We start from the raw sequence: 72,089 nt of genomic DNA, 5'->3' as shown, positions 1-72,089 counted from the left end.
TTTGCCTAAACCCTTCAATTGTGCCCTAGTTCCTTAAATTCATTAAAAATTAACATTGTACATTTGATTTCTATTTTAAATTAGTGGGTTTTGCTAGAACTTTGTTGGGTATTGATGAAAATACTTGAATATTCTTAGAAAGTGTGAGATTAAGGACCTAAATTATGAAATTTCTTGATTATCTTGATGGGTTGATAAAAACAACTCCAAACTGTTGAAAATGGTTACTTAGGATTAATAAAAAAAATAGTTAGGGAAGTCTGAGTACCTAACTAACTACACTAGTAGCATGCTAGCAAATTATTTAGGGGGTGGCCCAAAAGTTAAAACCTCACTTTGCTAGTTATCTAAAGTAGAATTTGACATGTTTTTCATTCTCAGGTACAATGAGTCACAACAAGGTAAGGATAAGGATGAAGTTGAGTCCTCCAGATCGAAGAAACCCCCAAGAAGACACAAAAAAGACCAACCCACATCTATATGGTTTAAGAGGACCATCACGACAATTTGGCATTTGTTACGTTGATAGGGAAGAAAGTATAGAATGGTTTAGTAGAAGCAAAAAAAAGGCAAGATACTACCCAGATGAAAGGGTGGACAGAGAGAGCCTTGTTGCCGAGATTCTCACTATCATTGCTAGTATACATGCATTGTGATTATACTTTATCTTCAATGATCCCGACAAATGTAACTTTAAAATAGTAAGTGAATTTTATTCTAATTGGAACCCCCCTTGAATAAGAAGCAATAAAGTGTTCATCCGAGGCCAAACTCTCACCTTCAAACTGGGAGCACTATGTGATCTTCTGCATGCACTAATAGCAGATCCGGTCCCATTTAAGAGAGGGAACGCAGGTCCTCCATACTAATTCATTTTACACATACTATGTGGCCCGAAGGTTAACCCTCCACCAAGTGAAGGGACCCATCACACTTTCCCCTTTGCTCACTTGAATGGAGAAGCTAGAGTCTAGCTACACATAATTTGCAATTTCCTCATTCCTAGGACACACATGACCCACTTCACCCGAGATAAGGTATGTATCTATGGTTTATGATTTAATTAATGGTTAGGATCCCATTAATGTAGAGGGAGTTCTTAAGGAGAGCAAAAAGACCCATTAGGTAGAGTTTTGGTAGCTTCATGACACAATTCTTGAGAGGATATCTCATATAGGAGGAATACATGGACTACTTACTACCTTAGAGTGCCACAGGAATGGACGTGATGGCATCAAAGGAACCAAACACCCGGCATGAGCCAACATTTACTATTTCCAAGTGCAATGCTCAGACATATAGCTACCATTGCCACATGCACGGCATAGTTATGTTGTAGCTGAGTTATAGAGGGTGAACTCCTATAGAGGCAGAGGTACAACATCTCTACCATGGTTATCCACTTAGCACTAGTGCCTAGAGACTTTATCACATTGTCCTAGATTTCGAGGAGTTGTTATGATCATGTTACCACTGAGGAGGAGTGTGTATAAGAGGACTCAAACTATAGGTCTGATGGAGAGAAAGAGGAAGACTCAAACAGGGAGTATGATTGGACCAGGTAGTTATTCTTTTCTCTTATCCAACTTGTTCCTTTTTTGTCTTGATCACCGAGGACAATGTGATGATTTAAGTGTGGGATGAAGGAAACATTGTAGATTTCCCTATGTATTGCCTTTTCTTATATTTCATAGGGTTTATTCCTTTTTCATTTTCCTCTGTAGTATTCATTATCAAGTTGTAATATTTGGTTTTGATTTTTTAGGGATATTGGTACTATTAACACTTATGGTCGTGGTTGTCAGATTTTTATGTTAGATATTTTGGGTTGAATTACTATATTTGTAGGTTTTATAAGATGTTAGTTTATGTTGTTGTATTGTCTTCCGTTTCAATTGATTTTCTTTTATTTTGGGTTCCTCGACTTTTATTTCTGATACTTCTTCTAAGAATAGTTCCTTTGAACTGACTAGGCTTTTTTTTTTTTAGATTTTTAAGTCTTAGAAACTTTAGAATAATGAAGTCCATTAATAGTATTATGGTACTCTAAAAGAGGATTTCACTAGACTTAATAGGAGTTTATTCTTCGGAATAGCATAAAAAGATAGGAGCACTTAAGTGTAGAATCATGAAATATCTAGAATAAGACTCTAAAACAAAAATAGGTCTTAATAATTCATAACATTCAATAGGTTAGTTGTAAAGGCTAGAGTATTAGGTAACTAAGTTTGAAACTGTTAATATGCCGTGTGTAGTGAGTATTTGTGCATTCATTTATGTTAAACCATCTATAACTTTTCTTGTGTGTGAAAGTCAAACTTTGTGTTTATTGTTTCATGTTATCAAGGAATTTCTTGTTTAAACCTATATTTTAACTATATTGTAATACCTACCTATACATATTTCCTAGTTAACCCTTTGGAGTCTATTAGCCTATTTCTTTGAACAACCATATTACGTGGCCTAGTTATATTTTGTTGATTAGCCTCAGAGTTTGGTCCAAACGTCTTTGATGAACTTTTAGTTGAATGATTTAGAGATGAAAAGGGAGATGAGAAAGAAAGAGGTGAATAAATTTAGAGGAGTAAGGTTAGGTGGTCAACAAGAGATGGAAAATAGTGACCAAGTTATGCAAATATCTTTTCTTGGTGGAAACAAAGAATGAGAGCATAAAAGAAGTATTTTCTATATGACTTGACTATAAAAAGTTGAGAAGTATGAGAAAAAGAAAAAAATACAGAGTGAAAAGCATCATCATAGCAACTAACTAGTGAAGAAAAGAGAAATATCCCAAATGAGAATGAAAGGAAAAGAAGAATGTGTCGTAGTAAGTTGAAAGTAAGGTGGAACAAGAAAGAAGAGCTTCTTCATCTTTCCAGTGTCTTAAAGTTCATAGGAAAGAGTAGTCACTATTTGTAACCAAATAATTTTGATCCGTCCCTTAGCTAACATTTCTACCCAGAAAAGTCCTTGTGATCTTATAGTTCTATGCTTTAATTAACTTAGTACACTATTGAAAATCCTATAGTATATTTTGATATGTCTTGAATTTCTTTGTGGGAGTTAGGAATTGATATGCTCATGTCATTTTTATACTATACATATGATGAGTGAAAAACGAGTAATTCTTTGATTATGAGAGCACCTATCTTTGCATGTTAGCCCTCTATATGGAATAAAGTATCAGTCTAGTAGTTGTGATGTTTGCATGATAAGTCTTGGATTTTGATGTCGTGCGTGAACGAGTAAACTCCAGATCTAAGTGTGAATTGGTGATTTGGGTGTATTTATGCTTTCACACACCAAGTTTTGAATATAGTCATGTGAATATCCTTGTGTTTATTGATGACATGTTGTGATGAACTAATAGTCATGATTAGGTTAATTTCATTCTAAAAAGAGCAAGAAAAGACCCATAGGATGGATCAAAATGGAAAGTGAAGTAATCCGGACTAAAATAGAATAAAAATAGCTACAGAAAGGACCATGAGATGAGCCTCCTGTCACACCTATATTAGATCTAAACTTCACAAACTCAATAAAAAGAGACAAGGACCGATATGGACCTTGCGTTGTGAGGCAGTGCCCTGCGTGATGGCCCCATACCGCAACCCCCTTGTCTGTCGTACTAGATTTGACCCAGTCAAAGTAGGTTACAAATCATTAGTTGAAGGATTACAACTTAGTCGTAGAGATTAAAATTTATTGTTCTTAGTTTCTAGGATTTACTTCATAGTTTTAGTAGATTATTACGGATTAAACAAGATTCTATGGCAAGAACTTCATTAATCAAACGTTATTATTACTTTCTTCTACATTCATATTTATTAGTAGAATGAAACACATTTTTTTTCTAAAGAGAAATAGAATGAAACACATTTCACCAATGTTTTTCTGCAAATAGATCTCCAAAGGAATAGTGATGCCAATGAGCAACATATTTCTTTAGGTGATAATATGGTTGATTTTTTCACCAAGTTTCTACCAATTGTAAATTTCGAGAAGATGGAGCACAAGATTGAGATTCAAAGATTAATGTCTTTGAATTAATGTTCTCATCAAAGGAGTTAATACATGATGTCTTTTCACTTGGAAATTTTTTGTCCCACTAAATATTCCTTGGGATTTTCAATGAGGCATCCAAAATACATATTATTCGATGTGTACTTCACCACTGTAAAACTCAATATTTACACCTACTTGTTCGACACTATACATCAATTCTAATTAACCTTCTAAAAAGAACATATTTTTCTTCGCCAAACTTTTTCCAATTAGATTTTTCTTGTAAGGTTTAAATGAGTCACATTATCTATCAAATATACATCTAACGCTGACTACTCTAAATATATTTTATGTATTAAAGTTAACTCCTTTTGTTATTTTTAAGGAGAAATGCTACTTGCTTTGTGACTACATCTGTTATTATAAAGAGAGGGGTTTTCATTCATTGTGTTTCATCCCTCAAGAGAAATAATAAGCTTTCTCACTTCTCTCTACCTTAAACAGATGACTTTTGAAAATATCTTGACATGATTTTTTATGAATCCATTTGGGCTAGACATGACGAGGAATTGACACAGACATACAACTATTATATACAATTAGCCCAATATTAATTAGCAATTAATAGTCTAAAAAAACTTAGCACGTATTGGCCTAAAAGAAATAAAACCAACTTTTTATAATTTTTTTCTTTTAATAATGTGCAACCAACTGGCATTAATTAAGGAGATGTGGGACTATTTTTTCTTTCTTGTTTTTAACTCATATAATTGAGAGAAGATAGCTTTTCAATTTCTTTAAATTTTCAAACTCAACTTTATTTATCCGTCTATTTAAAAAAATATTAACGCAATTTACAGAAATATAAAGATAAATTTGATTGTAATTTTATGAATTATTTTTTTACCAATCAACAATAATTAGTTTATTAAAAAAACCGATTGCCTACTTTTAAGAAGTGAAAAATATATATTTATTAAGTAACCCATTAAAAAAAGGTTACACCAACTTTTAAGGAACAAATTTTTTAAAATTCTTTAAATAACTTATTAAAAGATTGTGACTACTTTTAAGGTAAGAAAATGTATTTTGCTCAGTTAACGTGTATTAATTATCAAATAATTGACAATAATTAATCAAATAATATTAAGTGGCAATGATTTTTATTAGAAACTGTAATAATACGTATGCATAAATTATACAATAATTAAAGTTGCAATTACATAATGTATACATAAAAAAAATACTATATGTATACACAAAAAATTATTCATAAAAATAGGCGTGTAAAGTTTATTGATGTATACCGTAACTGTAGCATGTATACATATACTTTATAATGTCTACATAAGAATATTACCATCAATTATAGGTATTACTATAATGAATAGAAGAATGAGATTAATATGATACATATATAAATTCAATTTTATTCATAAATTGTACATGTTATTTTGTTTAAGTATACGGTAACTGCACTATGTATACATTGGTCGTATTCATCTGTGTATTCATTGATTTGTATTCACATAATAAATTTGTATACTTTTATTCAAATTGAGATTGGAATTCACTGCTATACATTGGGTTGTATTCATCAAAATCAACAGTCTGATTTTTTACGAGGATCTTACGAGAATCTTTCTTACCCATGAAATTGAGAACAAAACTTTCAAATACTATAACCTGGAGTTTTGCCAAAAAAAGTTTTAAAAACTTTAATTCCACAAATCACGAAATTTCAAAATTAATTGAGCAAGAAATGCTATATAATTATATATTAAAAGAATTTTTTGGGAGATCAATCAATAAACATACAGTTATATCTTATTTGCATAGAAGAGAAATTTAGAAGAGAAGCAAATATACATATGAAAAAGATTTTAGAAAGAAAACAAATAAAAGGTTGAATAACCTAAATTTTCGCAAAAACAAAATTGAAAAAACTTCAATTCCACAAATCATGTAATTCGGCAATTAATTGGACAAGACCAAGATTATATATAAAATATGATTTTTAGAAGTATCCATGAATAAACATATTGTTAAATCTGATTTTCATAAATACATTGAATTAAGGAGAAGAATTGAAAATTAGGGAGAGAACCAAAAAAGAATTCTAGAAAGAGAAAAAGGAGACAAAAAAAAAGAGAAGAACTCTATTTTAAAACGGGTGACAAATAAAAAGAGAGATAAAATAGGGATAATAAAACAATAATTTTTTTCTTTACAAGAATAAAACAGCAACAAACGTGTGTTTAGAGAAAAGTAAGGAGAACAAAAATACATTTTTAAAGAAAAAGAAAAATAACTATTGAATGCCAAATAAATAAAAATAAATCTTTTTCTTGCTAAAAATTTAAAAATAAGCTATTTATTGCTAATTTAGTCTATAGGTTGTTATGTTGTGCCATTTTGTCAGCCCAAATTTTGATGGACAAAATGGGTTGGGTTAAGCTAAATAAATAATTGAGTCAATACTCCATTCAAATTTGGACCAGTTTTGATTTTATGGAATAATTTTATCAGACAATTGGTCAAATCAAATTTTAACTTTTACTTTAATTAAAACTTGTCACTATTTCCAATAACATAAATGTGAAAAACTAATAATGCCTAAAGATCTTATCATCACTAAATTGGGCATAAATTGTGTAATCTAAAGTTGTTTGACTTTATAGGTACATTTTTTCCCAAAATATATATAAATATCCTCTCATCTTGAGAGTGTTGACATTACAAGAGGACATTTTTTTTTCCAACATGAATGTTTACATCACTAATTTAATCTTTCCATTTTTATTTGTCTTGTCCTTGAATGGAGTAGTTGTTGCAACTAATTCTTCTAAGGGTGCTCTAAGTCGCTATCAAGTATGGGTTGTTAGTGCCCTCCCTTCTGGTACGGATCCTTTATTCCTCCATTGTTGGTCCTCGGATGATGATTTGGGAACTCATTTTCTTCCTCCTGGTCCTCATGGCTTCCATTGGCATTTTCGCGAAAATATTTCGCAATCAACTAAGTTCAAGTGTGAATTTGTTTGGATTAACAAGAACATAGCCTTTTATGTTTTTGATAAACACTTATCAGGCAAGTGTAAAGGTCGTGGTGGTATATGTTATTGGTTGGTTATGGAAACTGGCTTCTATTTTGCAAACTATATCAACCCTTTTCCAAAAGACTTAGAACTCATGTATTCATGGTGATTTGTATGATCATTAGTATAAAATACCAAAAAATCAGTACTAATGTCTTGTTAAATGTTATTAATTGTTGTTTTCTTTTGATACATGTAATTAATTACATATGATGAGTATTTACTAACATTGATCATTTCAACTATATGTGTTTGGTTTTATTGTGATCACTTAAATTGTTGTGATTTCATATATCCTGATTCAACTTTTATTTTAAAGTAAGTATTAAAGTCATTAAATTACTTTTTGTTATAGAAAAATCACTTAGGTTTGTTCGCTCTTCTGTTTCAATTTGTTTTGTTTGATTTGGAGTATAGGGATAAAACTAACTATTGTCCGCATGTTTGTGTGAATTCGAACATAATTTTTTAATTAATTTGACATAAATTTATATATTAAGAAACTACCTCATAAGTGTTATAAGTTACAATAGCTAACAAATCAAAATATTTTGAAAGTACATGAGCAAATTGTGGTTAAAGAAAATATCATTTGATTATTCAAATTAAGGGTGTCAAAAATGAGCCCACATATAGGTAATCCGCCCAACCCGCCTAGAATTTAAGGGTTGGGTTCAAGATAATTTGAATTGGGTTTAATCTCAACTCATTCAAGTCTTAACCCATTTTAAGAGAATCCTCAATTGAACCCAATTTAATCTCCAATTTCAACTCATTTTAAGATTCTTTATTTACATTGATGTAATTTATATTCCTATATTGAAGGTATGAATTACTATCTATTTCATATCTTTTAGTATTTATCTATCAATTTATAGCATTTTGCTTACTAGCTACTTGAATCACAAAAAAGCTTTTCTCACTATCTATTCAATTTAGCTCACTTATGAAATCAAGCTAATAAGTCAAACAATCAACTTCACAAATTGAATATCTTATATAATATAAGGCTCGAGAAGGAAGGAAAGCAGCATGCCTGATTCACCAGGTTCTACCAGTGCAAGACCCAATCATAGTCATAAGCGGAAAAGAGAGGATTTGCAAGAAAAAGTTGAATAGACTGACCTACGAGAAAAAGTCTTGGAAGAGTGAGCATAGGTAAGGATAATAAAGAAGTCGATTAAATTTTCTTCAGTTAAAATTAAAATTTTGGTTATAAAAATTAAATAATAATATGTTAAAATTATTGAGATTAAGCGGGTCAAATTGAGTGGGTTATGACCCAACTCGACTTTTAGCCCATTTGAGCCCAAAGTAAACTCGGGCAGTCAAGATCCAACCCAATTTTTATTTCAACTCATTCTATCATCTTCAATTTTTACCGAGGCCACCCATTTGACACCCCTAAGTCAAATAGTAACTAAGACAAACAAATTGAAATAGGGAGAATAATAACCATGTATCATCCTGTTTATTGAGATAGTATTTTTTTTTTTTTTTTTTGTTGAGATTATGGTCAAAGTTACGTAGAAAAATCATATTATGGAAGTAGGAGATGCTAAAATATAGAAAGAAATGTTAGGAGGCAAGAAATAATGAGAAAAAAACATTATTACCCTATCAAACTTAGACCTTTTTTTGAAGTAGACACCTTAAGTTTCATGGGTTCTATTACCCCATGAAACCATCCAAAAGTACAATAAACACACCCTTTTGACACCATCTGTGATCTCAAACTAGGCGCGTGTGTGCCACCTCCAATTAAAATATCATTATTAATTATTTTTCCAATCCATTTAACAAAGGTCCGGTTTTACCCTAACCCACTCAAATTTTAACCCTTAACCCATAACCCTAAGGAATTTGATATATCCTCGTCTCTCTCTTCAACCAATCAAAACCCTGTGGAACTAGAGGTGAAAAAAATTGGTTACATCGTTGTTGTAATTTGTTGAATAGTGGTGTCGAAATGGAGAAGTGGAGGGCTCACAGGTGAGTAGTTAGAAAAAAAATGTTTTTTTATATAGTAGTGAATTTTTTAGTGATTAGTTGTTGGTTCCTTTATTATCTTATTATATTATTCATGCGTATTTTCTTTGTTATCTTGATGTTGTTGTGTATATTATTCATGTGCATTATTGGGAAGTTGGCTTGTATCAGATGATGCATATTTTCCTTGTTGTGTTTGTTGTTATTGTTGTTGAGATCTGTTTGCAACTGTGTTTTAGAAATTAGTTACTATGTCATTTGTTCTTATAACTTTGAGATGGTATCATGGGGGGCAAATTGTGTTTGGTACCCCACCTAATTATTTTGGTGGGTCTATGACTGAATTCTTGGAGGTAGACACTAATAGAATGTCTTATTTTGAATTGAGAAATTACATAAAGGACTTAGGATTAGATTTTTCATTTTATGTTACATCTCCAACTGATGAATTGTTAGTTAAAGTTAAAAGTGATAAGGTTATTTGTGACATTTCTTGTAACACATGGGAAGTTGGAAAGTTGAAAGGAAAAGAATAATGTAGAAAATTTGTTTGAAACTAGTTCTACGAGTTCAACCTACAGACTGCAGGAAAGGAATCGTAGACCTAGAGTAGATTTTTGGAAAAATCAAGTTTCACTACCTCATCCGACGGTTGACCAGAGCGGCCCGTCAACCTTTGTACGAGTCGTAGATTGATCGTGTAGGTAGGTCCTAGACTTGATGAAATTTTAAGGGTTAAGTTGGTTTCTATGGTTGGTGTTTACGGACTGTAAGAAGACCAACGAGCTGTAGACAGGTTCGTTCAAAAATTGGTCCAAGTTAAATGGTTTCTAAACTTTTCTGCGGTTGACCAGGACTACGGTCCTTCAATCCAAACCATAGAAAGGAGTTGGCAATTATTTTAAGAGGTTTTTGGGTATTTTACCTAGGTGTTTAATACCAAAACCATATCATTTTAGCCTCTATTTCAGGCCCTATACAAGTATTTTAAGTCCTAAAACTACCCATTCTAAATCATTCTCCTAAATTCCCTCCAAGATCACCACCAAAATCCTCTCAAGAGCTAAGGAAGGAAAAGGCTAGGTTTGGCTTCAAGAACTCCAATCACCTTGTGGGCATTGATCACTAAGGTATATTAGTATTCACCTATGGAGTCCTTTCCCTCCATAGGTAAAATCTTGAAGTTTTACAAGTTAGATTCTCAAATCAAATTTAAGGTTTTATTCAATCTTCATGGGTTCTTTTCAATTATGATTCAATTGATTGGTTTCTATCTTTTTGTGCATGAATTGAAGTAATTACATGAATTTAAGTTGAATTACTATGAACTCATGAATGATCCATAATTTTTAGACTACGAACTCATGATGAAACTTATTAACTATGAAAGATGAAATTATGAAGATGTGCATATTTTGATGAAGTTGATGTAAATGATTTGAGGATGATTTGAGAGTAAAGTATCAATGTTGTTCTAAAAGGATTTCTCACATAAAGGATTCATAAAGTTGAAAGGTTTTCTCACCTGAATTGAATCAAGATTAATGAGTTATTCTAAATGATATCTAGCTTGGATTGGTTGCTTAGTTGTACCTTTCCATGGATGATAATATGACTTTAGCTTAGATTGGTTGCTTAATTGTGTCTTTCCATGGATGATGAAAAGAATATGATTAAAGATTATTCCATGGGATGCTGTACTTAGTATCGAGTGGACTAGCAATGATTACCCATATCCTGTAAACTATGTGTCACCATAGGATGATTGTCCCATATAGACATTAGCTAGTGGATCTATTTTAGCTCACCTCATGGTTTTTACCTGGGCAAGTACGGACATATCTTTTTTAGTATTGAATAGACACAAGATTCCATGTTATAGCTCACATGATCTATGTCGGATATATAGCAAACTTCCCACAATAATGAATTAAGGTTACTTTATGAAAGTATCTCACAAGTGTTTCAAAGATGTTTAGCTTGAATTGACCATGATTGTGACTTATGTTATTTTTACCTTTATCTTATGATTTAGTTTGGTTATTGCATGTCATGTAAAGTCCTTTTTAGCATGATTTCATAAATCTTTTGCATTGCTATCATACTTAGTACATTTCATGTACTAATGCATACTTGTGCCTACATGGTCAGAGGCTCCTACCTCTAACACTCGTGACTAGTTAATATTTTGGCGCTCAAGGATTGGTAAGTCCTCATGTTTCGAGGATCGAAACACTTTTATAGCTTTATTTCATTTTAGTTTTCAGACTTTGTATGTGATGTTTGGGTTACGTCTCAATCACTTTCCATATGATGTAATAGATGGCTTATTGAGACTTATGTTGGCTTATTGAGACTTATATTAGACTTATGCTTTTGTCAGACTCTTTTATGATATATATGTTAAGTGACTTATGTAGGGCCTCTTGGGTCCTATACGTCATGTTACCCCTAGGATACACTTTGGGTCANNACGTCTCAATCACTTTCCATATGATGTAATAGATGGCTTATTGAGACTTATGTTGGCTTATTGAGACTTATATTAGACTTATGCTTTTGTCAGACTCTTTTATGATATATATGTTAAGTGACTTATGTAGGGCCTCTTGGGTCCTATACGTCATGTTACCCCTAGGATACACTTTGGGTCATGACATTTCCATTATGTTTAAAATGGGGATAGAATGGATGTTTATATTTGTCATAAGGTCAATGAGTTGCATTGGCTTTGGATTATGTCCCCATGTGATGAACAATGGTGTGCCTTTAAATGGTGTAGGTGGGGTAGGTAAGGAATATTTTACCTCTTTTAATGAAGTTGAGTCTTCTAACCCTAATTTTAAATCTTCAAATCCTCCTATTGAGCATTATAGTCCTCAAACTAAACCTTATACTCATATGTCTAAACCTTTCAACCCTTTATTTAATCCTTCTAATCCTCTTGTTGAACCTTCCAACACTTCATTTCGGCCTTCTAATCCTCTTGTTAAACCTTTCAACACTTCTTGTCAACCTTCTAATCCTCCTGCTGAAACTTCCAACCCCTATACCAGCCTTCAACTCATTTTCCTGGCCATCAATTAGGATCTAAGTATAGAAGAATCAGATGATGAACCAAATGATAAATTAGATAATGATTATGAAATGGATAGCAATGAAGAGAGTTTAGTTAGTGATCTTCATGAAGATTATAGGAATTTTAAGGATTCAAGAAGGCATTTCAATATGTCAAACAGGAGAACTAGAGGCACAACTACTAATCAGATTCATACTGGTGAAAACAGGCTAGATATAGGATATGATAAGACAAATGTTGGTAGTAAGGATAGCTTATTATGTAAGTTAGGGGGTGATGAACCTTACTATCNAACCCCTATACCAGCCTTCAACTCATGTTCCTGGCCATCAATTAGGATCTAAGTATAGAAGAATCAGATGATGAACCAAATGGTGAATTAGATAATGATTATGAAATGGATAGCAATGAAGAGAGTTTAGATAGTGATCTTCATGAAGATTATAGGAATTTTAAGGCTTCAAGAAGGCATTTCAATATGTCAAACAGGAGAACTAGAGGCACAACTACTAATCAGATTCATACTGGTGAAAACAGGCTAGATATAGGATATGATAAGACAAATGTTGGTAGTAAGGATAGCTTATTATGTAAGTTAGGGGGTGGTGAACCTTACTATCCAAGTGATGAAGTTCCTAGTTTTGAATTAGAGGAAGAAACAAGTTGGGATATGGTGAGGAGGTTCATCAAGTTGTGAATAAATCTGTTAGAAAGAAGAAAAAAATAGAGTTGTTTTTTATCCAACTTTTGAGAAGGTTGTTTAGGAATTAGTTTGGTGTTTGCATGTAAGAGAATTTAGGGAAGCAGTAACCAAAAATGCAGTTCAAGAAAAAAATTCAAATTGAAAATTATGTGAAAGAGTTAGAGTAAGATGTTTCAAAGAGAGTTATCTTTGGTTATCGGTTGTAAGTTTGAATAGCCAAACTACAAATTTTTTGGTTCAAAACTACAACCCTGTCCATATTTGTGTGACTTCAACTTTCAACTATTTGTGCAATTTGAAATTTCTAGCCAACGGATACAAGGATGGAATAACTAAGCACCTAAACATCAGAATTGTCAAGTTACAAAAGCTTATTAGAAGAAAATTGGATATCCATGTTGGAAAGACAATTGTGAGAAGAGACTAGAGTATTACAAGAGATTATGTGTGATCATATTGTTGAGTATGGTAGGATTTTTTTATTACAAAGTTGAGATTTTATGATCAAATTCAGGTAACACTTGAATTGTTAAAGTTGGAGAAACAGTTGAAATTAGTCATAAAATATTTGAAGAATTTTATGTGTGCTTTCATGATTTGAAGAAAGCATTTATTGGAGGTACTTAGAGATGCATTGGCCTGGATGGGTGTTTGCTCTAAGGAGTATGCAAAGATCTGTTATTGGTGGCAGTTTGTAAAGATGGAAATAGCTAGATATTGCCCATTGCTTAGGGAGTAGTTGAAGTTGAAAATAAATTTACTTGGAGATAGTTTTTGACTCTATTGAAGAATGAGCTTGATCTTGTAGAAGGACATTAATTTACCCTAATTACTTATATGCAAAAGGTATGTCCCTGATTATTGATTCACATTCATCTTCTCTGTATTTATTTGATTCACATTTACTCTTTTATATGTTTATTTTGTTTCTTTAATATGGACTGAAAATTGCAATGTCAGATTTATTACCACTTGTTGAACTCAAAATGTGTATCAGAGATGTCCTTGCAAACTGGTTCAAAACTTGGAGGGAATATAGAGAAGAAATCATTTCTAGAAGATTGCAAAATCTATATTTGAAGTTGAGTTGAGGGACTATATAAAGTTTATGAAGAAATTGGGAAGGGAGTATTTGGATGGTCTTTTGTACCACAATTTTAAAAGATGGAGCAAAAGGTACTTCAAAAGACATAGCAAATATGATTTTGTTGATAACAATATGGCAGGAAGCTTTAATTCATGGATATTGTCTGCAACATACAAGACAACCATTATAATGCTAGAAGATATTAAGACAAAAATGATGAAAAGAATTGGTCAATTAAAAGAGTTCTTGAAGACCCAAAGACATGGGTCACTGATATTTATCTCATGGCTTTGAAGATTTTATAAGAAAACATTAATAAGTCAATGCAGTGTATCTTATCCTAAAATGGTTAAAGGGGTTTTGAGGTTGTAGGCAAAGGATTTACACACTGTGTCGACATTATTAGGTGCACTTGTAGTTGTAGAGCTTGACATCATAAGGGTATATTGTAGTGAACCATTCAGTCATTTTTAGAAATTTTTATAAAATTACCATTTTACACCTCTCAATTTTGACCCCGAGTCATTTTTGATTGAGTTTTGAAAGTTGGTTTCAAACTTTGAGTAAAAAGTTCAAAAAAAATTGTAAGTTTTGATTTTGAAAGGCTAAAATTGCTTTAAAGTGATTTTCATTGTCTTTTGGAGTTTCTAGTGACAGAATGAAATTCTGTTGATCCCATCAATTCTGGAATGTGGAAATTAGTCAGTGAGAGTTGTCGGTATCAAATTCAAAGTCTGTTTGAAGATTAGGGGTCCTAAGTTAGAAATTTGTGAAATTTTACACTTTGGATCGACTTTGGTTAACACGTGGAGTTCAGATACTCAGATCGGAATTTCGAGAGTTCCATTGAATTTGAGGGATAATTTTAAGCCTAAGTGAGGTATTGGTTGAATTTTCAGAGGTTCCAAGATAGATTTATCCTTTTAAGGTGTTATGTAAGTTTCTTGTGAATTTCACAAATGTCAGGTCAAGGTGTAACACCCTGTAATTTAGTAAGTTGAACTAGTGAGTTCTATAGCCTTTGGTAAGAGTTTTCGAGTGTCGTATGAGGGTTAAAACTTGTAAAAATGATTTCCGTACTTAGAATAGAGGTTTTAGGGGTTAAACGTTCGGGTACGACTCCCCAAGGTCCACCCATGGGGTCCTTGAGGAGGACCCCAAAGCAGTCCCTAAAACTGTCAAAATATAGTGGACCTACGGATGGCCATCTACGGCCAGTAGATCAGACCACGCCTCGTAGGTCATGGGCGTAGGTCAAGGCCTGCACCAGGCCTGCAAACCTAAGCCTCAGGTGCAAACCATGGAGGTGATTGACGTCCAGTAGCTCCACCTACGGTCCGTAGGTGGAGGGGCGTAGGTGCTGCCAGTTTTAAGTAATTTAGTTTTAGTTAGGTGTTTGGGAATGAATTAGGTAATTAATTAGGGGTTAAGGGAGGTCGGTTAGTTAGTTAATTAATCATCTATATAAGCTAATAAGACCCTAAACTAAGTCATTAATTCATTATATCCCAAGACCCCAAATCAAAACCCAACTCCTCTTCCCTGCAAAATTCTTCTCTATATAAATCCATTGAAGACCAAGAAAGAGATCAAATAGGGCTTGAATATGGGAGCTTTTCAATATGAATTTGGTGGGATCCTACACCTAAGGTATGAGAGTTTTCATCCTTGTCTAAGTTCCATTCAAAGAGCCCTCTCAAAATATGTTTTCAAGTCTCCAATTTACCCCAAAAACCTAGGGTTCAATCTATGTCATGGGTCTTCTTCCAAAACGATTTCAATTGTTTGATTATGATTTTTTATGATGAATTATCATTGGATTGATGGAGTTTCGATGAGAATTCCCCTTGGACCCATAATTTCCCCGTCTTTACTAAATTGACTTCTTGATGAGGAAATTGTTGAATATTGACCCAATTATGTGATTAATGGTTGTTCTTGGTGTAATTACATGATTCTAGTACAATCAAACATGTATCCTTGATTAACCTAAGATCCTATGATGAAATTGATACAATCTAGGGTTATGTCATGAAAGAGGCTAATTGAGGGTTTAGATGTGACCTTCTAAGATTGATGAACTTCTTCATGTAATGCCTTAGATTAGATCACCTAGACTTGAATTGATTTAGGGTAAAGCTTCTATACATGAATTGACTTGGTGAATGATCATGTTTGTGTAGTGTTAGGATTGAGTTTATATGTTCCTATATGGCTATAATTGATCAAGAATGAGGCATGTGGTTAGATTACCTTGAGAATTAGGTATACTTGGTAATCATGTGAGGCATGGCTTGAGAGTAAGGCTTGTAATATGAAGATGACTCCTAGGGCTTGAGCGTAAAGAGCTAAAATGAATAAACTAAGGGTGTTAAGGCTCCAAGAAGGAAGCCATTATGTATGTTGAATTGTGTATGGCCCTATTATGAGAAGACTTTCTCTACATGACCTCTAATATGAGTATATGAGTCTATGCATGGGATGAATGTTGTACTTGAGTTATGACTATATATATGTCGCATATGATGAATGCTAGATATGTTGAGTTAACATGACCCTTGAATGCAAGATATGAGATGTATGTATGATTATGATATTATATGCATGTCTTATGAATACTTTGAGGATAAAGTGTCTATTATGATAATGTTGTTATTGTGCTATTGGAAGGACAATCACACACACACATGTATGAATATGACTATGATGTGACTAAGGTATTACTTATGATTAACTTAGAAGGTGAAGATCTTATGATTATTGTGTGATTGTGGTATTTTTGAAAGGTAGTTCTCTCCATACCCTTACACTTTATTATGTATGATATGTTATGAATATGATAGTATTGTTGTGTTGTATGAAAAGTCATTCTTATGAACACACTATGAATGCGATGTGAAATGTTTACTCACATGTTGTTGATTCTAAAGTAAAAAGACATTCTCACTTAATGAATCTACGAGCTATTATGATTTTTTGGTTTGAGTGCCTAGTGCATTCTCTTATGACCATGAACTTAAGTTAAGACTAAATATGACTTTTAAAGGAAATTATGCTTAGCACCGAGAGGGTATGAAAGTGAGATGGAAGCTTTTACGTTAGAAAGTCCGGCTTCCCATTGTATGTTATCTCATGAGATGAAAACCTTTAACGTTAGAAAGTTTGGCTTCCCATTGTATGTTATCTCATGAGATGGAAACCTTTTGCATTAGAAAGTCTGGGTTTCTAGTAGCAATCTCCTTACCCCATAACTATGTGCTTACATAGGTATATAGCTAGTGGATCCACCTATAAGATATTATGTACGTTTTACCTTAGGCAAGTAGGACACCATTTTTCAATGGAGGGTAGAACACCGGATTCCATGTAGCTAACATGGTCTATGTCGGATAAGGCTAAATCTCCCTAAATGATAAGAATATGAATTATGATAAGAACATGGGCATGTTCTATGGTTCCTCAAAAGGTTCTACTTAGCATGAATGGGGATATGGGACTTCATTCATGCATTACACAAGTGGGCTTTTAGAGTGGGCATGATATGTCTCTTTTATGATATGATGATTATGAGTTGAGTGTGTGCTTTGTATGAATTATGAATATGAACATGAACTACGCTTATGACTTCTTAATGAACTTTACTTAGTGTGAGTGGGGGTATGGGACTTCACTTATACATTGCACATGTAGACTTATAAAGGGGTTATGAGGTGGGTTCCTTATGCTATGAAGATATATGAATTATGTATGCATGATATGGATTATGTATGAAAGGTATGTATGAATGATTAAGGTTGACTTCACTTGTTACAAGTTATGAACATGAATGACTCCTTACTTATGAATGTTGGCTATGACTATGGTAAAGTAAGATATGTATGTTATTGGTGGCCTAAATGTGATACTTAGCATTTGGTAGGATTATGGGATCTTACCTTTGCATTGCACTAGTGGGCTTTGGGTTGCTTATGTGGTAGTTGTATTATGATGAGATGATCTTGGTATTTGACTAGGTATATGAACTATGTCTTGTGAAGATTGGGATATGTATTATGTTTATGTTGGAGACTATGATTGCTATTATGATGATATGCTTTATGCTATGATGAGTTGTATGTGAGTTGCTTTATGAGTTGCATTCTCCAACTATTTCAAGATGATGTTCAAAAATGGCATATTGCATGATTTCAAAGAAATTGTCCCTTTTATGCATGTTTTAATGATTTTTATGCATGGCTTCCATACTTAGTACTTTTTGTGCTAACCCTTCTTTCTAGATTTTCTATAAGTGTAGGCTTTGAAGATATTGGATTCCATCCTCATAGCTAGGACCATAGGAGATCAAGAAGAAGAAGATTGGTGAGTCCTCATTGTATTCGAGGGCTTGACCATATGTCCTTTATTTCTTTACTTTATATTTTAGACTTATGTAAGGGCTACGTCCCTAAGGTTGTATTCAAGAGTTTTGTTCCAAGTAATTAGATGGTTTGAGACATAGTGTATAGACTCTATCATTTTTATAAAAGACTTCGATTGTAAAGAAAAGTTTTAAATTCTGCATTATTTTCCTATGATCTTATGACTATGATTATGCTAAGGGCTTGTATGAGACCTCTTCGAGGTCGAGTACGATGTGTTACGTCTAGGGGGTACTCTCAAGTCGTGACACAAGGAGACCTTAATTTGTATTTTGATGAGACCATTTAGTTCGGAACGTTGAGTTTAGTCAATTTGTATATATGGTTTGTGTGTATAAATGGGATTCCGAATAAATCTCAAGGGTCCATTTGATGTTTTGAGAGTTTGTTGTTTTTGCTGGTGCCTGAATCTACGTTCTTCACGATTGTGTTCCTCCACTTCCACGACCTTCACGTTCGCAAAGGGGTATTCGTGAAAGTGAAGGATTGCTAGTTGGCAAGGTTTGCTTAAGCGAACCATGGTTGTGATTGCGAGGATCGCGAAAGCGAATCCCGGTGATTTGGGTTCACTGAAGTGAACTTGTGTTCACTTTTAGACCTGCAATTTTTGGGGTTTTAGCCATTTCTCCCCATTTTGAGCTTTGTAAACCCTTTGGAGGCGATTTTAAAGAGATTTCTCTTGCTAAATTATTTGGGTAAGATTTTGTGACCCTAAAACTTCAATTCTCTGTTATCATTTGTGGATTTTAACATCAAAACTTGAGATTTTGATCGGCAAAGGACAAAGGTTTTCAAGAACTTAAGTTCAAAACTATAATCTTTATAAAATCTTATTTAAAAAGTGGTATTTCCTTGATTCTTCTTATTACGACCGCCAAAATAGAGGTATTCTCTTGATTCCTTTGAAAAACTACTGATATGGAACCTTGCTTTGATCAAAATAGTGATGGTATGAAAACTTGTTGATCATCATTTGGAGACAAAGACTTTCATGTATGGAAAATACTTGTGGATCACCATTGAAGAGTGAAGCTTCTTTATGTATTTCTTATTTGATTCCATTTTGGCCTTATGAATATTTCTTACGAAGATGTGAGCTAGGGCTTGGGATATACTAATCTCCAAGTAATTCTACCATCCCTTGGGCTTCTAAAGCATGAGTTGCGCTCGTGAAATTAGGGTGTGCTTAGAATGAAGGAAAATATCTTTCACGGAAAATGATTTTCTAGAAAATACTTTTTCGAAATTAAGTGAGTCTCTTACTAATGTGTTTCATTCTATCTCTTTTTATTAATAGGACCTAGTTAATTTTATATGTATCGCTGAGATTTCAGATATATTTCGGTGGGGTATTTGTGTCTTATCCGGAAATAGCATATAAGAATAAAAATATTAGCAAAATATTTTTAGATTTATAATGATATAAAAAAATGAAATAATCAGACTACAATAATAAATAATTAAAAAAACAATTAAATTCACTACATTTATTTATTAAAACCTAATTTAATATAAATAAATTCTTATGATTTTTACTCTTTTCAAATGAAAATAAAATTATTTTTAAAATAAGACTCTTTAAATTTTTTGTTATAAAATTAACTTGATAAAAATTATAAAAGAATTAAAATAGAAAAAGTTGAACTTAAATCCTCTTTTGTTGTATTTTTTATATAAAAAAAAATTGTTTTTTATAGAATAAACCAATCATCTATAATACTCTATCAATGTATACGACATATACTCGGTTGGTATCATAGAGGATTAAGGAATGAATTAGTCTCTATGATATCATGTAAGTATATGATATATATCATGTTGGTATCATTATAATTGAGTTGTGTTTTCTTGAAGAAAAGTATCAATCATCTATAAAACACCGTTAGTATATGATATATACCGTCTGAGTATCATAAAGGACTGAAAAGTATTTCCGTTTTGAAGGATTGAACTAATCATCTATGATACCCTATTATTATTATATGACATATACTAGGTTGGTGTCATTGAGAATTGATCTCATTTTTGAAGAAATAAACCTATCTTCTTGTTTGAAGGAATGGATCATTTTCTACGATACCAAGTCAGTATATATATATATAAAAAAGGTCAAATCCATCGGTGGCCCCCTAAAGTTGACACCAAGTTTCACAGAGACACCTCAACTGTGTGATGTTCATTTTAGATACCTGATGTTGGGTCCCACTATATTCTTTTGACACTTTTTTTTACAATAAGAAAAAAGCTGAAGGAGAGTGAAATACACTCGTAGATGACGTGGCAAACAACGAATTAAATGATTACAGGTGTTATTTTAAGTTAAAAATTATTTTAAAATCTATTTAGTAAATAAAATAAAAATATTATTCTAAAAAAAAATCAATTTAACCCCTCCCCCCCCCTCCATGGTAGTTCTCTTCTCTATTATACCCAACAATTTTCTTAATTTGCTCTTTAAAATTGTTTTAGAATCTTTTTTTCTTTCTATTTTAGTGTTGTTTTGAGAGAAAAATAGAGGAGGAGGAGGGAGACAAGGAGAGAAAGAAAGAAAAAAATATAAAATATAAGTGTTGATATCCATTTTTTCCGGCGAAAAAGGTGGAATCAAAAATCATCTGTTTTTCATACACTCTATATCTCTATTGTGCTTTTTTCATTTCTTTTACTATTTTTCTTTCTTTTAGTGTTGTTTTGTGGGAAGAGAAGAGGAGAGGAAGAAAGAAGGAGAGATCAAATATGAAATATGGGTGTTGGTATCCATTTATCTGGCAAAAAAGGTAGAGGGAGGTGATGGTAAATTTAGAAAAGTAATACAATGAAGAAGAAAAAAATGACTTAGACAGATTTGAATAAAAAATTCGACCTCCATTGAAGGAGTTTAAGCTTGAAAAAACGGTGGGAGGTGGTGACTTGAAAATTGGAGAAGAAGAAGAGAAAATAAAATAAAAATTTGGTTAAATTAAGCATTTCACGCGCTATTGTTGAGTGTATCACACTCACTTTGACATGTCAGCAAAAATTGTCAAAATGACACAACGGGACCCTACATGAGGTGTCTAAAATGAGCATCACTTAGTTAAGGTGTCTAAGTGAAATTTGGTGCCAACTTTAGGAGGCCATCGATGGGTTTGGCCTATATATAATGTCCCAGTTCTTGTGAATTAGCTATTATTTGTGAATTGGCCATTTTCCCCTTCCCCTTAGCATTTTCATGCTTAGTTTGTGTTTTAGAATGGTTGGTGTGGTCCCCTGATGCAATCAGAGTGTGTTTTTGAGATTTGACCCTTTTGAGTTGAGAATTCTTGATATGGTTGCCTTTGGTCAATATTTTGAGTTTTGAGCGTTGGATACAAATTTCGTCAGTTCCATTGCGTTCAGAACACCAAGTTTGAGCTAGTAAGGTGGTTGGTAAGGTTTCGGAGGCCTTAGGTTGAATTTTGGACATTTGGGCGAGAAGTTGACTTTCAAGTCTTAAGAGGGGTTCGGGAGGGTAATTCCGTCATTTAACATCTTTTCGAAAATCTGATGATTCCATTTATTACTTTTCCTTATTTTTAATTTTCTTAAATACAATGCATATTTTTTTTTATAATTAATCTATATATTTGAATTGAGAGAAATGTTTGAAATCAATCCAAATAATTTTCATAGTTAACAATATCAAAATTAAAAGAGGACCAATTTATTATTCTTCCTTATCTTTGTTATTTTATTTTTTTCCTACATTTTCTTCCCCTTTTTCTCGTTATCTTCTTTCCATTCTTTATTTTATTTTATTTTTTTTTGCTATTTTATTATTATTACTAATATCTGGATGTGTATTCCATATTAATTTATTCAAACTTTTTCATTGAGATGGAGGGAATATATAATAGTTAAATATATTGGTTTTAAAAAATGCAAGCTTATTCTTACTAAAATAAAGAAATTAAAATACATATCAATTTTCTTTTTGCATATAAAGTAGAAACAACTGCTAAAAGTATTACAAGAATATTTGAATGCTAAAATTAAAATATTGCATGTCAGAATTATAATATATGTGTCTAAACTTTCATATACAATAATACATAAAACATTGTGCATTACAATAAATTTGTGTTGAACTTTGTTTAGTGAAGTTGATGTTGCTGACTAATTGAACTCTAGACGCCAATAGCTCTAGGTACTTCCCATCCTCTCAAATTATTGCTTTCTCTTTAAGAACAAAAGAGAAGATGAAATTGATTAATGAATTAAAATTATGCAAGAGCCTATAAAAATGGTGAGTAAGAATTCAAGAATCTGTTCTTGCCTTTTTATAGCTATTTTTCAATTTGCATTCCTTGAACCCTTTCTTTCATGTATTTATTTCTCCTAATTAATTAATCTGCATTTAATTATTCAATGCAACTTTTCCTATTCTTCAAACTATTTAGCAATGAATAGTGCACACTTAAATTTGATTAATGAATAATCATTAAGGGTTACATTTAAGTTGGACTTTTGAATATCTGCATATCCACAAATCTCATGTAAATTTAAATACAATCACTACTATTTAAATTAGATTAGGTATTTTATTTTAATTAAATATAAAAGAAAATGTGTGATCTAACTTTAAACACTCATTTTATTTTTCTGCATTTTTATTCATGTGGATACATTCACCTCACACTAATATTCTACTTTGAACAGAAACAACACAAAACAATATTTATTATGAATACATTCACCTCAATTCTCTCCCCATAAATTTTCGTAACATTTCATTAAGACATAATACATAAATATGCCCTTTAACTTTACCTCATTTTACGTTCATGCCCTCCAACTTTGAGTATGCGCAAGTAGACACTCAAACTTGTATAAAATTGAACAAATAGACACATGTGTCCTACGTGGCATCCTACATGGTAATTTGTGCCCTACATGCTGCCCTGTGTGTATTATGCCTCATAGGACTCATGTGTCTACTTGTTCAACTTTATACAAGTTTTAGTGTCTACTTGTGTACACTCAAAGTTGAATGGTATAAATGTGAAATGAGGCTAAGTTAAAGGGGATATTTATGCATTATACCTTTCATTAATTTGACTGAAAGCATAATATGTATCATTATCTTGTAGTTGGAATATGAATGCCAAAGAGTGCCCTCTCTTTTTGTGTGTGGATAATTTAGGCCTCATGTGTTTGCACTTAATTGAGGTCTAAATCTTAATCATTCAGATTCAGCCCATTAAGTGAGTTAGTTTTTAGGTATGAATCTGAATGATTCAGATTCAGCCCATTAAGTCCATTTGTTTCTTTTTTCAAAAAGTCTCTTAATGGACCTGAAAAGTTCTGAACAGATCAGATCTGCAGCAGAGTCTTAACACCATTCAGACTTATTTAATAAGTTATAAAATAATATTGTATCGCCTCTCTCGGTCTTTGCGTGACTTTTGCTCTCTCAACTACAAATTTTCTTCCTCTCTTTTCTCAATCAAACACCAATTTTTTCCTCTTTAACCGGTAAGTTTTCATAATCTTTACAAGTATTTTTTTTATATTAATATTTTTCTTAGGGTGTATTGATGTTTGTCAAGAACACTTGTTGCAATAATATTTTTAGTGTATTGATGTTCATCAAGGGTTTTGAGTGAAAAAATACTATTCATAATTAAAAATAATAACTATGTATACATATTTGAGGTCTCTTATCAGAATTTTGTCTTAGGCCAATAATTTTATTGAGACTCTTTGATATATTATTGTTGTTGAACCAGTTGGTGACAAAAATAATGGAGCTCCTAATAATTCTATATCCCAATCTTCAGTTTCAGTTGGAAAAAAAGTTTTGGGGAAGAAAAAAAACGTATTTGTCTGATGGAAATTGATGATAAGATGATTACTGCTCTAGAGTTATTGATTAAAAAAATAGTGCACCTACATTTGAAAAATATATGGAAAAATTAGATGGACTTGGATGGGAAGAGCCATTATACAGTACATGTGTTAGTGTATTTTGTGAAAGTGTCTACTACAAAAAAAACATGAATGACGTTAGAGGTTCACAAGTTAGAGAATTGGATTCAGGTTATTGGAAAAAAGATAAGAATTCTTTAGTTTTTCTAATTAGCCAAAATATATGTTAAGCGCTGATAATGTGATACCTTATTTATTATTTTTCGACTAGTCATACTTATTGAACTTTTTGATATTATATTGTGCCTATAAAATATATTTTATTCATGATTTTTTTTTATGTTATGCTTGATGATTATGATATTTTTTTAATCAAAAAGTAATATTTTTTATTGAAATGAATTTTTTATAACATATTATTAATATAATGTTTGATTTCATATGCACATTCAGATATTGAAAACAAACAATAACCATACAGTGTTCAGATTTGGAGACCACATCTTAATATTCAGATGTGTATTCAGATCTAGACACCTAGCTCTTAATGCAAATCTTAATATTCAGACGTGTATTCAGATTCAGAAGTCTTAATCTTAATGACAACAAATGAGACCTTAGTGATTTTACATTTATGTGTATAAATTTTGAAGAGATAATACATTTTTACTATTATTTAATTAGATTAGATGTTGTTACATTTTGATTAGACCAAACCCATCGGTGACTCCCTAAAGTTGGCACCAAGTTTCACATAGACACCTCAACTGGAAGATGTTCATTTTAGACACTTTAAGTAGGGTCCTATTATATCATTTTGACACTTTTTGCTAAGTTGACATATTATGTGTGCTACACTTACTTTGAGCGCGTGAAAGGCGTAATTTTTATGATTTTTTTAATTCTTTTATGTCTTCTTCTTCCTTCTCTCTCCTTCCCGCACTTCCTCCACCATATACCACCACCTTGCCACCATTGTATATCAACTTTCTCCTCTCTTTGTCATTTCTTGATGTGGAAAATTAAATTAATAATATATATCAACAAAAATAATTTAAGAAAAGACCAAAATATGTCTAGAGCATATATCTTCTTCATGATATAAAATTTCTCTACCTAATTTTTTTCATAGTTTCATTGTCGGAAAGTTTTCCGAATCCTTCAATTGTTCGTTGGTCTATTTTCACCTCTCTCTATTTAAGTTTTTTCATATTCGATTTTTGAAATACTAATTTTCTACTTCTCAAAGCTTTTAACCTTTTCTATTTTGACGAACCCATTTCCATGGATAAATTTTTTTGGGTACTTTTAAACTTTCAAAACAAGTAGTTCCAATGGTGAAGGTGATTGAAGAAGAAAAAAAAGGATGAATTTGAAGGATTGACAAGATGGTAATAGTATGATAGTTGGATTATGAGTATTTGCTTATGACCCAAATTGGTTATAATAGGAAGATTTGAAGAAAGAGATGGTAGTAATGATAATCTTAAAATTAATTTGAAGAAGAAGGCATCAAGGTAATGTTGGGTTTAAAAGGTGTGAATGGAAAATGAAGAGTTGCGACTTTTATGAAGAGTTGTGACTTTGATGAAAAGTTGCGACTTTTATGAAGAGTTGTGACTTTTATGAAAAGTTGCGACTTTTATGAAAAGTTGTGACTTTTATGAAAGGTGGTGACCTTTCCAAAAGATTGTGACTTTTCCAAAGGTTTGTGACCTTTCCGGTAAGGCACAATAAAAACCTTTTCACACTACCTTTGTTTTCTATAAATTGAGAAATTTCCTCTCATTTTAAAAATAGAATTTTTTATTTTCTGAACTTCTTCTTCTACTACTAAATCTAGTATTCCAAGTGTACTTTACTGTCGTTGAGTGGCTCGCTGACACCAGCGTTTTGGGTATCAATACACTGGTGATTGAGATTATTCTATCCTGGGAGGACATATTCCAAATCAAACCTCGGATACTAGAAGGGAATAATTTCCTTAAGGGGACACTGTGCATTCAGTGGGCTTGATCTTCTTTCTGTTTTTCCAGATTCTGGTATGTGTTACAGATTCTAGATTTGTGAATTAATTTGTGTTCTTCTGTTCTTCACTGGTTTATTAAACTTTGGTAACTTCGTGTTTCTGCAAAGTTTGTTGGAATCAGTAAGATTCTTTAAACACAGATTGACAACAATTCTTCTTTAAGGAAAAAATATTTCATATATTTTATCTAATTTTTTTCTGATTCTAGTTTCTCTACTAGTTTTAATTTTCTAGTTGTGAAAATGTTCTTAAACTTTATTGTGTCTTACCAAGTTCTTCAAAGTTTTGTTCTAAGTATCTTAGGAATACAAGATGAACAACAGGTAATAGTGGTTAGCGGAGAAGGAGATGTGGAAATAGTGAAGGATGGAAATGGTGGAGGAGAAAAAGAAATGTGTTATAGATTATTTTTTTTCCCTTTTTCTTCTTTATTGAAAGGTAATTTTTAAAGTAATTAATTAATTAAATAGTTTTAAAATAGTAGGTTTTATTCCTAATATATTTTTTTAATAATTATTTTTTATATATATGCCACATGTCATTATTTAATTCGCTACTTTGACACATCATCAGCGAGTGTAATACACACATCTTATATANTATTATTATTATTATTATTATTATTATTATTATTATTATTATTATTATTATCTTTAATGGCATGCATGGTTTATAAATAAATAGAAAAGGATGGACTTTTTAAAGAGCTTTTGCTGAAGTCCAAATAACAAAGCAAGAAGTACAAATTTTTCAAGCAAGTTTATCTTGCAATTTTGTTGTCTCCCTTTTAAATAAGCAATGGGCAATGACCAAATTGCCCTGAAGCTTTCTAAATATGGCAAAAAATAGCCATGTTGAAAGTGTCTCAAACTCTCTCTTCTAATATATATATATACTAGTTAACTAATCTGCGCTTAGCGCAACCAATTAAAATCTTATAAATTTTTATGAAATAATATTTTCCTTGAATATCTATATTAAAAAATTGAATTAATAAATAAATTTAATTAAATTTTTAATAATGATCACGTATTCAAATTCTCTTCACAATTGTGTAGTTCTAAAGTAATCAAATATTTTAACAACATTTTTTAGATATTTAGTTGTATATACACATTCAACATTTTCTTTTATTTTGAGAAATATTATAAAAATATTATTACTAATTTATTTGAGTTCAATCTTAAATACAATTATATGATGCGGATCACATTGTGTTTTGCTATTAAACATTTTTTTTTCAAAAAACATCATATTTCATTGCATATAATTATGGTTAAGTACTTTCCATTCGTTTAAAATCAATTTATTCTTAGTGTATGTGCAAATTGACTTCGTTAAGATTATTGCATAATTTTTTATTGAAATAGGTGGTCACAAATCAGGTAAAATAATGCTCGTTGGATTGACTTTTAATGTTTGACTTATAAGTCAAAAGTAATAAGTTAAAATTTTTAATTCATGGTTTTTGACTTATTTTTATCACTTTAGCTTAAAATCAAGTTCTTCTAAGTATTTTCTAAATTTACCCAAACACTTCAAAAATGCTTAAAAGTTATTTTAGCATAAAAACACTTAAAATAAATTAATTCAAATAGTTATTATTTATGTCACTAATACTCAGTTTTCTGTGATTTTCATATAAACCAAAAAATAAAACAACTAATTGGTTATTTTATCATTATTTTTTTATTAAACTTGAACGTAATACAAACGAATTATACTATATATTAGAGATATATATCATATGCATGCATTCAAAGGAAAGAATAGCTGAAACAAAAGATTGAATTTATCAATATAATGTACCCTAAGCCACACAATAGTATTCGTTTGAAATTAAAATTAGTATACTCCTCTAATGTCCATCTCCTTATTAAAGAGAAAAATTACATGAAAATGAATTAAAAAAATGAAAATAATATCAAGCCAGAAATGAAAAAAAAAAACACAAAGATAACATACTTGTTAATTTACATAAAAACTTCATATCCTTTTGCAAACTTGGTGGGAAATAGATACAAAAACTTTTTCATCACTTGATTGGCATATTTGACTCCTCTCAATGTATTACCATTCTGATTTTACTAATATTTGCCATAGCCCATATTTGATTCCTCCATATGCATTACCATTCTGATTTTCCTACTCAAGAAATCCATTTTCTTAACTTATTATATATATATATATATATATATATATATATATATATATAGGTTGTTTGTAACCTTTTTATTTCATTTTAATTAGGCCAAACACATACACAACCCCTCAAACTTGCCCTCATTTTTCATCTTGGCACTCCAACTTAGCCTTGTTCTATTTTAACCCTTAAACTCCATTTTTTTCTGTACCATTTAAACACTAATACTAATTTTTATGGTTTTTTTTTTTTTTATGTTCTTCAATTGCAATTTTTTATTTTAAAAAAATAGGCGTGCATCTGTTAATTTTCGTAAAAAAAATTAAACATTCGCGAACGAACATAAAATTTTTCAAACAATAATATTATTTTTTGAGATTTCTCTGTATTTTTGCATGAAAGTAAATTGACGAAAGTTCTTCGATTTTCTTTCTTAAACATTCAATTAAATTAAATAACACTACTTATTTATTATTTTTTGTCATCTAGGCTATCTAAATTTAACGCAAATACTCACTTTTTATTTTTAATATAAATCAATACGAATAAAAAAACTCATCTTCAATACGAGTAAAAAAGGCTCTTGTTCATTTCTAATAACACTACTAAAAATGTTAAAACTCAATTGACTTTAATTTGTTAGATTGTCGGTGGTTTTTAAGAAAGAAAACCAACACAATTTCGTCGGTTATTTTTCACATAAAAATACATAAAACTCTTAAAAAGAAATTATATATATAAAAATAAAGAAATCATAAAAATAGTATTTCGTGTTAAAATGGTACATAAAAAATGGAGTTTAAGGATTAAAATGGAACAAGGCTAGTTGGAGTGCCAAAATGAAAAATGAGGACAAATTAGAGGGGTTGTATATGTGTTTGGCCTTTTAATTATTATTTATTACAGAGATGCTTAATGCAAAATAAGACGTGACATACCAGTTATCAACTTTTGGGCTTCTTCCGTTTACGTAAAGGGTGGTTTTGGTTCTCCATTACTTATTTATTTATTTTATTTTATTTTTTGTAACAAGAAGATGGAAAAAGAATAGTAAGAAAAGTTCAATTCAGGAGAAAAAACATAAATAATTTTCTTCAATAGAGAAGTGTCTCATCACCTTGTCAATATTTAGCTTTATTAATTAAGTAATACATTTATAATAAAAGAATTGATTTAAAGAAGAAAAAGGAAAAAAGAACCTTTTAAATAAATTAAAGAATAAAGATAAAACTACTTAAAATATTTATATTATAATTTTGTAATTGTAATTAGAAGAAGGACAAAAAATAAAAAAATATTTTTTTATTAGGAATAAAAATTAGAGAGGTATGAGTTATGAATAATTACTCCTTGTAAGTTGGCATGTGAAGAATATTTGTTGTAAATGTTTCACTATTAATATAATATTTATTTGTAATAAATTAAATAATTTATTTTTACAATAAAATAATTAATTTAAATAAGAAAGAAAAAACAAAAGAAGGAGAAAAAAAGATAAATACAAATGAAGATCATAGAAACGTGTCATATTATCTTGTTTATATTTCTCCTTTATATTATATATAAATTATCTAAAAAATAGTGTATAAGGAAGCAACACTCCGTCAACATACTTGCTTGCTTATTCACATTCATTTATTCACATTCATTTATGGCCCACTCCAATTGCCATTCAACACACGAAGGTAAGCTTTCCACATTTATTCTCTAACTGGCCCACTTCACTTGCCAGTTCTACCGCCCCAATTTTAAAATTTCGTTCGTTCATTTTTAATTGTTATGATTTCCTTTTTAAGAGTCAAACTATAAAATTTCGACTAATATTTTATAATGTATTTTTCATCATATTGATACACAAAAAATTACAATTTATAGTATTTTTCCTGTAGTTTTTGAATATCTAAATTTTTTGTTTAAAATGTCAAATTACTATAATCTAATTTAACTTAAAAAAATTTGTCAAATTACGCAACATAACAATTAAAAGTGGATGGAGGGAGTAGTAATTAGTACAATTTTTTGGGGCCCACTTCAATTAGTACCTCCAATAGTAAATTCTTCAAATATTATTCTTTGTGAATGTCAATCTTTGTTTGCTAATAAAAATTTAGTTGACTCTCAAAATTCTATTGTACCTCATAAAATGAGACTAAAAAGTAGCATATATTATTTGAAAATGACTTAAAAATTACTAAAAATCACAATAATTATCAACTTACAATATTTGAAAGACATATAAAAAAAATAGTTTAACTCTTGAACATAGAAAGGAACATATGTTAATAAAAATTAAATAAAAAGTACTATAAATTACAATAATTAATAACTTAAAATATCTACAAGACAACAAAAAAGGCTAATTTTTTGTACTGCTTGTGTCACATAAATTAGGATTGGGATGATTTTAAAAGTTTAATTTTGTTATACATTATAAAATAGCCAAAAAATTGAAATGATATAATTTTTTTATAAATAACCGATTGAACCATCCTATTCATAGCCCTAACGTTACTTCTACTCTATTTATTTTTACTTAAATTTAGAAAGATATGTTTCATTTCTACCCTCAATCTCATCACTACATTTATTTGCTATTTGAAATTAAATTAAAAAAACAAATGACAAATAAGTTTCTATATTAGCTCACTTATGAGCAAAATATATTATTACAATCTTTACTAATTTTTAAGAGTAAATTTTAGGAATAGCAAACATAAAAATCATATTAGCGCTACATAGCTATATTTTTGTCATTTGCGCTCCATAGCAAGCATAGCAACCGATTTTGTATAAATCGCGTCGATTTATAAATCAGGCGTATGTGTCTATGAAAATTGTGATTGTATATGTATATGTTCTTTGTTTTAGGCTAGAGCGGCGAGCAAGATTAGAAGAGAGAGGAGAGAGGCGAGCGAGAGAGGGCAGAGAATGGGGAGAGGTGAATTGTATATGTATATCGGTTAGATAATTGTATATATGTAACTACTATGTATATGTATCAATGATTGTGTTTGTATATTTGCATAAAATTTGAATTTATATACAATTGAATTGAGTTAAAAACATTTGTATCTGTATATCAAATCTCTCTCCTCTCTCGCTTTATATAAACACAAATTGTACATTATATTTGTATAATCTAAGTTCTATGTATAAAACGAGAGAGAAAGACAAAAGAGAACTGTGTAGGGGAATATTTATATTAGTATAATTATAAGTATATAGGACGGAGAGATATGTGTCACAACCAGCCCACCATGATTGGCACCCAAACTAACCCTCTGGTGGGAAAACCATTATTACAACCCGACTAAGCAACTTACCCAAAAACTAAGCATTTAAAGATACGAAAACAGGTTTAAATGATGGATAAAAATGTAGTTCCCATAAACTCCAAAGGTTTTAAACAAACAATTAAACAAACTATTGCGGAAGTCAACCCCTAGAACCTGAAAGTCATTGCACCAACTCTACCAATCAACAAGTCTAAGAAAGAGGGGTACAACCCCGAAACTAAACATATGAATAAATCTAACTATAGAGTCTGAGTCCAAAAAGAATGGACTAAACGATAGAGGATCCATGGCAGCCTGGAAGAACTGGCTCACCCTTGAATCCGGTCTCGATCAGTGATCTCTTAACTAAGGTCTGTCAGTAGTAGCCTAAAGATGTCATGTACTCAACAAAGAAAGAGCAAGTGCAGTATCAGTACACAATCATAGTGTACTGGATCACGCGGCTACTCTCGTAAGCACAATATATACAAGCAATTACAACACATTAAGCACACATATACAAAATGCATAATTCATTTATCATTTTAAGAACAACATATAATTTCCCAATATCTATGACAGGTAAACATGAACCCACACCCAAACTGTTAGTGTGTCGGAACGTGACACCTGATCCAATATACATGTATCGAAACGTGACACACGATTCAATATATGTGTCAGAACGTGACACTCGATCTAATATATGTGTCGGAACGTAACATTCGATGCAATATACATATGTCAGAACGTGACACCTGGTCCATTATATGTGTCAAAACGTGACACCCGATCTAATATATGTGTCGGAACGTGACACCCGATCCAGTCAACACAACCACACTCACAATCACAACCATAATGAACAATACTCATAATTATACAATCAAGAAATCGGTTCATGACATATATTCTGCACACATAATCATTTCATTATATTCGATTCACATTTCCCTACACATACATGCACACATACAATGAAGCAATTATCCAACAAATATCACATTAAAGGAAATCAAATCATCACTTACCTCAAAGCCAAGCCTGAATACTCCTATGACACTTGAGCCTTCCATTTCGAAGTCTTGCATCTTGTTCTTGGTCTATAAACAAGTATTTAATGCAATGATCAATAAACAAGGCTTAATTTACCCGTATAGTAATCAAACTATCAATCCAAGGCCAAACCAAGATCCTAATACTTAACTAGGGTTTTTCTCACATTCAACATCAAGCTAAAACCCTCCCCCAACGATAATTACCCAAGATCCTAAGTTTTAGGAATTGAAATACAGATTAGGGGAGTAATTTCCTTACCTTTAGCACTAGAAATCATGGAAAACTGTCAATAAATCTCCATGGGTCATCCCTTAGCTCTTGAGAACGATGTTTTGCAGACAATAACGAAATTGGGGTTTTTTCCCCGACTTAACTCGCGACTGGCCCTCCACGGCGAACCCCATCCCACCACAGCGGCCCGACCCTGGCGGGATTAATCCCGCCCCGATGGCTTAAACAGAGACAGAAGCTCGGAATTTGAGTTCCAAACTCCCATTTCGCAACACATCTTCAAACCTGGACGTTCTAAAATTAGCCTTTCGTGCCAAGATCAGTTTCGGGAGTTCTACTTGCCCGAATTTGATTTCGTAAAGCCGTACATGCTCCTTAACGTCTTGGACATCCACTCATGTGATCAAATTCATAATTAGATCCCCCATTCATTACCAAATTTCTCTAGACCTCGCATGACTCGGATTTCATCCAAGTTTGGCCTAGGCTATAAATTTCCAAGTTACTACTCAGAAGTTTTCTGGTCCCAATTCCTTCTCCATTAGCTTTTCTATAACGACGGGAACATGTCGTTACGATAGATACCAATTTACCCATCACTTGTTCCCGAGTGACAAACTAGGAAAAATGGGCTAAGGCAAGAGTAGAGTAGTACCTGAATCATCGAATAACTGGATACTTGTATTACATGTCCTTCTCGGTTTTCCAAGTAGATTCCTCAATAAGACGATGCTTCCATTGAACTTTCACAGACTTTATCTCCTTGGTCCTCAGCTTCTGTACATCGTAATCAAGAAATGCAACAGGTTCCTCCTCATACTGAAGCTCTTTGTCTAACAAAACTGAATCCCATTTTCTGATGTAGTCTCCGTCCCCATATACTTCTTCAACATGGACACATGGAACATTGGATGGACTCCAGATAGGCTAGGCGGTAAAGCCAACCTATAAGCCACCGGCCTAGGCAAGAATCTCAAACGACATGATGTATCGAGGACTAAGCTTGTCATTCTTGCCGAATCTCATCGCCCCTTTCATGGGTGACACATTTAGAAAAACTTGCTCACCAGCCTGAAATGTCATATCCCTTACCTTACGGTCCGCATACTTTTTATGTCGACTCTGGCTTGCTAAAAGCTTGGTTTGGATGCTTCTTACCTTATCCTAAGCATCCTTCACCAAATCAACCCCCAAAGGTTTCACATCTCCAGCCTCAAACCACTCTATTGGTGATCTATATCCCATCCCATAAACTGCCTCGAACGGTGCCATGTCAATGTTGGAGTGGTAACCATTATTATAGGAGAACTCACACAAAGGCATGAACTTATCTCAATGCCCTCCAAAGTCAATCACACATGCCCTCAACATGTCCTCTAACACTAGTTCTCTCTGACTGCCCATCCGTCTGTGGATGGAAGGATGTGCTAAAAGTGAATTGAGTGCCCAACTCCTCATGCAATTTTCCCCAAAATTTAGATGTGAGCTGCATACCACGGTCTGAGATGATAGAAAGGGGCACCCCATGCAACCTCACTATCTCGTTCACATAAACCTTAGCCAATTGTTGAGCATTATAATCTACTATAACTGGAATAAATAGGATGACTTAGTCAGTTTGTCAACTACCACCCAAATGGAATCAAATTTTCCCAGGTCTTGGGAAGACCAACCACAAAATCTATAGCTATTATTTTCCACTTCCATTCCGGAATTGGCATTCGCTGAAGTAAACCTGCAGGCCTTTGGTGCTCATACTTTACTTGCTGACAGTTTTGGCACTTAGTCACAAACTCCGTTATGTCTTTCTTCATGCTATGCCACCAATAAATCCATTCAAATCTCGGTACATCTTGATCACACCCGGATAAATGGAATACCGTGAACTATGGGATTTTGATAAGCATCTTCTGAATCAAGTCATCCACTCAGAGAATACAAATTCTTCCCTTAAAACTGAGCACACCTCCCGCATCAAGAAGCATATCATGTGCCTTACCAAACACTGTCTTCTTTCTGAGCTCATTCAAACTCTCATTCTTAAACTGCTTGGCCTTGATCTCCTCAATGAATGTGGGCCTAATCTCAATGCTAGTTAACACCCCACCTTTCTTTGACATTCCCAACTGAATGAACTTAGACTCCAAGGTCTGAATCTCCTTGGCCAAGGGTCGCTTGGACACACTTAATGCAAGCTAAACTACCCATACTTACCATTTTCCGGCTTAGTGCGTTTGCCACCACATTAGCCTTACTCGGATGATATTGAATGCTAACATCATAATCCTTGAGTAATTCTATCTACCTCCTCTGTCTCAAATTCAGGTCCTTTTAAGTGAATACATGTTGTAGACTATGATGACCAGCAAACACCTCACACTTGACACCATAAAGGTAATGCCACCAGATCTTGAGAGCAAACACTACCGCTGCCAACTTCAAATCATGTGTCGGGTAATTTCTCTCATGCACCTTCAGTTGACGCGATGCATAAGCTATGATATTTCTTTCCTACATTAACACAACACCCAAGCCTGAATGTGAAGCATCATAATAAACAATGACATATTTACCTTCCACCGACAAGGTCAGAATAGGTGTTGTGGTCAGAAGAGTCTTTAGTTTCTGAAAGTTCTCCTCACATTTGTACGTCCACTCGAAATGAACCTTCTTTTTAGTTAGCATTGTCAAATGCGTGGCGATAGAAGAAAAATTCTTCACAAACTGGCGATAGTAACTGGCGAGCCCCACAAAACTCCTAACTACAGTCAGCTAGGCCGGACCCAGTTCTTGACCTTCGATCTTTTGGGGATCTGCCATTACCCTTTTATTTGAAACCATATGCCCAAAAAGGCAACTGAAGTCAACCAGAACTCTCACTTGGAAAATTTGGCATTCAACCTCTATTTTCCAAGAACACCCAAAACAATACGGAGATGGTCGACATGCTTCTCCTTACTCTTCGAATAAACCAATATGCCATCTATAAAGACAATAACAAAAGTATCTAGGAATGGTTTAAACACACCATTCATCAAACTCATGAAGGTTGCAGGCGCAAAGGTCAACCCCAACTACATCACTAAAAACTCATAGTGCCCATAGCGGGTTCTGAATTTCGTTTTGGGTACATCCTCAGGCCTAATCTTTAATTGATGGTAACCAAACCTTAGATCAATCTTAGAGAAAACTGACGCACCCTGTAACTGATCAAAAGATCATCTATCCGAGGCAACATATACTTATTTCTAATGGTGACCCTATTCAACTGTTGGTAGTCTATGCACATCATCATACTACCATCATTCTTCTTAACAAACAATACAGGAGCACCCCACGGGGAGGCACTAGGATGGATGAAACCTTTATCAAGAAACTCCTGGATTTGAGCTTTAAGCTCTCTTAATTCTGTCGGAACCATGCGATAAGGAGGAATGGAGATGGGGCGAGTGCCCGATTCCAAGTCAATGCAGAAATCTATATCCCTATCTGGAGGCATACTGGGCAAATCGGTAGGAAACACTTCCTTGAATTCAGACACTACAGGAATAAACTCAATAGAGGGAGACTCGGCCTCAACATCCCGAATATGAGCCAAATATGCCAAACACCCCTGCCCCACTAGTTTCCTAGCCCGAACGAAAGATATGAGCTTAGCTGGCTTAGGCTTGTACACCCTTTCCCACTCTAACTTTTCCCTCTCTAGAGTTACACACTTAGCATTACAATTAAGCACAACATAATAGGGGAACAACCAAGTCATGCCTAAGATTATATCAAAGTCAGTCATATTCAGAATAACCAAATAAGCCCAAGTCTGAAAACCCATAAACAGGACAAAACAAGCACGATAGACATGGGTGATTATGACAGACTCTCCAAATAGGGTAGAAACATAGTTGGGGGCATCAAGCACATCACAAACCGCATAAAATCCCAAGGCAAATTGAACTGACACCTATGAATAAGTAGAACCCGGATCAAACAAATAGTAGCCATTCGGTCACAGACAAGAATAGTACCTGTGATCACTGCATCAGATGCCTCAGCCTCGGTCTTGCCCGAAAAGGCATAAAATTGAGCCATGTCATCTTGACGGGCAACCTCCTTGCCTGACTACACTGCTTCTCTACTTGCATTACCATTTCCCCGGCCTCGCTGATTTCCTCCTCTATAGTCACCAACTGTGTATCATATCTAGACAAGGCATGAAACTTTGCCTCATAAGCAGCTACAATTATACCACCCTAATCCAAGGCCATGAACTCATCCTTCTTGTAATCCCTCAAAGTCCGGGACACATACTTCTTCAAAAACAAAGCATGGAACTACATCCAACTGAGTGAGGGCAAGACTGGCGATCTGCATTTCACATAGGCCCTCCACCACTGTTTAGCCATTCCTTGAAGTTGGAAGGTCACGAACTCTAGCCCATGCTGGTGTACAATGCCTAACTTGTGAAGCCTCTCATAGTAATCCAAAATGAACTCATAGGCTTCCTCACTCTCAGAACTATGGAACACAAACGACTTCAGCTTTAGAGCCGACCAACCCACTCAGAAAAGTCATGATCTACTGAGCTATCACTGAGTCTAAGGGAGGAAGACATGTAATCTCATCATGTGCGTCCTCCTTTGGTCCAACATCCTCATCGACTTTGATCTCCATAGTCTCTTCCACCTCTTCTTGGGGTGCAGGGGGCCTCTTCCTTGGGCCCTAGCGGGTGCTACCCTTCCTCGGCCTCTGCCCATTCATCTTCCTCTACCCCTGCTTCGGCCACGACCTCTTGCTACGGGCTCCTCTGCTGGCTCATTGATGGGAGCTACGGGCCTGACGTCGTTGTATCGCGTGTTAACCATTTGCAGACCGAAGAGTGAAATAGATTAGATACCAATTTATATCATCAGATACCAATTGGAATCAAGTCATAGCACAAAAGGAGAAGATACCAATTGGAATCAAGTCATAACACAAAAGGAGAACATACCAATTGGAATCAAGTCATAACAAAAAAGGAGAAGAAAACAGAGAGATTTCCTAAAGTCCTGTAGCCTCTCGAAGAGAAGTACACACGTCTCTGTGCCGTTAGGCAAGACTATACTAGACTAGTTTTGGTACAATGAGATCAACGAACCTATCTGATACCAACTTTGTCACGACCCAACCCGTCGTGATTTGCACCTACACTAACCCTCCGGTGGGAGAACCACTGCTACAACCCAACTAAGCAACTTACCGAAAAACTAAGCATTTAAAGATATGGAAGCAGGTTTAAATGATGGATAAAAACGGAGTTCCCATAAACTCCAAAGGTTTTAAATAAACAATTAAACAAACTATTGTGGAAGTTAACCCTTAGAACCTGAAAGTCATTGCACCAAAACTCTACTGATCAACAAGTCTAAGAAAGAGGGGTACAACCCGAAACTAAACATACGAAAAAGTCTAACTATAGAGTCTAAGTCTGAAAAGAATGGACTAAACAATTGAGGATCCATGGCAGCCTGGAAGAACTGGCTCACCCTTGAATTCGGTCTCGATCAATGATCTCCTAACTGATGTCTGTCAGTAGCCGCCTGAAGATACCCTGTACACAACAAAGAAAGAGCAAATGCAGTATTGGTACACAACTACAGTGTACTGGTAGAATCACGCGACTACTCCCGTAAGCATAATATATACAAACAATTACAACACAGTAAGCACACATATACAGAACGCATAATTCAGTTATCATTTTAGGAATAACATACAATTTCTCAATATCAATGACAGGTAAACATGAACATAATACTCACAAGTGGTCCTCTCATGAAACTCACACCCAAACTGTTAGTGTGTCGGAACGTGACACCCGATCCAATATACATGTGTCGGAACGTGACACCTGATCCAATATATGTGTCGGAACGTGACACCCGATCTAATATATGTGTCGAAAAGTGACACCTAATTCAATATACATGTGTCAGAATGTGACACCCGATCCAATATATATATCGGAACGTGACACTCGATCCAATATATGTGTCGAAACGTGACACCCGATCCAGTCAACACAACCACAGTCACAGTCACAATCACAATCATAATGAACAATACTCATAGTCATACAATCAAATAATAGGTTCATGGCATGTATTCTGCACACATAATCATTTCATTATATTTGATTCACATTTCCCTATTCACATACATGCACGCATACAATGAAGCAATTATCCGACATATACCATACAACATGAAATCAAACCATCACCTATCTCAAAACCAAGCTTGAATACTCCTAAGACACTTAAGCCTTCCCTTTCCGAAGTCTTTCAACTTGTTCTTGGTCTACAAAAAAGTAATTAACGCAATGATCAATAAACAAGGCCTAATTTACCCGGATAATAATCAAACTATCAATCTAAGGCCAAACCCAAGATCCTAATACTCAACTAGGGCTTTTCCCACACTACATCAAAAATAATTTTTAGCGATAATTAATTAGCAATTACCGCTAAATATATATTTTTAGCGGCAATTAACATTCTTTGTATATGTTCCTAAAGGCTTTAGCGACATTGGATCTAATGTCACTTAACTAATGTCGGTAAAGACTTTAACACTCTTTATTAAAGTGTCTATTTATTGCCGCTAAAAGTTGTTTTTGTTGTAGTGCCACCATCAACTTCAGGCCAAAACCCTCTCCCAACGATAATTACCCAAGATTCTAAGTTCTAGGAATCGAAATACGGATCAGGAGAGTAATTTCCTTACCTTTAGCGCTAGAAATCATGGAAAACTGTCAAGAAATCACCCTGGGTCGTCCCTTAGCTCTTAAGAACGAAGTTTTGCATAGAATAACGAAATTGGGGTTTTTCTCCGACTTAACACGCGGCTGGCCCGCCACGGCGGACCCCATCCCGCTACATCGGCCTGGCCCTAACGGGATTAATCCCGCCCCGACGGCTTGCACGGAGACAGAAGCTCAAAATTTGAGACGGCTTGCACGGAGACAGAAGCTCGAAATTTGAGTTCCAAGCTCCCATTTCACAACACACCTTCAAACCTGGACGTTCTAAAACTAACCTTTCACGCCAAGATCAGTTTCGGGAGTTCTACTCGCCCGAATTTGATTCCGTAAAGCCGTACAGGCTCCTTAAAGTCTTAGATATCCACTCATGTGATCAAATTCATAATTAGATCCCCCATTCATTAACAAATTTCTCTAGACCTCATCTGACTCAAATTTCATCCAAGTCTGGCCTAGGCTAGAAATTTCCAAGTTACTACTCAGAAGTTTTCTGGCCCCAATTCCTTCCCCATTGGCTTTTCCATAACGACGGGAATAGGTCGTTACAATATGTTTTGTATTTGTATATAAAGTCTCTCTCGCTTTATATAAACACAAACACAATTTATACATTTGTGTTTGTATATAAGTGAGAGAAGGCGAGGGAAAAGATTGAGAGTGTCGAGCGAGATTTAGGGGAGAGAGGCGAGAATGGCAATGTGTTTGCTACAAATTAGAATTGAATGAAACTGTAGTTATAACATTTATTTTGAATTATTAGCTTGCTATAATGCATAATTTTCCCATTTTTTAAAAGTACATAATATATAACTATAAAATAACTTTTTCCCTGTTGGGCTCAGGCAGAGCCCGAACTTTCTTTACATATATATATATATCAACCTAATGCAAACTAAGTTTTTATTTCACCCAATAAAAAAATTATTTATAATAAATAACTCTAAAAAAAAGTAAAATAGATATCGAACCCAAAAAGGAAATAAAAGTATTTTTTTTAAGCAAAATTTGACAAACTCTTCCTCTTCCCCTCCCTCTTTGTATTCGTACTTCTTGCTGCCTCAGACAGCCAAAATCGATTGCGAAGATTTGTTGTCTTCTCCCAAGCCTGTAACGGCAAATATAATTCACCCCTTTTATCTATTTTCTGCTGTAAACCCAAAAAGACTATAAATTTTGGCTCATATATGGTGTTGTGCAAAATCAAGAAGTTTGGTTATGGTGTTGAATCTTCAATATTAATCTAAAAGCAAATAGGCTTTCTTGATTTATTGAATAGAATACAAGTTTCTGATTAACCCCTTCAATGGCGGGAGTAGCTATATTATTGGATCTACTGAAGAAAAATCCAAGCTTTAATGGTCAAACCCTTCATTCTTATGGTATTTTCTCAGCCAAGTTGGCTACCACAGCTGCTGCTGCTTCTGTTGCTGCTAGTTACCCTTTTGCTTCTAGGGCTTTTTTTGGGTATGCAATATACTCTTCAGTCTTTACAATGTGTTATGTTAGTTGCTATGTTTTCTTATTCTTAGTACTTGGATTTGCTACATGACCATGAGGTTGCGATAATGTATGTGTATACTCTATCCTCTTCAGACTCCACTTAGTGGAATTTTATTGGGTATATTGTTGTTTCTGCTGCTTATACTTCATGCTGTCACTGTATGTGAATAATTAGGGGTTTAAAAGGAGTGACATTATATTGGATTTGGTGATGTTCTGAGTCTTATAGTTGTTTTTGGGCAGTGATCTTGTGAAGTAAATCCAAATTCTTTTGTGATTGATGTGTTGAGTTTGAATATTTTGAATTTGAATTGTCAATGTGGAATTTGTTCCCAAGTTCACTCCTGTTTCCACCGGATGAAAACACAATAGTTAAGGAAATAATGGTAGTTATGATGTTATTGTGATTGTATTCCTTGATTATATGGCTCTATCCATGGTTCAATTTGTGGAGGCAACCTTTTGTTGTAGAACTCTTGCTGGTTTGCCTTGTTAGGGGCTTTTAGGTAGTGAGTGAATGTCAAGATCAAATCTTTTTCTGTGTGTTTTATTTCTGAAAACCAAGAAATCCCAAGGTCTAGTGGTGCACAATTCCAAACTCAGCGGATATTGAGCTTGCGTCTCTATCCTTCTCCACCTAAGCACTAGGCTCCTGCGACTGTGCCTAACCAACACATCACACATTGCGCTCTTATCACTAGACCAAAGCCTTATATCAATCTTTTTGTATGTGGACTCAGGAGTCAGGAGTTTGTTGATTGTATGCCTTTTTTCTCAATGACATAGATTTTGGTTAAAGAGTGATATTGGTTATGATGTCAAATGTGATCGCATATCTTAATAGTGATTCTCTATTCAGAGTTCAATTAGTGCCGGCGTTGCTGCTAGTTCAGCCTCCAACTCCAATATTCCTTTAACCTACACCTATAATGTGAATATGTATCGTGTGTGCATTTATATGCAATGGCATGTATTCTTTTCCAATAGTAGGAGAATCCATAGAAAGATAGAGCGCCCTTTTTTGGGTGGAAAGTTCACTATGTTGTATTCTCCGAGCTAATATTTGAGAAGTTCATAGTCTGTTTCTTTACAGAATCCACAGTCCTTTTGATTGGTAAGCAAGAACTTTAGCCCTGAGGTTGTCACCCATTCATAATGTAGCAAAAAACATTTCATTAGTGATTTGAACTGCACAAGTAACCCATAGAAAATCCCACGTGATGCGGCGACAACCCTATACAATAAATTAAATGTTGCAGAGAATAAGCAGCACTAGAACTTACTCCCTCTATCCCTAATTACTTGTCCACTTTTGAAATGACACACCTATTAAGAAAACAAATTATTGACATAGTGAGTTTACCATTTTACCCTTATTAATTATGAAGTGGATGAATTAAAAACTTAAGATTTTCAAAAAGTTCGACCTTTTTCAAGTAATTAATTGAGGGTATAATAGGTAAAATAAAATTGTCCTTTCTTGATTTGTCAAAATAGACAAGTAATTAGGGACAACTAAAAAAGGAAAAGTGGACAAGTAATTAGGGACAGAGGGAGTACTATTGTGGAGGTGTATCTCTCCATATTCTCATTATTGATGTTTTGTTGACAGTCTCCTAAACTGTTGAGCCAATTTCCTTCCTTCCTATCCATGGATGTCTCCCCTGTTTTGTCACATTTTTTTCTATGATGTTCACCACTTAGAATCCCTAAACGGTTGAAATTTTGTTGTTGACATTGATTTTGTGTGCATATGGATGGCTGCAATGGCTGTATGATTTCTTCCACACCTTTAATCTATTCTCCTCGTAGGAACCATAGTCTATATTATCTTTTTCCTTGTCAATTCTATCTAAGAATGACTTACTATTCAGAGTCTTAGTTCCATGAGTAGTCCTCACCATAACTCACAATAACCTTTCTTATCAGTTGGGTGTTCAATACATTGGTCATCTGACCTTGCTGACCCGCTAGAATTTCTACATTTTTTCTGTTATAAGATGGTGAAACATTTTTAAAAAAAAAATCAAGTGGTGTTTGGGTTAGCTTGCCTACACCTTCATTGATCTACTGGGAAGCCAATGTAATCCTGCCCACCAAGGTTAGAGCAGATGGGGTCACACCAAGTGCTGTAGTTGGGAGTTGAGCCTTGGGATCTCTAAGTTGGTATTCCCATTTCTCAACTGCTATAACATCTCCTTTGTGATTAATACAGCCAAATTCTATCAGGTTCCATCCCCAAGAAAAGAAGAGGATCCTTGGCCAAATGGTGGAAATGATCCTTTATCTGCCAATTGCATTCCTCCTCCACTAGATTTAACTTTCTTAATAAAATCACCCTCTTTATCTTTAAAGATTTCCATACGTAAGTTTAGTTTAGGGTGGATCTGAAGGAAATATAGGACTCACTGCATCTTACTGTGTATCAGTTTACTTGGGTTTGACTATTAACTCAACAAGAAATAAAATATGATATTTGAACTTATTTTGCTTAGGATTTTGGTTTAAGGAGGTCTTCTTTATCTGTAAGTCTTTTCTGGTTCAAACTCGATTCATTTGTGATGGAACTCATTATAAAATTGATGACTGTAGTTCTCATTAGAGGAATTTTCCTAGCAAACTGTAGCTCTCATATTAATAGTGTATATATCTACAAACTGCCAACTACCTGCAAATATGGGTACTTCTAACAAGTCGAAGAGGGTGGGTGTAGCTAGCTAGCTGCTTCTCAGCGGTTTATATAGTTTAGTTTTTTCCATACTGAAATGGAGACACATGTGTATGGCATTTTTTGTTATGTTTATTCCCATCTTCTGTCATAAAAGAAATAAATGCAACACTTATTCTACTGTCAGCAAAACCTTGACTAGTTGTTTTGACAGTAATGGTGCAGCACGAGTTGCATTTTGCGATGCTGGCACGGGATTTTCTGAAGATTATATATCTACCATACAAAGTGAATCAATAATTAACTTGCAGTATGATTCATTGAAGCACAGTACCAAACAATACAACCTTGAGTTAAAACCTTTATTCTCAGCATTCATGTGGAGGAATCTTGCACTGACCTCTTTGAGATCTTTCCTATTATTTTATTTACCTCTTGTGGAGCCTCGTACTAACATGGATGATGATGATGATGATGATGATGATTTCTTAAAGGATACTGAGGAAGATCGCCGTGTCGACTTGGTGACTCCTTTCAAGAAATCAGTGAAACAGATTGGTCGTGAGGTAACATTTACAAGCCCCTTCCCCCCACCCCTTCCTCCCTCAACCCCTCCATGCAATGCGCTTGTCACTTATGGCTTCATGTTTGATCCAGTAAAACGAAAACACTGCCTAATATTTTCTTTTTTTTCTCTTTGAAATGGTAAGGAAATCTTATACATAAATTAAACCAGCAAGAAGATTGTTCTGTAGCCACTGTACAATATCAGCAGATTAGCAAAAAAACAAAACAAAGTACCGCCACTGATCCTGTAAAGACTCCAGCACCTGTAAAACTATTCCAGCTTCATTTACGTATTCCATTCTACAGAAACAGCATACCAAAAATATACCAATTGGCCTTTTTCTGCTGAATGGAGTTAGCATTGTCTTCAAAACATATTCTGTTTCTCTCGGTCCAAATAGTCCATGCTGGTCTAGTAGTCCACCATAATAGCTTTTTCTTCCTGACTCACTTTCTGTACAGCACCTCAGCAGATCTCCTGTTGACCTGGGCATAACCCACTGCAAAGCAATCATATCCATGAAGAGTTGCCACAGTTGGGTGGTAACTTGGCAAGTGTAAAAATAAGTGATATCTCTGTTTCTCTTCCACGGAGAACATTTGCTAGTTAAAGCAATACGTCTCTGTGGAGATTCTCATGTGTAAGATGAGCTTCATTAAACGCTACCCATGTGAAGCCAGCAACCTTGAGTGGAGCTCTGGACCTCCAAATTTGTTTCCATGGTCAAGGCTATTCAGGACTATCCACCTTTGTTAGATCATTGTAGCACGAACTTACTGAAACAACTCCATTGCTCCTTGGCTTCCATAGAAGGCTATCATCAGTGTTGGATAGCTGCTGATTTGTATTCAAAAGGTTAAAAAATTCAGCACTTGCCAATCATTGAATTTATAACTACTATATGTAAGTTGTAACGCCATCAATTTTTTGTTTTCTGCCAAAAAAGAATCTTTGTTTGCTGCCAGAATAAGAAAATCAGGGAAGAGGTCCCTCAAAGGTCAATGACCAGCTAATTATCCTGCCAAAATGAGATCTTCTCTCCATTGCCAACTTTAAATCCAATTTTAGATATGAAACTAGGCCACATTAAACTAATACTTTACCAAACAGAAACTCCGTAAGGTGTTTTTAACATCTTTGGAACACCATCCTTGCTTTTGATAACACCCACCCATAATGATTCTGCCTGTGCTAGACCTCCAGAGCCACTTCATTAGCAACCTTTTGTGTGTAATTGGAGGTTTTTAAAACCCCCAATACCGTCTTTCTTGTTGTTAATAACAGTACTGCAAAGCACCTTCTATCTCTATTTCCTTGCCATATAAAGTTCCTTAATGGAAATGCTCCCAAATGCTTCTCCCAAGAACCTTATCTCTTCTCCTCTTCGTACGGTAGATCACCTTTTCTGGTAACTCTTTGAACTGGAAATCTTTTCTTTTGTCTCATCAGGCCAAGCTATCACCTTCTGTGTTCTCCCTCAATTCTTTCTTTTTTCACTTTTTCAGATTATTTTTTTCTCAGCTTTATACATGGGGGAGATAGGATTTGTTACATGCTGTATTTAAATCTTATGACATCTTTAAGTCAAACGCAATGCCAGAAACCTGGTTTGAATGGACTGAGCTGAGCAGTGAGCGCAGCAGGAATTTATGAAGAAAGCAACTATTAAGTCTTAAAGTAATGAGATGGATAGTTCATGTATTTAATGCAGCATCGAAGGAGAAATGAATGTCAGTCAGGAGATGGAAAACAAGTGACCATTTCACTGATTTTCTTTTTTTGCACTCTTAAAACACAATAAACATGGTAGGTATATCAGTTTTAATGCAGTACAAAGAGGGGGGGGGGGGGGATGAGTGATTATAACTCTTGAGATTACATTAAATGCTGGATGAACAGCAATAAAAAATTTAAGTTCATTTTGGTCCCAGAAAGGGGTGAGAAAGCAGCAGCTATCAGGCAGCATCATACCAAATCTTATTTTGCTGAAGCCATCAGAAGCAAGAATTGGACAACAGAAGCTACAAAAGGGTAAACATCCCAGACCACCAACACCAGAATCGTCATCCCTGGTAGCTCCGTAGTATCAGAAGACAACGTGCTCGGCAGATGCATTGTGGGGAAATTATTGGCCACAAGCCAAGAAACTCCAACTCTGAATGACATCCGGAGCTGGGTGTGCAGAGTGTGGAATTTCTCTCATTTAATCAATGTATACGTAATGAATGATTCACAATTTCTTTTTGAGCTTCCATCCAGAAAGGTGGCAGAGCATGTTTTCAAAGGAGAATGGAGATGGAAGAAGTCCAATTGACGTTAGATTGGCAGATGGAAATTTGTTTTCTTCTAAAGAGATACCCTTCTCGGCTTTTTAGCTATGATCTAGTGATATTTTTCATCTAAGACTTGAGGTGCTTGTTTGTGGGGTCAGTATTGTGGTCTGGTATAAAATGCCACAAACTTTAGGTGCTACCTTTGTCTTACCTTACATACATGCCAGAGCTCACAATTTTTAACAAAGAAAGCTCTCTGTAAATATCACAACATCTTCTGGCCGCTGGTTTTTAGTATTTCGACATGATTTGGTTGAAATTTGAAAAAAAAAAAGAGTATTTGGAAGTTGAAGTTGCATTGGACATGAATTTCACTTGGAGAAAAAGTTGAAGTGGTGGACTAGATTGTGAGGCAAATATTTATCAAAATAATCTCCAACTATTATTTTCGTTACTTCTCAAAAAAAAGTTCCAAAGAAAGAAATTATTCGAATCTAGTGGGTATACTGCTGAACATGCATTTCCAGCTTCCCTCTTCTTCTTTTTTGGTTATATTAAAAAAGACTGGAGATGTTAGACTAGGTCTTCCGTTCTTATTTCTCATCTTCTCCTGCTTGGATAGTTCTCTCTACCAATTAATTTTGTTGAGCTTAGAGACCTTTTACATGCCAATAAGACAACTGCGGAGTATAGTCTGGTCCCTTAACTGATTTGTTACATCTGACCTTTTCATGGACCAATGTGTTTTTGTATGAGTAATTTTCTTTTACTTTGAAAAATTACTTTCAATTTAAGCTTCAAATCATGCACTTGCATACTATTCAATGTGAAAGTATATACTGAAAGATCTTATTTGCTATTAATGTTATGTTTCTTCTGGTCAGACTGCTGTTGTAACAACAAGACGTGTCCTGGAAAGATTGGCTGTCCACTATGTTTCACAGCGAATGGCATGGAAGCTTCTAAAAGGTTTTTCTTCTTGTCTGCAAGCTTAAATCTATAGTCCTTGCTGATTGACGTTACGAGACCTAGCATTTATCAATTTCTGCAGATGTTCCCAAGTCAGCTGCACGCAAGGCTCAAAGGGGAATGCCTAGTATGATCTATTTTTGCAGTGTTACAAAAACAACATGCAGAGGTTTAACTTATCTGTTCAATACTCTTCTCTTAGGGTTCACCTAGATTAGCCACTATTCTTGATACTTCACTTCCCACTATCTGATCAGGTCATTTTCTGGGAGTTTTGGCATCATGGTTTGTTCAAGTTGGCATTGATATCTGGCGATTTTTCAAATCTAAACAAGACGATGACACACTTGATGGATCAGAAAAAATGAAGCTTCTAGGAAGGAAGATTTCCATTGTTACTGTCAGATGTAGTGCGTCTCTTGTTTTTGCTTCTATAGGGGCAGGGATAGGAGCAATGATGTTTCGCCCTACAACTGGCCAGTGGATTGGTAAGCTTACAATATGCTTCTTTTCAGTACCTATAACAAACAGCATCTTTTACTAGAATTAATCAAATCATAATTTTTCAGGATGCGCTATTGGAGATGTGGCTGGACCAGTCATTGTAGCCTTTTGCTTTGACAAAGTTCTTCACATGGAACTGTGATGATGACTCTCTTCTTGGTTTTATATCAAGGCCATAATTAATATAAGGGTATTGTGGTTGATGTAGAAGCTTTCCCCCTTCCCGCGCACACACACACAAAGAAGTGGCAATTCAGTGTTTTTCTTTGACTTAATTGGTTCCTTTAGCTCTGGAATAATATTCATCATAGATACATTAACCAATTTATGGCATTACGAGTTCCCTTTTTTCGGATTTATTCATGCTTTCTGGTTCATAACATCCTTCCTAAGGATGATCATAGTTGGTCTGGTGAATCTATTGATTCTGCACTGATGGATGATAATGGTAAATGCATACCATCAGCTTAGTTCTTTTTGAAATTTTCTATTCCAATAACGGCCTGTTACCATTATGGCAAGGAAAAGTTTGATTCAGAGCCAGAAGTTTGAACAGAAATATCATTTGATTTATCGATCAGCAAACCACTGAACCATTTATCATAAGTTGTTGATGAACTGTTCATATTACAGCACTGTTCTGCATTTGTTCTTACTGGTTTCCTGGTCTCATTTTTGCTCACTTTAGCATTCCTTGCAAAATTCTTTTAACTTGCAACAATTTCATGATGCTTCATGTTGGCTTTGGTAAGTCATATGCAAGCAATTTGGACCTAAAATTTCCTTGAAATATACTATTTGGGTTGGTTTGTTATGACGAAAAATGATTTTCTAGAAAAAGTTTTGTTTTAAAAACAAGTTTCTTACTTATTTACTAGTGTTCAGTAAGAAAGTGAGAAAGTAGTATTCTAAAAACTACTACAGAGGTGGGATGGTCGAGGGCTAGGGTTGGGAGATCCAATAAACTTGAAAGTGAAATGTCAAGTGAGAAAGTAGTATTCTAAAAACTACTACGGAGGTGGGATGGTCGAGGGCTAGGGTTGGGAGATCCAATAAACTTGAAAGTGAAATGTCACTTATGTAACTTATTTTTCATACTTTTATTAGGAAAGTCATTTTTCTCATTTTTAAAGAACTTATTTTTCTAAAAAAAATGTTCTTCAAATATTTTGACCAATTAAATATAAGAAAATTAGAAATTATTTTCTACAAAATATTTTCCACCATACCAAACACATTTCTGCTGCAATTCTATTTTTATCTTCAAACAAAAACTGATCAGTTTAAATCTTCCCACGGGAGTAAACAAGTTAAAAGGCTTATAAAGCACAACAGAGGCAAGTGATAGATATGATGGTAATTTGCCATTATTTTAATTTTATCTTCAAATATGATGGTTTTAATTTTTGCTTTTATTGCTCATTTAATAAAAGATTTTGAATCAAAGAATTCTTGTTTATGATATAACAAGCCAATTGGTATGCGCTTCACGCGATCATAAATAATTGCATTGAATTTGCAAATAATCCTTTACTAATATCAATACATTAAAAATAATGGAAACCATACGTTCTTAAAAAAATATTAGCAATATTTCAACATGAATTTGATTATTTGTCATTATCACATAACTCAAGAACCTCTAATGAATGAATTATTCAGAAAATAATAAATCATTGGTTCTTTAATCAACATTAAATGGAAAATAAAGAAGAAAATAAGAATATATACAAAGGCATTTCGTAAGAAAAAGAACACATTTAAGTTGCATACATAAATTATACAATTATGATATATGTCTTAGGAAAAAATTCAAAACATTGTTAATAGATTCAAAAAAAAATTACGCTTGAACATGAAAGCAATTATAACTTTTGAACTTGCATAATGAGTTTCTTCAATTGATAAGTGAGAACTTTCATATCTATGTAAAAAAATAAATAATATGTAAGCTTATATATAGTACTTTTAAGTTATAGAATTTTATATAGAATATCAAAACATGAATTATTGGAAATGAGTACCATAATTATTTTCTGCACAATGAATACCTACTATATGTGTATATGTTCAATATAACCGGAGACAATAACTTTGCATAAACATAAACAACAAAGTTTAAATCATATACTCAAAAACAACAATTAATATCACAAGTATAAATTAATGATTGTAAAAAAAACATACCAAGATCTGTAACAATAGAATGAAACAGAAAGAAAAAAATCGAGTTCATTGAATGCATAGTGTCCCCTTAAGAAAATTATTCTCCTCTAATACCCGAGGTTTAAAGAAATAGACCCTCTCGTGATGGAACAATTTTTTTCACCAACGTATTGATACAAAAACAATGGTGTCAGTGAACCACTTAACATGAGCAAAGTACACGAATATTTAATATTTGATTGTGAAGAAGAAGAAGTTTAGAATTTTCATTGTTTAAAAATGAAAGGAAATCCCTCTATTTATAGACAACAAAGGGTAGTGTGAACAAATGCTTATTGTACCTTATCAGAAAGGTCACAACTCTTTGGAAAGTCACAACCCTTCAGAAAGGTCATAACCTTTCATAAACGTTACAACCTTTCATAAATGTCACAACTCTTCATAAAAGTCACAACTCTTCATAAAAGTCACAACTTTTCATGAAAGAGGAATGCTAGTTTTGGAAATAAATAAATTAAAAGGGAATCCTGGTTTGTGGTGGCGCCACGTAGGTATGATTCTCTTATATATATATATATATATATATATATTAGTAAAATTATCTGCGCTAATACGTACAATCTATCTGTCATTAACACTATATTATTTTACATAAAAGATTACGTAGTAACGAACATTAATAATGTAAAGGAAAATAATAATTATAACATCTTATAATTTATCCTTCAATCAATCATCTTTAATTTGTTTTTATAATTTGTCCTTCTGTCTCCAGGAAGTATTACTATTTGATATTTTTGGGAAATTAGATGAACATCAACATGAGATATTAAATTTTCTAATAAATAAATAATATTTATATGTACTAACAAATACTTATAACAATAATTTTGCAGAAACATAAACAACAAAGTTTAAAACATGTACTAAAAACAACAATTAATATCATAAGCATAAATTAATGACCGTAAAAAAAAAATATCAGGATCTATAACAATCGAATGAAACAAAAAGAAAAAAATTGAGCCCATTGAATGCACAATGTCCCCTTAAGGAAATTATTCCCCTATAGTACCTGAGGTTTAATGGGATAGATCCTCTCAGGATGGAACGATTTTACTCACAAGTATATTGATACAAAAATAATGGTGTCAGTGAGTCATTCAACTGGAGCAAAGTACTTGAATATTTAATTGTGCAGAAGAAGAAGTTCATAATTTTCGTTGTTTTAAAATGAGAGGAATCCCTCTATTTATAGACAACAAAGGATAGTGTGAACGAATGATTATTGTGCCTTATCGGAAATATCACAACTCTTTAAAAAGTTACAACTCTTCGAAAGATCAGAACCTTTCATAAAAGTCACAATTTTTCATAAAAGTCATAACTCGTCATAAAAGTCGCAACTTTTCATAAAAATCACAATTTTTCATAAAAGTCATATCTTTTCATGAAAGGGGATGACTATTTTTGGGTAACTCTTCATAAAATTCATAACTTTTCATAAAAGTCACATCTTTTCATGAAAGAGGAAGGCTATTTTTGGAAATAAATAAATTTAAAAGGAAATTCTAACTTGTGGTGGCGCCGCGTAGGCAGGCCTAGGATTCTCTTTTGTATAAACTAGTATACGTGCCCGCGCGTTGCGCGGCTATTTTAAAATATAATAATATTTTAAATTTAAAATAATTAGATTTATTGTCTATTTAGTAATATATATTTTAAAAGTAATAATACTAATCATTAACTTATTTATTTGAGCATAATTTTCATAATATCAGACATGGCACATGCACATACTTGGTGCAATAAGATCCTAAGAACACATTTGCTTTATTACTCTTCATATGATACTATATTTTGAAATGACTCTTTGTTCATAATAATTTTTTTCATATAACTTGCTTGATTTTTAAAATATGTTAAAGTCCTAAAATTAATTTTATCTTTATTTATATTTGATTAGAATAACTCTTTTTTTAAAAAGATGTTTTTGTAGTACGATAAAGAGGAAAAGTTATAAGCGTAGGTTTATCTTGTAGTTTAATAAAATTGAAATTTTAAAACTTCGACAATCAGTGGAAACATTGTAACCATCTCAAAAAAAAATTAGTATTAAATTTAAAATTTAAACCTTAATCTGTCAATTAACTTTTTAAGGACATTTCAAAATATTTTTTTTATCGTTAAACCCAAAAATTCAAAAGCAAATATACATTTAATTTAAAATTTTGAGTTGATTAAGATTCAAGAATAAAACATAAATATTAAAAAAGTATTTATTTTTCGTAAATAAAATAACGTAATATATTTTTTTGAGATTATAAAATCTAGTCATTTTTACTGAAATTTGTATAACTTTTAATTTAATTAAATTTGAATTTTCTGATGTTAAAAGGCGTCTGTCATTAATGCACATACAATTTATATATAAATAGAAGAAAGATTATACAAAATTTATTGATTTTGATAATAATGAGGGAAAAAAAGTCGAACACTCAGAAATATATTCCTCCATTCCCTTTTGTTGATTACTATAATAAATTAATATTTATTTCACTTATATAATTAAAATATAAGAGATAATTTATTATTTTATTTAGATTTTATTACTTTTTATTAAGTATTTATTCATTTCATAATAAATGAGATGGCTTATAATATTAAGGGTGATATAGTATATAAATTGTCATATTATTTATTATTCCTTTCGTTTTGTTTTATATGCGCGATTTGATTGATATGATTTATATTTATTTTTTAAAAGTTCTCATTAATTATGCTTTACTTAAATTGATTTACCAATATGAAATGTAATGCCAATTTTTTTTTTATATAGTGAGTACAGTGTTCAACATCCTTCCTTGTATGTATCTTCTTCTTCTAATTTTTTAAAATTAGTATAGCATCCCATCACATGTTTAATTTCTTATTTTATCAAAAAATAATAATTCAATCATATGTATATAATAATAATATTCAAAACCCCAAAACAATATATAATACATAAAAGTCTTGAATAAAATAATATATTTTTATTTTAAAATAAACTGATCTTTTTGCTATTTTTTAAGTTAAAAGGGTAAAAATATTTAAAAAGATAACCAAATTTTCGGGGCAAAAAGTTTTTTCCTTTATTAAATAGAAAAAGAAAGAAGTCTAACCTTTAGCACCAATTACAATTTGCCAACTTTCACGCCAATTACAATGTGCAATCATCTATTACCATACATACATCACATTTGATAGATCAATTCTTCCATTCTAAAAGTCTTTCTTTTAAAGCAGCAAAGTGCCTTCTTGAGAAAACCCGTCCTCTGCTTTGTTCTTAATGTTGTAGTCTTTCATTCTATTTAACTTACTCTAGAATTCAAAATGTTTTCATATGAACTATATGTATAAAAGTAGAAGCATTTCGGATGATAAATTAAATTAAATTTCATGTCATAGAAGATGAAATTGTAGGCAGGCCTAAACTTACGTATCGGTTGATCACCATGATGGATAAAGGAAATGCGAAGAATTTAATTCTTGCTCATTGAACTGCGTGCACAACAAAGTGAATTCAGAACATGGTATAATTAGGATCAAATTTATTACTTGAAAGACTCATGCTTCTGCTGTATTAAATGTAAAAAATAGTAGCTATAGCAATAAGACCAAAGATGCTAAGCCTCACAAATTGCAGAGGCTTCATCACATTTGTTGAAATTTGGAGAAAGGGGTAAAGATAATAATAATATGGTATGTTTGCTGCATTAAACAAAAAATAGTAGTAGAAGAATATTAAACTACTTGTTCCGTATCACAATCCACCAAGAAGAATTGATATTTTTCTCCACATTTAATTAAAAGAGATTCACCTTCAAAGCTCTCAAGATTTTTGTGAGAAAATATTTTCAAAAGTTATTTTGTTGTAAATGCTAACGGAAATCGTTTGTTTGTTTGTTTGTTTGCCTTCTCTGCCCACCGTATCTCTATCATCCTTTGAACTTCCTTCCACAGGTTCAATAAAAATATTTACTCTTTTACCCTTTTTAAGATAATTGTTATCACTTATCCCTAAATATTTGGCTTTATCTTATATTATCCTTAAATTTTGAATTTTACTATTTTTATCAAAGTAAATATTTCAATAATAATTTATTTATTTAGCTATTTTTTTTATATAATAAATTTACAACTTGTTTATACGTGGACACTTTATATATATAAAAATAGGTAAAACTAAAAATATGATAAATTTCCAGAAAATAAGGAATTCATTTAAGTTTTGTTAATGTTAAAACTTTATAAAATTTTAATTCGGTTATTTTCTTTACAACTCACGTTAATTTTAAATAAAAAAAATTTAATTAAATTTTAATTTTTTCGTTCAAGGTGCTTATGTGACAGATTTTGTCTTTCATACTATATATAAATAGAAAGATTTAATCTAATTTTAAATTGAAAATTACTAAATTATTATTAAAATTTAATTTTTAAAACCAAAAAATTAGTTTTATTATTATTATTAATTATTTTTATTTTTCATTTCTAAAAATAAATAATATTAGTAATTTATTATTCAATTCTTAATTAAAAATTTATAATTATTTAAAAAGCTTGTTTTTTAAGGTGCTGACACGTAGCATTTTTTTCTCCTATTATATATAGATAGATATTAGGTAATAAATTCGCGCTTCACACGGGTATAAATAATCGTTCTAAGCTTTTGCACAACCTTTCCAATAATAGATTGTTATAAGAAAAGAAAAAAAAATTAGTAGGTTTTAAGAACATTTCAACAGAAATTAAATGATTTGACACACATATCTCAAGAATTATAAATATATAATAAATGATTAAAAATATCTTGATATCAAATCATTTTTTTTATTTTGCATAATTTATCATAATATATGTTTGATAATATAATTGTCTAGTTAAAACCGAGTGATGTTTTTATGTAGCGATTAAACATCACTTTTTCTAAAAATTTTTGTACATGAAAAATATAGAATCTTATAATTTTATGGTTAGAATAACTCCTTGTGAAAGTAAAATTATGTGAAAGTTTTTGATAATTAATATTAGTTATAAATAAGTTAAGACCATTAAAAATGTACACCACAACAACATAAATAATTTTTTTTATCGACAATCTACTTGTCTGAGGTCAAACGTTCACCACTTTTCGTTATTGTTACTTTGTTAGTCTAACAAAATTTATAGAAGGGGAAAAATAAATTTTAAACGACAGCAAAATAATATTGTTGACCATTTTAGAAATTCATTCTTCATTAAACTGCTGCTCTGAAGGCCCTTCTAGATGCTTTATCAATGCAACTTTACGACTTTTTCATAAATATGTATGTATATTTTTTTCATTATGAAAGTACAAGTAGATTAAAATATTGGATTCTAGATTCATGTTAAAGAAATATTCTCGAACATTAAAAAATTTAAAATGAGTATAACCTAGATAACTCAAACACTCAACAATGACTTGGGGCGTAAAGGACAACAAATCTATGTTAATAGACATATCTTTTGTAGCTTAAGATATTACTTTTATTTAGAGCAGATTTTATTTCATATTCTTCAAATTAAGCTTGTCGAAAATAGTCATAACTCACACCAAAAATATTTAGAAGAGCCGAATGAGAAGGAAAAAGAGAAAACATTAAAAGGACGAAAGCTTTGTCCAAGTAAGATCATATACATACCAAACGAAAAATAATCAATACAATTTTAAGGAGACCACAAAACAGCGAGAAAAATATACATTAAAGGGAGTAAACTATGAGATATACAATGATGATAACAAATCATTCTAACTAGAAAAGTTCCTATGTTTTGAACTAACGTACATAAAAAAAATTGACTAACACTTCAATCAACTTTCAATCCTTAAAGTACTCATAATATCCACTGATAAAATTTAGTAAAAAATAGATAACAACAACGTAAAAATCAAAAAATATGGGCATGCAAAATTATTAACTCTCAGAAGATTTTCTAAAGGACACAAAATCTCATCCTTGTATGTGAAGGAATGACATTGTTGATGAAAAAATTAGAGATTTGTAAGGGCTTGTTTATCGTACCTTCAAAAGTTCTAGTAGTGAAAACTTTCTTGAATACTCAATTAACGTTTATCATTTAATTTGTACTAACAAATATTTATAATAATAATTTTGCATAAACTTAAACAACAAAGGTCAAAGCATGTACTAAAAAACAACAATTAATAATATAAGCATAAATTAATAACCGTAAAAAACATATCAGGATCTGTAACAATAGAATGAAACAGAATGGAAAAATAAAACAATGGTGTCAATGAGTCATTTAACAAGAGCAAAGTGCACAAATATTTAATTGTCCAGAAGAAGAAGAAGAAGAAGAAGAAGAAGAAGAAGTTCAAAATTTATGTTGTTTTAAAATGAGAGGAAATTTCTCTATTTATAAACAACAAGGGGTCGTGTGAACAAATGTTTATTGTGTCTTATCAGAGAGGTCACAACTTTTTGGAAAAGTTACAACCCTTCGGGAAGGTCACAACATTTCATAAAAGTCACAATTTTTCATAAAAGACGCAACTTTTCATAAAAGTCACAACTTTTCATAAAAGTCACAACTATTCATAAAAGACTTTTCATAAAGTACAACTTTTCATGAAAGAGGAAGGCTAGTTTTTTGGAAATAAAATAAATTTAAAGGGAATCTTGGTTTGTGATGGCGCCACGTAGGCAGGTCTAGGGTTTTCTTTTATATATATATATATATATAAGTCACAAATTTTCATAAAAGTCGCAATTTTTCATAAAAGTCACAACTTTTCATGAAAGAGGAAGGCTAGTTTTGAAAATAAAATAAATTAAAAAAGAATCCTGATTTGTGGTGGCGCCACGTAGGCGGGTCTAGGATTTTCTTTTATATATATATATATGATATGATAGATGATATGATTTTACTAGGCATAAGTTTAGATAATTTCTGTCTTGCTTGTCATAAATTGCATAGGAATTAAGTTATTTGGAATAAGCTGTCATAAATTGCTTAGGAATTAAATTATTTGGAATAAGCTTGTAGTATTTTATGACTAAATTTGTCTAGACATAAATTTAGAGAATTTGTGTTTTGCACGATATATGTTTTGTAGGAATTATATTATAATATGACATTACTTTTGGGTTCTAAAGTAAAACTTTTGCTTGACTGGTTTAGGCTAGTTTTAAATTGGAAGAGGTCTTGAGTTCAAATCTACTTAACCACAATTTTTAAGCAAAGTATGATATATTTGCTTTTAGTTGGGGTTTGGAATCCCAACCACAAACAAAATCAGCCAACACACCAACAAATAACTTTTGTCAAATAGGGTGTAACACCCCAGAAAATTTTTGAACTAAGACTCGAACCGTTTATCGTAGTGAGTGAGATTTTTCCAAGGAATTAAAAATTTCTTAAGTTTTAAGGTCACTAGATGTAGCACCTTGAGTTCCAAAAAGAACTAAATTGGAAATAGCAAAATCAGAAATTTTGCAAGTTTTGCTTAAGTTATGAGTTTTGGGCCGACTTCAAACGACCATAACTCCTAGCTCAGGATGAGTTAGGTGTGCTACCAGATACCGTAGGAAATACCTTTGAATTATCTTTCCAACGCCACCAAGTTTAATCAGTTTCGAGGTCGGATGAGTGAGATATGGCCTTTCGAAGTTAGGCTGTCCAGTTAAGGAAAGTTAGCCGAAAATAGTAAGGGGTATTTTGGTCTTTTCCTTACCTAAATAGATTTGATTCATTTTTAGTAATACTTGTAAGGTCCAATCCTATTAAGTTCATTTTTATAATTCTAAAATACACCTAGGGTTTTAGTTGACAGTTCAAGAAGAGAAAAGAAGAGAAAAGAGGAGAGGATCAAGCGTTCGTCGAGATTCTTGCGTGTTGTAGAGGATTTTCGCCAGGGGTTTGATCCCTAAGAGGTATGTAAGCTTCCATAGTGTTGGGTTTGTTCACCCACACGCCAAACATGTTATTTTCAGAGCAAATTTCATTCTTGAAGTTGAAAAATTTGAGTTCTTGATGAGTTCTTGATAGGTGTTCTTGAAGTTCATTCTAAATCTTGTTGTGTTGGGTTTTGGATGATTTCTTGAGATCAAAGTGAGTGTTTTAAGGGATGTATTGAGTATATTAGAGTGTACTTATGTTAAGTAATCAATTCTAAGTGATTGAGAAAGAAACCGTTCGATTCTAGGCGAGTTAGGGTGAGAAAACGAGCAAGGAAAATTCGTCGATTTTCTGGGTTGGGCCCTGGCGCGATGCGCCAGCCAAAGCGTCCCAAACCCTCCTTTGAAGTTTAGGGGCTGGCGCCCCGCGCCACCCATAGCGCCAAGGTCGCCTGCCCCCTCTAGTTTGTTGTCGGTTGCCTATGCCTCGTTTGAGTTCGTTTAAAGTAAACCTTCACTCCTTTTCGATTCTAACTACTCTAAGCTACTTCTAAACACCTAAAATCATTCCTAACATGATCATAACATTGAATTCATAATTCAACTTCAAGGTAAAGTTGAGAGTTAAGTTTTGAGAATTCTTTCGAACATTCAAAGAAAGTCCCTTTGAGTCCTTTTGTGAAGTCTTCTACAACTTCTAGTAACTTGTTTCAAGACTCGAGCAAGTGAGTATGAGAATGTATTCATGAGTCCACTTTGTCATCATGAGATATTTCATATCATAAACCATAACTCTTGAATTCATAATTCACATTCAAGAGAGAGTTAAGAGTAGAGTTCAAGAAAGTCTTTCAGTTCAATTGTGAATCCTTTGAGATCAACTATCGATTTGAACTAAGTTTTGAAGAAGCAAGTTAGAGAATAAGAAGAGTCATATACATGAGTTCCATATAGTTATGTAGACCATCGAGTCGAGTTGTTTCATACCCATTATTTCGCATGAACTTCGTAAGTTGAGCATTCTTCAAAGAAGTGGTATCTTCAAGTTCTAAGCCTTTAAGTGTTGAGTTCCGAATTCCTTTTGAGAAGCATCTTTGAGTACTTGAGTTGAATATTTCATGCTCATAATTGTGCATGAATATTATAAGTCGAACAATCTTGAGATGAGAAGTATCTTTGAGTCATTGAGTTGAGTAGTTCATGCTCATAATTTTGCATGTACTCTGAGTTGAGCATTTTTTAAATGAGTAGTATCATTGAAGTTGTTGAGTTCCAAGTATTTGAGTTCTATCTATGGTTATTGAAAACCTTGCATCGAGTTGTTCATGTCCATAATTCGGCATGAACCACATTTTAAGAAGTCTTTTACAAATGTTTTAATTTTGTTTTAAGACTTAAGTTTTGAGTTCAATAAAGAGTAAAAAGTAAAGTTTGAAGTCCTTTTCTTCAAAAAGTATATGGGGACTAAGTATTCTCAAAGAGTTTATAAATGTTTTCACATTTAAATAAGAACGGAAACTGAGATTTCCAAAGAGCTTTTGGGATAGTTTTCAGAAAAGAGTAATCGCTTTCTAAATGAAGCAAAAGAGGAAACTGAGATTTCCAAGATAGCCTTTGAACTAAGTTTTTGAGCACTAATCTCAAATCACAGAAGAAGTATGTTTTTAAAAACATAAGAGCTAGTATATTTTAGGAGTAGTATTGAGCACCGAATTGGGGACAAACATGAGTTTAGATAACTCACGTCTCCATAAAACCATGTAGCCACTATGGGTAGAAAAGAGTCATACTTTTTAAATGAATCCTTTTCACAATAGACTAGTGGATCCACTAAGTTAAGTTAAGGTCCTATACTGATGGCAAGGTATAGGATGGTCCTTGACAGCGTGAGGTAAAGTGATGTATCATTACTATAGCTCTTAAGTGATGGTTTTCGGTTAAAGAAACTCCCACAGAAGTTATTGTATTCTTATATACACAATTATTTGTATTTTTACATTCATTTCAGACTTTTGTTGTATCCTTGCATACACACAGAGTTGACAACATGTTTTTAAACAGTTTGTTTCTTTATATTGCACTTGTTTTAAATTGCTTTATATTGAAATGAGTTCAGTATCCAGAGTTGAGTATCCAGAGTCGAATATCATATCTTTGAGTTGAATATCATATCCTTGAGTTGAGTATCTAATCTCTGAGTTGAGTATCTTATCCTTGAGTACTTCTGAGTTGAGTAAGTTTGAGTAATTTGTAGTATTCCTTGAGTTAAGTAAGATTGATAAGAGGTAAGTATGTTTACTTTTTATCAAGTTTCAACCATATGTTTATGCTTTAGAATTCCTCTTACATGCTCGTACATTCCATGTACTGAGTCATTTGGCCTGCATCTTTTCATGATGTAGAGACAGGTATTCAGGATCATCAACAGGAGTTTTGTTGATACATCCGAGAGTTTGAGTTAGCTATGGTGATCCTTCTTACTTTCGGAGGATTTCATTTACCTTTTAGTTATATCAATTGTTAGGATGTCGTGGGTCTTGTCCCGACTTCCATCTTTATCAGTTAGAGGTTTCATAGATAGTCAGTATAGTTGAGAAGTCTGTATCATTTATTTTATTAAATGTTTTAAAGACTAAAGTTGCCTTTTTATGGCGAGTTGTATATATTTTATTATACATAATTTTCTTTGGACTTAAAGTTTGTATTTAAGTTTTATGAACTTTTATTTCAGTTTTAAGCTTTTGTATGCTTAAGCTAGTCTTCCGCTTGTAATCAGTCATGATGAGGGTTCGCTTGGGAACCAACAATGGTTCTTGAGTGCCGACCACGTCCAGGGTGTAGACTCGGGTCGTGACATAGGGTCATTTAATTTTGTTTTGTATATTTATTTATGCCACAGTAATAATATATATACTCAATAAAATTTTCGCTTGACAACCCTTCAATCAACGTGGGTCTGCCCTTACTTGGTATCTCGTATTGCTTTTTATCCAGTTGAATATTGTGAGAGTATTGAGTAAAATGGCAAATAAACAAGTAAGAGAGAGAATCATATGAAGCTTCAGACTTCGATGATGTATGAACACCGGATCCGGAGACAGAGACCTTATATCTGTAATGGCGGCAAGAAGAGAAAGCTTAAAGAATAAAGACTAAGTAAATTATGGAAACTTGGAGCTCAAGAATAAAATTGTTGTTGTATTAGTCAATAAAAAAGTTCAACTCAAATCTAAAGTACTAAAAAGAATGGACGTTGGTCACGTGGTAATGTCGTTAGTAGCCACATTTGTGGAAGTTTGGTAGTCAAAGTTTGATAGAATTTTGGTAGAGTTTGGCAGCCAAACTTTGTGGAAATTGGCTACCACATTTTTGTCAAAGTTGTTTACCTACAAGTTTGAATTGTTAGTTTCCATTGATGTCATTAGTGACATCAAATGGACATAGTTTTTCTTATAAATAGAGCACTTATGCTCATTTGTAAGGACACACCAAAAATAGAGAAGCAATAGAGAGTAGAGAGAGTAATCCACAAACTACCTCTTAGTTTGTGAGAAAATAGTGTGTAAGTAATATTGTTGTGAGTTGTTAGAAATAAATGAGTGTTGAGTAGTAGTCTTTTGACACTACCAAGTTTTTCATCAATATTATTGTATTACTTATTTGGGTATCATATTTTATCCATTTCAATATTTGGTGTCGTTGTTACTCTTTTCCTATTGCTACTTAGTTTGGACATTATCCTAGGTGAGGTTATCATTTTGTCCAACAACGTGGTATCAGAGTCATGACGAATAATATTCCGTTGTCTTTTCAGTACCCCCGTCTCACAAGAAAAAATTATGAAAAATGGTGTCTACGAATGAAAGCCATTCTTGTCTCTCAAGATGTTTGGGACATTGTAGACAAAGGGTATACAAAACTCGTTAATGAGGAAACTTTGTCCTCAAATGAAAATGAGGTCTTGTTAAAGACAAGAAAGAAAGATTAACAGGTCCTCACTCTTATCCATCAATTTTTGAATGATGGCATGTTTGAGAAGGTGGGTGATGCAACCACCTCAAAAGAAGCTTGGGAGATTTTACAAAATTCTCTCCAAGGAGTTGATAAAGTAAAGAAGATAAAACTTCAAACTCTAAGGACTGACTTTGAAGTTTTAAAAATGAAAGAATCTGAGTCCATTTAAGATTTTTGTTCAAAGTTGATAGTTGTTGTAAACCAACTACGAAGATACGGGGAGAAAGTAGGTGATGTGTGTGCAGTAGAAAAGATCCTTCGTTCTTTAACACCTAAATTTGATTATGTGGTATGTGCTATTGAGGAGTCTAAAGATTTAGACTCTATGACGGTAGAACAATTGGAAGGTTCTTTACTAGCCCACGAAGATAAAATGAAAAGGAGAAAAGAAGAGCAACTAGAGCAACTTCTTAAAACTCAAGCATCCTTCAAATGTTTTGAAGGTGAGAAAAGTTACAAAGGAAATGGACAATGGCGAGGTCGTGGAAGAGGAAAAAGTTATACCAATAAATTCAACAATGAAGATAAGAGTAACCAGTCATTCAGAGGTCGTGGCCGTGGTCAACTAGGAGGTAGAGGACATGGAGCTTACCAAGGTACAAATGAAATGAGGTATGACAAATATAAAATTGAGTGTTATAACTGTCATAAAATTGGACATTACACTTGGGAATGTCGTAGTAATGTTGAAGAGACAGTTAATCTTGTTGACAACAACAAAGACGAAAATAAGTCAGCATTGTTATTAGCACTCAAAGAAAATACAGATGATTGCAGTTTATGGTATCTTGACAATGGAGCAAGCAATCATATGTGTGGCCACAAAGATAAGTTTGTGGAGATAAAGAAGACGGTGAAAAGTAATGTGTCTTTTGGAGATACCTCAAAGATCCAAATTGAAGGGATATGTACGATTCTGATATCCTGTAAAGATGGTGGCCATAAATTGATTAACAATGTTTATTATGTGCCAAAATTAAAGAGTAATATTTTGAGTTTGGATCAACTTCTTGAAAAAGGATATGATATTCATATGAAAAATATGCATCTTTGGCTTAGAGATTCAAGTAACAACTTAATTGCTAAAGTGCATATGGAAAAAAATAAGTTGTTCCCTTTGAATCATAAAACCATCGATGCAAAGTGTTTGAAGGCCAATGTGCAAGATGACTCATGGTGTTGGCATATGAGATTTGGGCACTTGAACTTTGAAGCTCTCAAATCAATGGGAGACAAGAACATGTTAGATGGGNTTTTTCATTATGAAAGTACAAGTAGATTAAAATATTGGATTGTAGATTCATGTTAAAGAAATATTCTTGAACATTAAAAAATTAAAAATGAATATAACCTAGATAACTCAAACACTCAATAATGACTTGGGGCGTAAAGGACAACAAATCTATGTTAATAGACATCTTTTGTAGCTTAAGATATTACTTTTATTTAGAGCAGATTTTATTTCATATTCTTCAAATTAAGCTTGCCGAAAATAGTCATAACTCACACCAAAAATATTTAGAAGAGCCGAATGAAAAGGAAAAAAAGAAAACATTAAAAGGATGAAAGCTTTGTCCAAGTAAGATCATATACATACCAAACGAAAAATAATCAATACAATTTTAAGGAGACCACAAAACAGCGAGGAAAATATACATTAAAGGGAGTAAACTATGAGATATCCAATGATGATAACAAATCATTCTAACCAGAAAAGTTCCTATGTTTTGAACTAACGTACATCAAAAAATTGACTAACACTTCAATCAACTTTCAATCCTTAAAGTACTCATAATATCCACTGATAAAATTTAGTAAAAAATAGATAACAACAACGTAAAAACCAAAAAATATGGGCATGCAAAATTGTTAACTCTCAGAAGATTTTCTAAAGAACACAAAATCTCATCTTTGTATGTGAAGGAATGACGTTGTTGATAAAAAAATTAGAGATTTGTAAGGGCTTGTTTTATCGTACCTTCAAAAGTTCTAGTAGAGAAAACTTTCTTGAATACTCAATTAACGTTTATCATTTAATTTGTACTAACAAATACTTATAACAATAATTTTGCAGAAACATAAACAACAAAGGTCAAAGTATGTACTCAAAAATAACAATTAATAATATAAGCATAAATTAATGACCGTAAAAAACATATTAGGATATGTAACAATATAATGAAACAGAATAGAAAAATAAAACAATGGTGTCAATGCGTCATTTAACAAGAGCAAAGTACACAAATATTTAATTGTCCAGAAGAAGAAGAAGAAGAAGTTCAAAATTTATGTTGTTTTAAAATGAGAGGAAATTCCTCTATTTATAGATAACAAAGGGTCGTGTGAACAAATATTTATTGTGTCGTATCATAGAGGTCACAACTTTTTGGAAAAGTTACAACCCTTCGGGGATGGTCACAACCCTTCGGGAAGGTCACAACATTTCATAAAAGTCACATTTTTTCATAAAAGACAACTTTTCATAAAAGTCACAACTTTTCATGAAAGAGGAAGGCTAGTTTTTTGGAAATAAAATAAATTAAAAGGGAATCTTGGTTTGTGGTGGCGCCGCGTAGGCGGGTCTAGGGTTTTCTTTTATATATATATATATATATATATAAGTCACAACTTTTCATAAAAGTCGCAATTTTTCATAAAAGTCACAACTTTTCATGAAAGAGGAAGGCTAGTTTTGAAAATAAAATAAATTAAAAAAGAATCCTGATTTGTGGTGGCGCCACATAGGCGGGTCTAGGATTTTCTTTTATATATATATATGGTATGATATATGATATGATTTTACTAGGCATAAGTTTAAATAATTTTTGTCTTGCTTGTCATAAATTGCATAGGAATTAAGTTATTTGGAATAAGCTGTCATAAATTGCTTAGGAATTAAATTATTTGGAATAAACTTGTAGTATTTTATGACTAAATTTGTGTAGACATAAATTTAGAGAATTTTTGTTTTGCACGATATATGTTTTGTAGGAATTATATTATACTGCGACATTACTTTTGGGTTCTAAAGTAAAACTTTTGCTTGACTGGTTTAGGCTAGTTTTAAGTTGGAAGAGGTCTTGAGTTCAAGTCTACTTAACCACAATTTTTAAGCAAAGTATGATATATTTGCTTTTAGTTGGGGTTTGGAACCAACCACAAACAAAATCAGCCAACACACCAACAAATAACTTTTGTCAAATAGGGTGTAACACCCCAGAAAATTTTTGAACTAAGACTCGAACCGTTCATCGTAGTGAGTGAGATTTTGCCAAGGAATTAAAAATTTCTTACGTTTTAAGGTCACTAGATGTAGCACCTTGAGTTCCAAAAAGAACTAAATTGGAAATAGCAAAATCTGAAATTTTGCAAGTTTTGCTTAAGTTATGAGTTTTGGGCCGACTTCAAATGACCATAACTCCTAGCTAATGATGAGTTAGGTGTGCTACAAGATACCGTAGGAAATAACTTTGAATTATCTTTCCAACGCTACCAAGTTTTCTCAATTTCGAGGTCGGATGAGTGAGATATGACCTTTCGAAGTTAGGCTGTCCAGTTAAGGAAAGTTTGCCGGAAATAGTAAGGGTTATTTTGGTCTTTTCCTTACCCAAACAGATTTAATTCATTTTTAGTAATACTTGTAAGGGTCTAATCCTATTAAGTTCAGTTTTATAATTCTAAAATACACCTAGGGTTTTAGTTGAAAGTTCAAGAAGAGAAAAGAGGAGAAAAGAGGAGAGGATCAAGCGTTCGTTGAGATTCTTGCGTGTAGAGGATTTTTGCCAGGGGTTTGATCCCTAAGAGGTAAGTAAGATTCCATAGTGTTGGGTTTGTTCACCCACACGCCAAACATGTTATTTTCAGCGCAAATTTCATTCTTGAAGTTGAAAGATTTGAGTTCTTGATAGGTGTTCTTGAAGTTCATTTTAAATCTTGTTGTGTTGGGTTTTGGATGATTTCTTGAGGTCAAAGTGAGTGTTTTAAGGGATGTATTGATTATATTAGAGTGTACTTATGTTAAGTAATCAATTCTAAGTGATTGGAAAAGAAACCGTTCAATTCTAGGCGAGTTAGGGTGAGAAAACGAGCAAGGAAAATTCATCGATTTTCTGGGTTGGGGCCTGGCGCGATGCGCCAGCCAGAGCGTCCCAAACTCTCCTTTGAAGTTTAGGGTCTGGCTCCCCGCACCACCCATAGCACCAGGGTCGCCTGCCCCCTCCAGTTTGTTATCGGTTGCCTCGTTTAAGTTCATTTAAAGTACACCTTCACTCCTTTTCGATTCTAACTACTCTAAGCTACTTCTAAACACCTAAAATCATTCCTAACATGATCATAACCTTGAATTCATAATTCAACTTCAAGGTAAAGTTGAGAGTTAAGTTTTGAGAATTCTTTCGAACATTCTAAGAAAGTCCCTTTGAGTCCTTTTGTGGAATCTTCTACAACTTCTAGTAACTTGTTTCAAGACTCGAGCAAGTGAGTATGAGAATGTATTCATGATTCCACTTTGTGATCATGAGATATTTCATATCATGAACCATAACTCTTGAATTCATAATTCACATTCAAGAGAGAGTTAAGAGTAGAGTTCAAGAAAGCCTTTGAGTTCAATTGTGAATCCTTTGAGATCAACTATCGATTTGAACTAAGTTTTGAGGAAGCAAGTTAGAGAATAAGAAGATTCATATACATGAGTTCCACATAGTTATGTAGACCATCGAGTCGAGTTGTTTCATACCCATAATTTCGCATGAACTTCGTAAGTTGAGCATCCTTCAAAGAAGTGGTATCTTCAAGTTCTAAGCCTTTAAGTGTTTGAGTTCTGAATCCCTTTTGAGAAGCATCTTTGAGTACTTGAGTTTAATATTTCATGCTCATAATTCCACATGAATATTATAAGTCGAACAGTCTTGAGATGAAAAGTATCTTTGAGTCATTGAGTTGAGTAGTCCATGCTCATAATTTTGCATGTACTCTGAGTTGAGCATTTTTTAAATGAGTAGTATCATAGAAGTTGTTTAGTTCCAAGTATTTGAGTTCTATCTATGGTTATTGAAAACCTTGTATCGAGTCGTTCAAGTCCATAATTCGGCATGAACCACATTTTAAGAAGTCTTTTACAAATGTTTTAAATTTGTTTTAAGATTTAAGTTTTGAGTTCAGTAAAGAGTAAAAAGTAAAGTTTGAAGTCCTTTTCTTCAAAAAGTATATGGGACTAAGTATTCCCAAAGAGTTTATAAATGTTTTCACATTTAAATAAGAACGGAAACTGAGATTTCCAAAGAGCTTTCGGGATAGTTTTCAGAAAAGAGTAATCGCTTTCTAAATGAAGCAAAAGAGGAAACTGAGATTTCCAAGATAGCCTTTGAGCTAAGTTTTTGAGCACTAATCTCAAATCATAGAAGAAGTATGTTTTTAAAAACATAAGAGCTAGTATATTTGGGAGTAGTATTGAGCACCGAATTGGGGACAAACATGAGTTTAGATAACTCACGTCTCCATAAAACCATGTAGCCACTATGGGTAGAAAAGGGTCATACTTTTTAGATGAATCCTTTTCACAATAGACTAGTGGATCCACTAAGTTAAGTTAAGGTCCTCTACTGATGGCAAGGTATAGAATGGTCCTTGACAGCATGAGGTAAAGTGATGTATCATCACTATAGCTCTTAAGTGATGGTTGTCAGTTAGAGAAACCCCCATAGAAGTTATTGTATTATTATATACACACTTATTTGTATTTTTACATAAATTTCAAAATTTTTTTGTATCCTTACATGCACACAGAGTTGACAACATGTTTTTAAACAATTTGTTTCTTTATATTGCACTTGTTTTAAATTGCTTTATATTGAAATGAGTTCAGTATCCAGAGTCGAATATCATATCTTTGAGTTGAATATCATATCCTTGAGTTGAGTATCTAATCACTGAGTTGAGTATCTTATCCTTGAGTACTTCTGAGTTGAGTAAGTTTGTAGTATTCCTTGAGTTGAGTAAGATTGATAAGAGGTAAGTATGTTTACTTTTTATCAAGTTTCAACCTTATGCTTATGCTTTAGAATTTCTCTTACATGCTCGTACATTCCACGTACTGAGCCATTTGGCCTGCATCTTTTCATGATGCAGACACAGGTATTCAGGATCATCAACAGGAGTTTTGTTGATACATCCGAGAGTTCGAGTTAGCTATGGTGATCCTCCTTACTTTCGAAGGATTTTATTTACCTTTCAGTTATATCAATTGTTAGGATGTCGCGGGTCCTGTCCCGACTTCCATCTTTATCAGTTAGAGGCTTCATAGATAGTCAGTATAGTTGAGAAGTCTGAATCATTTATTTTATTAAATGTTTTAAAGGCTAAAATTGCCTTTTTATGGCGAGTTGTATATATTTTATTATACAGAGTTTTTTTTGGACTTAAAGCTTGTATTTAAGTTTTATGAACTTTTATTTCAATTTTAAGCTTTTGTATACTTAAGTTAGTCTTCTGCTTGTAGTCAGCCAAGATGAGGGTTCGCTTGGGAACCAACAATGGTTCTTGAGTGCCGGTCACGTCCAAGGTGTAGACTCGAGTCGTGACATAGGGTCATTTAATTTTGTTTTGTATATCTCTTTATGCCACAGTAATAATATATATACTCAATAAAATTTTCGCTAGACAACCCTTCACTCAACGTGGGTCTGCCCCTACTTGGTATCTCGTATCGCTTTTTATCCAGTTGAATATTGTGAGAATATTATGTAAAATGGCAAATAAACAAGTAAGAGAGAGAATCATATGAAGCTTCAGACTTCGATGATGTATGAACACCGCATCCGGAGACAGAGACCTTATATCTGTAATGGCGGCAAGAAGAGAAAGCTTAAAGAATAAAGACTAAGTAAATTATGGAAACTTGGAGCTCAAGAATAAAAGTGTTGTTGTATCAGTCAATAAAAAAGTTCAACTCAAACCTAAAGTACTAGAAAGAATGGACGTTGGTCACGTGGTAATGTCGTTAGTAGCCACATTTGTGGAAGTTTGGTAGAGTTTTGGTAGTCAAAGTTTGATAGAATTTTGGTAGAGTTGGCAGCCAAACTTTGTGGAAATTGGCTACCACATTTATGTCAAAGTTGTTTACCTACAAGTTTGAATTGTTAGTTTCCATTGATGTCATTAGTGACATCAAATGGACATAATTTTTCTTATAAATAGAGCACTTATGCTCATTTGTAAGGACACACCAAAAATAGAGAAGCAATAGAGAATAGAGAGAATAATCCACAAACTACTTCTTAGTTTGTGAGAAAATAGTGTGTAAGTAATATTGTTGTGAGTTGTTAGAAATAAAAGAGAGTTGAGTAGTAGTCTTTTGACACTACCAAGTTTTTCATCAATATTATTGTATTACTTATTTGGGTATCATATTTTATCCATTTCAATATTTGGTGTCGTTGTTACTCTTTTCCTATTGCTATTTAGTTTGGACATTATCCTAGGTGTGATTATCATTTTGTCCAACAACGTGGTATCAGAGTCATGACAAATAATAGTCTGTTGTCCTTTCAGTAACCCCGTCTCACAAGAGAAAATTATGAAAAATGGTGTCTACGAATGGAAGCCATTCTTGGCTCTCAAGATGTTTGGGACATTGTAGACAAAAGATATACAAAACTCGTTAATGAGGAAACTTTGTCCTCAAATGAAAATGAGGTCTTGTTAAAGACAAGAAAGAAAGATCAACAGGCCCTCACTCTTATCCATCAATTTTTGAATAATGGCATGTTTGAGAAGGTGGGTGATGCAACCACCTCAAAAGAAGCTTGGGAGATTTTACAAAATTCTCTCCAAGGAGTTGATAAAGTAAAGAAGATAAAACTTCAAACTCTAAGGACTGACTTTGAAGTTTTAAAAATGAAAGAATCTGAGTCCATTTAAGACTTTTGTTCAAAGTTGATAGCTGTTGTAAACCAACTAAGAAGATACGGGGATGAAGTAAATGATGTGCGTGCAGTAGAAAAGATCCTTCGTTCTTTAACACCTAAATTTGATTATGTGGTATGTGCTATTGAGGAGTCTAAAGATTTAGACTCTATGACGGTAGAACAATTGGAAGGTTCTTTACTTGCCCACGAAGAGAAAAATGAAAAGGAGAAAATAAGAGCAACTAGAGCAACTTCTTAAAACTCAAGCATCCTTCAAAGGATTTGAAGGTGAGAAAAGTTACAAAGGAAATGGACAATGGCGAGGCCGTGGAAGAGGAAGAAGTTATACCAATAAATTCAACAATGAAGATAAGAGTAACCAGTCATTCAGAGGTCGTGGCCGTGGTCAACGAGGAGGTAGAGGACATGGAGCTTACCAAGGTACAAATGAAATGAGGTATGAAAAATATAAAATTGTGTGTTATAACTGTCATAAAATTGGACATTACACTTGGGAATGTCGTAGTAATGTTGAAGAGACAGTTAATCTTGTTGACAACAACAAAGACGAAAATGAGTCAACGCTGTTATTAGCACTCAAAGAAAATACAGATGATTGTAGTTTATGGTATCTTTACAATGGAGCAAGCAATCATATGTGTGGCCACAAAGATAAGTTTGTAGAGATAAAGAAGACGGTGAAAGGTAACGTGTCTTTTGGAGATACCTCAAAGATCCAAATTGAAGGGATATGTACGATTTTGATATCCTGTAAAGATGGTGGCCATAAATTGATTAACAATGTTTATTATGTGCCAAAATTAAAAAGTAATATTTTGAGTTTGGGTCAACTTCTTGAAAAAGGATATGATATTCATATGAAAAATATGCATCTTTGGCTTAGAGATTCAAGTAACAACTTAATTGCTAAAGTGCATATTGAAAAAAATAAGTTGTTCCCTTTGAATCATAAAACCATCGATGCAAAGTGTTTGAAGGCCAATGTGCAAGATGACTGATGGTGTTGGCATATGAGATTAGGGCACTTGAACTTTGAAGCGCTCAAATCAATGGGATACCGTCAATCAACCATCCAAATCAATTGTGTGAAGCATGTATTCTTTGAAAACATGCAAGGAGGAGTTTTCCAAATGAGACTACATCAAGAACATATAAGCCACTCCAACTTGTACACATCGATGTGTGTGGTCCAATCAATCCACCTTCTTTTGGTAAAGAAAATACTTCTTGCTCTTTATTGATGATTTCAGTAGAAAGACTTGGGTATACTTCTTGCAGCAAAAATCTGAAGTTTTTGTTGCCTTTAAAAATTTCAAAGCACTTGTAGAAAAAGAAAGTGGCTATGAAATAAAAGCATTAAGGTCCAATAGAGGAGACAAATTTACTTCAAAAGAATTTAATGACTTTTGTCAATCTCATGGAATTCGTCGCCTCTAACGGTACTTTACTCGCCTGTCACGACCTGGGATCACCCCTAGTCGAAACCGGCGTACTCGACCTCGAAGAGGTCTAATACAAGCCTCTTAGCATTCATTCATCGCATAGACACTAAAACCATAAGGAATTAAAAACTTTCTTTACCAAGAAAACATTTTTTTAAAAAATAAAAATAATAGCAAGCGGAAGACTTTCTAGACTTTATACATGATGTCTCAAACCATCTAATACTTTGAATACAACATTGGGATTAAGCCCATACAAAACTTAAACAAATACTAGAAAGACACAAAAAAAGGACATGTAGGGTATTGTCCTCGAATCCATGAGGACTCA

General features: G+C 33.0%; 1 protein-coding gene across 2 annotated transcripts; it reads left to right on the top strand.

The window, feature by feature from the left end:
* Positions 1 to 40,802: 40,802 nt before the first annotated feature.
* Positions 40,803 to 48,630, top strand: LOC125855550 (uncharacterized). 2 transcript variants are annotated; one of them, XM_049535281.1, is made up of 7 exons: positions 40,803 to 41,262; positions 44,181 to 44,532; positions 47,692 to 47,776; positions 47,859 to 47,945; positions 48,034 to 48,264; positions 48,346 to 48,427; positions 48,486 to 48,630. In XM_049535281.1, exons 1-6 carry the CDS (start codon positions 41,102 to 41,104, stop codon positions 48,420 to 48,422), a joined length of 993 nt encoding a protein of 330 aa, XP_049391238.1. In that variant the 5' UTR covers positions 40,803 to 41,101; the 3' UTR covers positions 48,423 to 48,427; positions 48,486 to 48,630. The 2 variants fall into 2 exon arrangements, with proteins under 2 accessions (XP_049391238.1, XP_049391237.1); XM_049535280.1 differs by having other exon boundaries at positions 48,346 to 48,630.
* Positions 48,631 to 72,089: the final 23,459 nt, after the last annotated feature.

The sequence above is a fragment of the Solanum stenotomum genome, chromosome 2 (assembly GCF_019186545.1).
Source record: "Solanum stenotomum isolate F172 chromosome 2, ASM1918654v1, whole genome shotgun sequence".
Classification (NCBI taxonomy): domain Eukaryota; kingdom Viridiplantae; phylum Streptophyta; class Magnoliopsida; order Solanales; family Solanaceae; genus Solanum; species Solanum stenotomum.
This window is presented reverse-complemented; position numbering and strand designations above follow the sequence as displayed.

Excerpts from the sequence above, each read along its gene's own strand:
- LOC125855550 (XM_049535281.1), top strand. The coding sequence starts at position 41,102 with ATGGCGGGAGTAGCTATATTATTGGATCTACTGAAGAAAAATCCAAGC. Across the intron at positions 47,777-47,858 it reads GGCATGGAAGCTTCTAAAAG|ATGTTCCCAAGTCAGCTGCA; the intron begins GTTTTTCTTCTT and ends CAATTTCTGCAG. Across the intron at positions 47,946-48,033 it reads TACAAAAACAACATGCAGAG|GTCATTTTCTGGGAGTTTTG; the intron begins GTTTAACTTATC and ends CTATCTGATCAG.